Below are 70529 nucleotides of genomic sequence, written 5' to 3'. Positions count from 1 at the left end.
CCAATGACCATACATGTTACGAAATTTACAGAACTTTTTCCCTTTTCTTTGCTCGAATGGAGGAATTTTATGATTTTCTAGAAGTACGATTTGTTTATCTTTTAATAAAATATCAAATATTTTATCTGCTTTCGTTACATCAAAACTATATCATTTTGTTGTACCCCCTTCCAAATTATCTCCTGGTTTTAACATTTGACATTGATATGTAGGACCAGGACGTAATTCAGCCAAGTTTACTTCGAAATCCTCACTCAGACCCTCATAATTAGCATCTTCACTCTTCGTACTTTCTATATAAGCAACTTTTTCTTTTCGAACAAACCTATCAAATTTTCTTAACTTTTCTTTTTCTAATTTAATTTGTTCGATCCTTTTCACTTTTTCTGCTAACTAGGCCATATCCCTTAACTGTTCGTTCACCAGTTTTTTACGAATTAAAAAATCTAACCCTGTAGCAACAATTTTAACCAATTCGTGTTCCGGTATGTTAGTATAACATCGAGATTTTAATGATACTATTTTTTTTTCTTTAGATACTCAAGTCCGGTTGTTGTTAGGGGTTACAAAACATTTTACACAAATTTACTCTGTATATCAATTTGTCCATTCTCATTAATGGCTTCTAGTTTCGAGGAATCTGTGTATGTTTCCTATGCCACTTTTATTTTCTTACAATAATATTATAGTTTTATTTTTATTTGTTTTTAGTACTTATTTTGTTACTCTCCATGATATGATCTCTTTGATAGAAATACATATATTGGTCAATCTATTACTATCGAATTTGTTATAATCGAACAAATTTGTACAATAGTGATTAAATAATTGATGGAGAATATCATTTATTAATGAAATCAATTTTCTTAAAAATCATATTTAAGTTGTAAACTAATAAGTTGCTAGTTTGAGTAATAAGAATCCACTAAATAAAATTTACTAAAAAAAAATTAGCATGCTCAATGAGCCTCATTTATGTTAAAAAAAATAGAACTAGTCTTATATATGATTTATGAGACTTAGAAATGGTAGAATCATGTCGACATTTTATCAATGGAATGGAAATATTAATAGTGGTGGAAGGATAAATGTTGAAAATGAACATGGAAACAAAGAAGATGGGAATGTAATAAAACAAGCTTATTTAAATGGAAATGTTAATCCCACTATTGTTATAGCAATCACTCCTTCCCCAATTGTGGAAAATGTTGTAGGACAAAGTGTGGGGTTATCTCATCTCCCACTTTTAAATTAGGTTACTAGGGAGTATCCATGGGGTATGCCTTAAAACTGGGGAACGTCACAACCAATTATTATGGAGATTCCTTTGAATTACTTCGTTCCCAACCCTTAAGTCCATATATCTTCATATGGATACAATGCAAGTCTACATGGAATGAAATTTATGATGCAAGATCCTTTCCAACATGTAGGGAAAAGTCAAGACGGCTCTATGAATAGACGAGAAAGTTATTTACCAATTGGTATAAATAATCAAACAATTATGGCATTTAAACAACAAATGGATCATAGTAATCATGATATGGTAAATATGCTTTCACATGATTATCAATAGCGTTGGCTTCTCTATATGAATTAATTAACAAAATAAAAAAGAAAATAGATGGCCAAACATAGCCTTTGAATTTGAATAATGAAAATATCATAAATGAAAGAGTTGATGGGGAACAAATCTAAGCAAATGTAAATAGAAGTGGTATAATAAATCCTTTGTTAATAAATCAAAATCAAAATGCAAATGGATTTCTTAATCATATACAATAAAATTGAAATCCTCAAGGTCAACCAAATCAAGTTTATAATGAAAACATATATTTTACAATTGAGCAAGTTTTGAATAGACATGGTTTCAATATAGGTTATTATAACCAACCCTAATTTGTATCTACATTTTCTAAGTACATAATACAAATTGAATTACGATGGGGAATCAAGGTCCTTAAATTCTCAACATTTGTTGGAGAAGTAAGGGAGTCTATAGTAGAGCATATAGCAAGATACCAAGTAGAATGAGAGGATATAATTGCAAATGAGTACTTGAAAATGAAATATTTCCCTAGTTCTTAAAAAGGAATTCATTTACTTGGTTTACAACATTACAACCAAATTCGATTAATAATTGGATGCAATTAGATAAGAGTTTTCATGAACATTACTTTTGAGGAGAAACAAGGCTTAATTTAGTGGATTTGGTCAGCGTAAAAAAATATCATAAAGAATCAATAGATGATTACCTAAATAAGTTTAGACAAATAAAATCTAGATGTTATATACAAATTCCTAAACATGAATTAGTGATAATGGTTGCTGCAAGATTAGATTTCTCAATTCGAAAGAAATTAATTAACCAACAGTTAAGACACATGGCTCAATTGTAGGTAAAGTTAAAAGGGTAAAAAAATTAAAATTAAAAAAGATAAAATGAGAAAATTTGATAGGTTTGTTGAAAAAGAAAATATTGCTTATATAGACAATACAAGTGCAAATGAGAACATAAGTTTTGAAGACATAAGTGAAGAAATGGAAGTAAATCTAACTGAATTGCAACCAGATCTTACTTACAAATGTCAAATGCTTAAACTTAGGAAAAATACTTTGGATAAAATTTCTAATAAGAAGTATAGTTTTGACTTATCAAAAAAAGATAAGATTTTTTATATACTTTTAAAGGATAAGCAAATTATTTTACAAGAAAATCATAAGATTACTCCTTTAAAACAAAGAAAAGGCAAAAGGTTTTGCAAATACCATAATATGTATGGACATTGGACTAATAATTATGTATGTTTCATGGTCCTTATTGAAAAGATGATTATTGATCGTTGTTTGGCTTTCAAAGAGGAAGAGATGAAGGTTGACACTAATCCATTCAATGCTAAGACAAGATATGTAGAACCAATTCAAATACTAATGATTGATACAAGAAATCTAAGAAAACTATTGGAGGATTTTTTAAAGGATGAAAAAAAGATTTATTAAAAAAAAGATACTCTATTAGATTTTATTTTGAGGAAGAAAGAAAGAGAAAGAAATGTTATGTTTTGCCCTAGATGAAGTGTTGTGTTGATAGGTCTACTACAAAGGCATTCATAGAATTTGAGTTGGTTAAGACTCACCAAAGGGAGGCTTTGTAAAAGAAAAATAACTCGAATGTCAACATGTCTTTGAAGCAGATGTAAGAAAAATAAAACCTTAGTTTATAACTTATAATAAAGAAGACATACCTCTTGTATGCATTGCTATCAAACTACTAAATATATAACAAAGTATTTAGATATTTAGAGAAATATAGAGAGCTCTTCTAGTCTTAATCCTTCTTTAAACCCATTAGACAATGGAACACTAAATGTCTTTTTATAAGCAAAATTAAGGATCTTGTGCCTTATTATCATAATAATCCTCCATTAAGAACTAATAAAATATGTTTATTATGACTCTTAATAACAAAAAATATTATTTTATAATAATTTCTTATTATCAAACAATTAATTAGATTAATAGGATAATTAAATCAAACATAAATCCTTATGAGTCACATAATATTTTTTTCAACATTCTCTCACTTAACTCATATACCTTTTAAAGATTATCCCTATCACAAACAATTAAATATGGACATTTAACTAAAAACTTAAAATTCCTCAAAACTATATAGAAATTATCATACATGAATAATGACAGTTACATTTCAAGATAAACATTTATTTCCATGTATTACAATACATAATACTTTATAATAATTGAAATAGGTCCATACTATATTGATTCAAATGAATCATATTCTTATATGACAAACTTAATGTGCACAAAGTCATAAAATCAAAAAGAAAATTTTTAATGCAAACTCTTAAGTATATGATCGTAAAATACTATATCTAGCAATCTTTTATAGAATCATTGATTTTGTAGCTATATAAACAATGGAGATTAACTCTCTTTTGATGTTTACCTTATGTCAATTTGTTTGCCTTAACTTTTACCTTTAATATTTTTCATAAAGAATACTTAGCTGAGAGTTATTAATTGGTCTTCAATAAAATTGACAACTTTAAGACTAAAAAATTATGTCTGTGATATAATCTCATAGCATCTAATAAATACTTTCTTTAAAGTGATTTCTAAGAGTATCATATACTCCCACTTATTTTCTCAAATTTTACTTGTTGAAAATTTACTTTGACATATTAAAAATTTTGACTCCCACTAACTTTTGGAATGTCTATATAGAGTGATAAACTATATTCTTTTTTGTAATATAATATTAATGCAATGATAATTCTTAAATTAATACATTCAAACCTTTTGATACAAAATATACATAGAATTTATAAACTTTGTATATGGACAATAAATATCATAATATACAAAAGGAGTATAAGTTTTCTTGTCCCAATTTATTTCGGTTTCCTTCACAGAAATTTCATCTTAGAAGAAATTAGGGGTGTACCTATATTCAATAGGTTTCAAACCGATAATTTGTTACTATATCAAGAAGGGTTGGTCCTACAAACCCACAAGGAAAGTCATAAGTGCAATTTTTTCTATTCCAAAAATAAATGGTTGTTAACAACATATATGAGTCAAAAGCACTTATATCAAACTTAGCTAGTTGAATGAAGTCATAAAATCCAATCTCTTCCCATAATTCACCTTTGGACTTTCTATTCTTTCTAACCATTTAATGTATTTTTCTTTGCTAGGAGGAAAATGTCTAAAAAAAAACTTTGGAGCATCCTTGAAAATAGCCATGTCTATTTTCTCAACATCAACTAATGGTTACTTAACAAAAGATTCAAGCAAGAATGTATCCACATTTTTTTTCCTTTTGGTTTCTATAAGGTCCTAAGAAAGCATGAGAAATTCAATATTCAAGAGAGAACGGAATGAGTACTTCAGAATAAAAAGTTTGAAACTTTCTTCTTCAAGATCAGGAATGGGGACAAACTGAGTCCCATTAACCATGTTGAGCTTGCCCTTCTCCATTAGTGGTGGAACTAGAGTTGTGATTGAGGATGAACATAAGAGGTTATAGGGATGCATATAAAAAATAAACGTAGAGGAAGACACTATTCTCAAGATAAACATGAAAATTAATAAGTATTATTGGAAGGAAAGTATGAGAGTGTTAATAATATCAAATGATGCTCTTCAATTTATTAAAAGACGAAATGGGCTTTTATCAAATTGGTTTTTTTTTGTTGTTGATAAAAATAGATATTTGAAATTTAAAATAAAAAGTAATGTGAATTTTTTCATAGATAAAAAAAAATCATTTGATTTCATAAGAATATTTAATAAAATATTCTTTAGCTGCCAAAATCGTCATTTGTAAGCATGAAAATCTCTTTATGACGAGATTTAGTGTCAAGTGCATTTAATGAAGGATTTATTTTGTGGAATCGTTTGGAAGAATTTAGATAAAAATTGAAGAAAAAAAATGTCTGAAATAGAAATTTTAAAGAATTTGTGTTATAAAAAATATTTGTTCTCATAAATTTCAAGATAAATATTTTTTAAGGGACAACTATAACCTATAATTTTTCAACTTATTCAAAAAGGGGAAGAATTGAAGATTTATTGCTCCAAAAATATGAAGAATGGAGTTCTCGGAGGTTAAGGGTAACATATTTTTCGATCATATCATAAAAATAAAAGTTAAAGTGGTTACTATCAGATTTTAGTTATTAGATAATTGTACATATGTATGGTCTATATTTACTAGTTGTTATAATGTTTTTTTCCCTTAAATACTTATGTCAGGGTCTTTGTTGAGATCAGAAAACATTTTACTCAAACTTTCCCTGTACACCTATTTACCTATTCTCATTAATGATTTTCAATTTCGAGGAATCTATATATGTTTTTTGTACTGCTTTTCTTTTCTTATAATAATAGTATTTTTTATTTGCTTTTAGTTCTTATTTTGTTACTCTTCCTTATATGATCTCTTTGATAAGAGAATGTATTGATCAATTTATCATTACCAAATTTGATATGATTGAACAAACTTGTACAATAATGATTATAGAGATTATCATTTATCAATGAAATCAATTTCTTTTAAAAAAAATATTCAAATTGAAAACTAATTGTTCCAGTAAGGGGATAGTCGTCGGAGAACCCTTAGTAAAGTGAGTTTTAAGAGAACCTAGCTGTCGGCTTGACCTAAAACATTCAAGAGTGAGAAAATCTTGCCTTCTCTCAAGACCCCTTCTTCCTTATTTATATGAGTCCCATATCTAAGATACGAATCTTTTCCTTTGATCTCAATCCTTTGATATGCACACAGATCTTTCCTCATAATGAATCTATGAAATACATTCATAATTATAATAAAATATGTGCAAGAATAACAGAAATCTCATCGTTGATTAGTTTTATAGGAACCCACCCATTAACACTGTTGGGGATCGCAAACGCACTCACACGCACAATTACAAGAGAGAAAGTAAATTCACAAGACACAGAGATTTACGTGGTTCGATCATAATAATCTACATACACGGTCGCACTAGATGGTATTTTCTATTTCATAATTAGGTTTATAATTACATGAGTATTTATAAAAAAAATAAAAAATAAATAAAAAGAAAATAGGTCAAGCCCAATAAACCCTTTAGACTCCACGTACTCAACAATCTCCCACTTGGAGGCTAATCACATCAACTACACTCCAAAGTAAATCTAGTAAACCTCAAAACCATAACACCTCAAAGCTAGTGCGACGCCTTCTCAACAATTAATCATGAAGGCCAGTTGAAGCTATACAAAGTTTCAACTTCTCAGTAGTAACCACCTTGGTCAACGTATCTGTAGGATTCTCTGACCCAGGGATCCTTTTTAAGAACAAAGTACCATCACTAATTAGTCCTCTAATGAAATGGTATCTCAACTGGATGTGCTTTGTCTTTGCATGAAACACAAGATTCTTTACAAGATTAATGACACTCTAATTATCACTATAAAGAGCACTATCACACTGCTTCTTGCCCAACTCTTGAAGAAAATTCTTCAACCAAATCATTTCCTTACCGGCTTCTGAAATAGCCATGTACCCTGCTTCTATAGTTGAAAGTGAAACACTTTTCTGAAGTCGAGACATCCAACTAACTGTTGTGCCACCTACTGTGAAAACAAATCACGTAGTACTCTTCCTTGTGTTTGAACATCCTCCCAAATCTGCATTAGAATATCCGTCCAAAATAACATCATTCTTACTAAAGCATAATGCAATCTTAGAAGTACCTTTCAAGTAGTGTAGCAACCACTTAACAACTTCCCAGTGCTTCCTTCCTAGATTAGACATGAATCTGCTAACAACTCCTACTACATGAGAATTGTCTGGTCTAGTGCATACCATTGCATACATTAAGATACCAATTGTAGATGCATAAGGAACCTTAGCCATTACTGCCTTGTCTTCATCTGTCTTAGGTGAATGCTCCTTTGTGAGATTGAAGTGAACCCCCAAAGGTGTACTTACGATCTTAGCATCCTACATGTTGAATTTCTCTAACAATTTCCTAATATACTTCTCTTGAGATAATATTAAGGAACCTTAAGATCTGTTCCTATTGATGTTCATGCTCAAAATCTGCTTTACAGCACCCAAATCCTTCATTTCAAACTCTTCAGACAATAATGCATTCAATCTATTGATTTCATCCATATTAGATCCCGCAACTAATATGTCATCAACATATAATAGCACTACAAGAAAAATGCTAATTTTCGACCGAAATTTCTGACGGAAACAAGTAAATTTCTGACGGATTTCCGACGGATTTAAATCTGTTGGAAAAAGGGGCGTTGGAAAAAAAAATCCGTCAAAAATACTTTATTCCGTTAGAAATTTCCGACAAAAATTTCCATCGATAATTTTTGACAGATATATCTGTCAGAAATTGTTTAAAGATCTTTATATGATTCGATGGAAAATTTTTGTTTAATTTTAATAAATTTATTAATGTAACAGCCCTCATATTTGACCTCTCAAGGGTTCTATTTCATGACATTTCATTTTTTAGCGCGTTTTATCCTTGCGCAATTTCTAGGAAACTTCCCAGAAGGTCACTCATATCCCTTCATTACTCCAAGTCAAGCACACTTAACTGTGAAGTTCTGATGAGATAAGCTACTGAAATGTATATGCATGTCGTCAATATAATTTGTACAAATTAATTCATTTAAGTCATCCTCAACTATACAATCTCATACTTGTACTATAATAATAATATATAATAATTTTATATTACGAATAATAATAATAATAATATATTTAATTATTCTTTATTTATATGTACTTACTTCTATAATTAATAATCTACTTATTTTTATTTAAAATTATAATTTAAATTATTATTTTATAATTTAGAATGATAATATAATTTATAAAATTATAAATATTTATCTATTGCATACTTATAAATTAAATTTTAACATTTTAAATAATTTTTTCATATCAAATGTAAAACCAGATATTAGTTATACAAAAATATTAATATCATATAGTAAATTGTCAATAATTAAGATTTTAGATAAATAATTTAAAATAATTCATGTTTCAATTATATTGTTAATTAGAAAATAATTTATTCCAAAGCTAATTAATTTTTTCTATATTAATTATTAGTAAAATTTAATAACTTTTAATTTAACAATTGGATCGATGAAATTCAACACACACCATGAGTTATTAAGCGAAATAACTTTACCAAAAGTTATTTTGCAAGTTATTTAATTCTTCCTCTCTCTCTCTATCTCTCTCTCTCTATATATATCTCTCTCTATATATATATATAGAGAGAGAGAGAGAGGAGGGTTATACTAATACTGATGTAACTTTTACTAAGTATTACACACTGCTTAATAACTTTATATTAAATGTGAATTTTGTAAATCCAACCGTTAGATTACTATAAATATATAATAATATATAATAATTATATTACGAATAATAATAATAATATATTTAATTAGTCTTTATTTATATATACTTACTTTTATAATTAACAATATAATTATTTTTATTTAAAATTATAATTTAAATTATTTATTTTATAATTTATAATGATAATATAATTTATAAAATTATAAATATTTATTTATTACATATTTAAATTAAATTTTCACATTTTAAATATAAATTATTAATTAATTTAATATACTTATTTATCTTAAATCAAACATATAAAATTCAAAAAATTTATTTATGTTTATTTTATTTTCTAATTATCAACCATTAATAAAATACTAACTTAAAATCTTATCTATTTATATCATAATATTTCTATATCAAATTTAAAACCAAATATTAGTTATACAAAAATATCAAGATCATATAGTAAACTGTCAATAAGATTTTAGTCAAATAATTTAAAATAATTAATGTTTCAATTATATTGTTAATTAGCAAATAATTTATTCCAAAGCTAATTAATTTTTTTTATATTAATTATTAGTAAAATTTAATAACTTTTAATTTAACAATTGGATCGATGAAATTCAACATACACCATGAGTTATTAAGCGGAATAACTTTAGCAAAAGTTATTTTGTAAGTTATTTGATTCCTCCTCTGTCTCTCTCTCTATATATATATATTCTCTCTCTCTCTCTCTATATATATATATATATATACACACACATACACACTAATACCGGTGTAACCTTTATTAAGTATTACACATCGCTCAATAAATTTATATTAAATGTGAATTTTATAAATTCAACCGTTTGATTAAAAATTCATATAATTTTATATGTTTATATCAAACTTTTTTTAAATTGAACAAGAACGTCAAGGTAATCAAAATGTTCATATTTTATATATTTTGAAATGTATATATTACATTAATTTTGTTTTATAAGAAATCATCTTCGATTAATATAAAATTTTGTATATATGATTTAAGAGTAAAGAATTTTCAATTTAACGGTTAGATTTACAAAATTCTCATTTAATATAAAGTTATTGACCGGTGTAATTCTTAGCAAAAATTATACCGGTGTTATTATAACCCTTATCATATATACATACATATATATATATGTATTTTAAAATTTTATTGATTTTTTTTAATATATGATTGTCAATTTTTGCAAATAAATTCTTATATTTTCGACAAAGATAAATTTGTCAAAAATATTCCATCAATAATATAACTTTTCCTACGAATTATTTTTTTATCAAAAACAAATTTTTTGACAAAAAAATCCGTCAAAAATTTTTGACAGAAAAATTCGTAGGTAATTTTTGATGGATAAATCCGTTAGAAATTACCGACGGATTTTTATCTGTCAGTATAAAAATCCGTCAGAAATTTTTGATGGATTTTTCTGTCAGAAATTTCCCATCGAAAAATTTATATTTTTCGAAGGATTTGTATCCGTCGGAAATTATCCGTCGAAAATTTGTGTTTTTCTTGTAGTGTAGTAATATGATATAGGATGGACCAAAATTTTTCAAATAACAACATTGATCCTTGACACACTTTTTGTACCCCTTCCTACTCATAAAAATGTCAAACTTCATGTACGACTGCCTTGTTGCTTGCTTCAACCCATACAAACTCTTGGTCAACTTACAGACCAAGTTCTCCTTCCCTGCTATTTGGAAACCCTTTGGTTGCACCATGTAGATGTTCTCATCAAAGTCACCATGTAAGAATGTTGTCTTAACATCTAGCTGCTCTAGATGTAAGTCCTCTGCAGACACAATGTTCAACACAAGTCTAATGGTAGTCATTTTAACTATATGAGAGAAAATATTATTATAGTCAATACCTTTCTTTTGCTAAAAACTATTTACCACTAACCTTGCCTTGTATCTCTTGTTGCCATTATGTTTTCCCTTGACCCTGAACACCGACTTGTTCTGCAATGCCCTCTTTCCTGTTGGTAGGTCAGTCAAATACCAAGTTTTATTCTTCTCAAGTGAGTTCATCTCCTACCACATGGCTAATTCCCACAGGGCTGCATCATCCATCTGCAATGCCTCATGATAACATAGAGGTTCTCCATCATTAGTCAACAACAAGTAATTTGCTGAAGGAGAGAATCTATGAGGAGGACTAATAACTATACTAGATCTCCTCACTTCAATTACTAGAGTGACTAAAGTGGTCCCCTCAACTATCCTATTTTTTGAGCTCTCACCTTTTCCTACAATGTCGTCTTTTTTTTGTAATGTCATCTTTTTTTTTTGTAATGTCATCTAACACTACCTCTTGCTTCTCTATTGGTTTCTTTTTAGCTTCAACATTTGTCTCAAGTTTTTCCTTGTATATGGCATTTTCATTAGAAGTAACATCTTTGCTTCTAATGATCTTTCTGTTTTGATCATCCCAGAAGCGATATCCCATATCATTTGCTCCATAGCCAATAAAAATGCACTTTCTTGCTTTTCGATCAAGCTTGTCCCTATTAGCATCTCTAACACGAACATAAGAAACACAACCAAATACTTTCAAATGAGAAAGACATACATCCTTGCTTTGCCATTCCTCCTTAGAAATCTTGAACCCTATGGGAACTGAGGGTCTTCAATTAATGAGGCATGCTGTTGTGCTCACTGCATCTGCCTAGAATGCTTCGATAACCCTGCATGAATTCTCATACTTTTTTCCCTCTCATTGAAGGTCCTGTTCATTCTTTCAGCAACTCCATTCTTCTGAGGTGTCTCAGCATAGTAATTAACAAATTCACTACTATTGTATTCACCACCATTATCATACTTTAAACATTTAACTTTTAATCCTGTATCATTTTCAACAGTAGCTTTCCACTTCTTAAAGGTGTTAAATGCTTCTGATTTTTGCGTCAAAAAATAAACCCATACCTTTTTGGTGGAATCATAATATCGTGATCCTCCCAATGATGAGACTGATGTTGGTCCGTACACATCTATATGAACAAGCTCCAACTTCTCAACCTTAGGCATCATCCCTAACTCGGCAAAAGTAACTCTCTTCTGCTTTCCAAACACTCATGGTTCACATAAACCAACTTCTACCTCTTTCAATTATGGAATCTTCCCCTTTGAGATTAGTATCTTCATATCCTTCTCACTCATATGACCAAGTCTTTGGTGCCACGGAATCGAAAAGTGACCAACATCACCACTAACTGAATTTACTTCTTCTACAGGTAATTCTACCATGCAAAGGGTTCCTTGCTTCCAACTGTGAGCAACAACTAGATTACCCTTCACCACCTTCCACTAACCATCTCCGAATGTAACTTGATATCCCGAGCATCCAACATACCCATAGAGATTAACATTCTCTTGAGTCCCGGAATATATCTGACGTCCTTCAGTGTCCATATTGTACCCATAGAAGTTCTAAGATTTATATCTCCCATGCCTGCGATGTCTAAAGCTTCATCATCTACTAGATGAACTTTGCCAAAATTCCCAGTTCTGAAATTTTTCATCAAGTCCTTGCAAGGAGAAGCATGGAAAGATGCACTAGAATCTATGATCTAGGATTCAAACTTACTCTCAACACAACAGATCAACGCATCATCAATGTTTTCTTGTGCTGCATTCACTATGTTGTCATGCCTCATTTCTTTAGGGGAAAAAGAAGCAGTACACTTATTTTTGAAGTGGTCATTCTATTGACAATTCCAATAAGTAATATCCTTGTGAGATTTAGATTGTCCTCGCTTCTTGGACTTTGATCTATCACACCTAAAACCTTGCCCCCTTTCAAGCCTTATGCCTCTACCTTTTGTGCTCAATAAGGAACCTGCTGATTCTCCGGCATTTCTCCTACGAACATCCTCACCAAGGATTAAATCCCTAATTCATTCGAAGGTCAATTTCGTAGTCCCAAATGTACTAGCGATTGTTGTGACAATTCCTGACCAACTGTCAGGCAACAAGGATAACAACAATAGAGCTTGTACTTCATCATCAAATTTAATATCCACTAATACTAATCTCGACAGTAAGGAATTAAATTCGTTCACATGATCTGTAACACTAGCACCTTCTCACATCTTTGTATTAACTAGTTGACGAATCAGAAATACCTTGTTTGATTTTGATTGGCTCTCATACATGTTTGATAACGCCTTTATCAAACCATATGTTGTCTTCTCATTGACAATGTTGTAGGCGACATTCTTCGCCAACATCAATCTGATGACGCGCAGAGCTTGCCAATCTAGCAACTCTCAATCTGTTTGAGACATCGTTTCTAGTTTATTCTCGGATAGAGGCTGGTATAGCTTCTTCTGATACAAATAATCTTCAATCTGCATCTTCCAAAATTCGAAATCACTCCCATCGAACTTGTCAATCTTCACTTTCCCGTCTTCTGCCATTGCTCCCGCTCGCGTAAAACCCTAGGCTCTTGATACCAGCTGTTAGGAATCACAAATGCACTCACACGATAATTACAAGAGAGAAAGTAAATTCACAAGACATAGAGATTTACTTGGTTCGATCAGAATAACCTACATCCACGGTCGCACTAGATGGTATTTTTTATTTCATAATTAGGTTTACAATTACACGAGTATTTATAAAAAAGAGAGAAAGCAAATGGGTCAAGCCCAATAAACCCTTCAGACTCCACAGACTCAATAAACATGTTGATGATTAACTCTGAAATCTGGATTGCTCGGTCGGATGATGATCAAGAAAGCAAGTGTTGTTCGGACTACTTAGTCAATTGAAGATTTGGAGGGTACACAACCTTCTTGACTTGAACCTGCTTGGCCAAATGGAGATATTGAGGGTACACCATTCTCGTGACTTGGGTTTTGACTATGCAAAGAGCCTTCATTTGGCCTGCACGACCAAATGGAGATTTGGAGGGTACACAACCCTCATGGTTGAAGCACTGATAATGCAAAGAGCCTTCATTTGATCTGCTCAGCCAAATAGTGATCTGAAGGGTACTCTAATAAATTACTAGTTTAAATAAAAAAACAATCTGCTTAACGAAATTCAGTTAAAAAAAATATCACATGTATTCTATTAAAGACAATTGTATTTTAATTTAATAGAATTATTATAGACAATAAAACTATGATCCAAATATCCTCCAATAATATTAACTACCGATTGCCTACCTTAGTTATCAATCATTAAATATATGTTCTTAAATATTGTTACTAGAAACAAATATTAATTTTTATGTGAAAAATATTTTTATTTTTTTATCAATATTCTTCAAAAATATTGATAAGTGTTTACCTTGAATAACAATGCAGAGACTAAGGTCCTTTTCATGTATGTCAACCTACCTATTGTTTTTAGTCCGATTCCATGTTCTCAAGTCAACAACAATAATAAAAGAACACATGAAAGCTCAAAGTTTCCGACTGTAAACTTCCCCACATAATGATGAGGGTTATAGAATTAAGGAACACACATGAAAGAATACGTCTGACTATTTCTACCCCTTCTACTCAAATCCAATCAAAGGCAAGTCACTTTACTATTGCTCAACGAGATGTGGAAGCAAAAGCAATAATGAGTCCAGCGTCAAACCCAGAAAGTGAAGAAGCCTTTGAAGCTGCTTCTGCGGATAATGATCACGAGTACTTTCAGTTTCTGGAAAGCACTTTAGCATAACCCCATCTTTTATTAGAAGCAATTATGAGTGTGATTGAGTAATGTAACCAACAATAATAATCACACAAACTTCGAAGAAATTTCCATTACCTATTTGCTGTCTCCACCATGCCACCCACTATCATTCATACCCTATAATTTCATGTCGTGTGCTTCTCAGCACATCGCCATCACCTCAAAAGTCGCTCACCTCAAACAATTTAAACTCAATAATTGCTGCACTGGTGCGCGATGGCAGTAAGCAATAAAAGAAACATCTTAGAAGAAAAAAAGTCCCTCTATAAAGTGTATAAAGTAAGGTTACCTTAACATTAACAAGGTTAAAATATAATCATTGTTAAATTAGATAAAAGTTTCTTCTGAAAACAAGTCCATCTCGTATTTTCTTATGCCAAATATTGATAAAGTAAAATTGTGTTAATCAATTAAAATTAAATTTATGGAAAATTAAAGAAGAAAAAAAATGAACAATTACAAGTGGGACCCGTATCAAATTTACTCCAACAATGATTCTCACGTGAGAGGAGGAAGTTTAGCATGGTGACTATTCATGATGGGGATGATGCTGCTGATGCCGTCCCTTGCGGGTATCAACAGCCGTTGACTCATGCGAATCACAAACCTGAGTTTTAAACTTGCAACCGAACTTCCGCCCCAGCGACGCCCGCCAACCGCCGGCGCCTCCGCCTCCGCCCCCGCCGCTTCCGCCGGACTTGTCAAATTTCGCGATGACTCTCTTCATCGAGGAACACTCGCGTTCCAGTTGATGCACGCGCGTCCGCATGCTATCCATGTCCAGCCGCAGCACCTGATTCTCCCTCACCGCCACACGCCACGTGCCGTTCCTTTCCTGCACCTGCTCTATCCCCAACCCTTCTCCGTCGTCCTCCGCTTCACGTTCCAGCGCCGCCGATTGCCGCCCCGGCTCGGAGGCCGCCTCCGCCGCCATCAGCGTCCCGGCGATGGCGTGTCGCAGTTGAAGCTGCTCAAAGAACAGCACCTGAACCACCGCGCGCAGCGGAAGCCTCTCGTTTTGTGCCGCGTGCGTGCACGCCTCTAGCGTCAACTTCTGACAGTCCAACAATCCGCAAATCTTCTCTCTCTCCTCTTCCGAAACCCACGGATGTGCCTGCAAAAATACAAATCAACACAATCGAATCCAACAACTCCATCATCAAATGAGAAAACGGAAATTCTCAATGGAAAATAGCATTCGCTACGGAATCGGTACCTTGAGATACACATCGACGGCGCGGTAGAGACCGTCGTCGAAGAGTCTAGCCTCGTCGGGAAGCGAGATGGCAAAATTGTAGAACTTCTCCGGCTTGAGATTCGCGTCGGAGGCTATCTCGGAGAGGTAGCCGTCGATGAGTTTTCCGACAAGCATCAGCGCCGGCGACCTCGTCGCCGCGTCTTCGGCTCTTGCGGCGTTTCTTGTTTCTAAACCTTCGAGAAAGTGACTCAAAATCCTCTCCACGCAATCCACGTCGTAAAGCGTTTCGTTCAGGTACGAGTAACTCGGCACGAGAAGGTCGTCGAGCGTGGCTTCTTCGAGCTGAAACCCTATCTTCTTCTCCAACGCGTCTCTGCAGGCTTCGGAAGCGTTCAATATATTCGCCGTTCGTAACAATCCGAACAGAAACCTCGTCGCCGTCGCCGACTTCGAACTCTTCTCCAATGGAAGATTCGAAACCACGGTCTCCAGAAGCTCCTTCTGCTCCGCTTCCGTCGAAACGGACGAAGACGACGACGGCAACGGCTTCCGGTTCGATCTCGAAACTCCGGGAATGTACTTCTTAGCATAATACATCACGCAAGTCTCAATAATCTCAGGACTGAGCTCCGCAGTTCTCATGGCAAGAATCAATCGCTTGAACAGAGGCAAACGCAGAAGCGCCAGATCTTCAAACCAAGAGTCACCTCCGGCGGTGGCGGCACCTGAGGCGGCCTTTCTTCTCCCGGCACCGTCAATTCCGTTCCAGAGGACCTGTTTGGACGCAGAAGTAGCGTCGCTGACCGGCCAGCCAAACAATGCAGGATCCGCGGACGAAGCTCTGGAAACCACAGAATCAAGGCACCTCTGCGTGATTCCGAGCGTTTCCGCCATAGGCATCAAGCTGTCACACGATTTAAGCGTTTTGATGGAGTCCTTGAGGCTCTTGAGCACGTGCTGCGAGAGAAACCTCTCCGTCTTGGAAACGAGGTTGTCTTCGGAGTACTCTTCGGTCATTTCGAGAAACTCGCCGGCGCAGCGTAGCGCGGCCACATTGGAGGGGGAGAGGTCGATCTTGACGCCGTAACAGAATTTGGCGGCCATCTCGAAGGCCTCGGAGCCACCGGGGAAGCCCGTGAAAGTCACGTGACACTGCTCTTCGACTATTTCGTCTTCGTCTTCGTTTTCTTGCTGCGGCTGGTGCGGAACAGTGGAATGAGTGGCTTCCTCTTGCTGCGTTATGAGGTGGTGGAGCTTTCGGCTTTTGGACATGAGAGGAAACTGAAACAGAATTCAGAGAATGAAGTACGGAATATTGTCGCTACTGGAAGTGGAAATGGACCCATGCGTGCGAGAGGCTTACCTTGTGGAGATGGAATGTCATGTCATCCACTTCTACCACAATGTCACTTGGCAATCCCGTTGTGCAGAACCTGCAGAGTGGACTTGTGAGCACAAATTAAACACAAAAAATCTTGAAAGAGAGGAAGATAATGAGAATCTAACCATGCTTGTCCTTTGGAGCTGGGTTTCTCTGCTGAAGACATTTTTTTCTCTAAATTAATTATATTGTTTGATTGTTTTTCCCAGAAATTGGAGTCCAGGTTACTGGAGAGTGAGATCCATGAGTAAGAAAAGGATGCGAATGATTTGAGGAAGGTGGAACTGGAGACACTGAAATTTTGGCGACTATGAAAGGTTGGAGGGATGCAAAATGTATAATACCCAGAGTTGGGGTATTGTTGCAGGGGGTGAAATGGACCTGACTTGCAATAGCAATTGGAAAAAAGAAATGGAGGGGATGAGAATGAAAGAAATTGTTTGTTTGTGCTTTCTGTTTAGGTTTTTATGAAAGAAAACAACAGGTGAAACTTTAACCCAAATAAAATATAGGTGAAACAGAATGGAATCCACAAACTCAAAGCGGACAAATGGACCTTGAGCAAATTCCTAAAAAGGGGATCATATGGGATCGTTTTCTCTCCTTTACCAAACCTTCTTTCTTTTTCTTTTCTATGAATCAGATCATAATTTCTCACCTACTGTTTCTCTCTCTCCTCACTTAGATCAGTTTTCTCCTTGAAACCTTTATTAGCCCTTGTATCTCATTGCTTGCCAACCAGTTTCTTGCATTTTGCGCAAGTGATGGGATATTTTATTATTTTAACAATGAAATTTTCATCGTCACCTGTTGACTTGGTCACTTAGTTTAATAAAATCAATTACTAGCATTTAGCATTACATTGCTCTGAACGGATGGGAAACTTTTTATCCCATTGTGATTGTAGTTATCAATGATAATAGGCTTCACGAATGCATTAAATTTACCAAGTCTATTTTTTACTACCCGAATATGAAATTAATTTTAATTACTGTGATTACTAATGTACATTACTTTTCATCTGTCAATGTCATTGGCAAAGAATAAATCCCAGTAACATGTTCAAATTAAGGGCGAGTCTGTAACGAAGTGCACAGGTCAATTTTAGTGGTTAAATGTAACAAAGAATTTGAAATTTGTGACCACTACTAGGCTCCAGCTCATAAACTCAATCGATCCGCTTTAATTGGTTCAAGATTTTGCTGCTTTATCAAGTGGGCATACATATAAATAGTCATAAGTAGCAAATGGTATAAAAAGAAAGTTGCTTCATATGAATCTCTAAATCATTATTGTTACGATTTTTTTAGTTTTCACCTCTGGTCCCCTTGATCTATCTTCTGGAAAAAAAAAAAAAAAGATTTCTTTTCAAATTTTTTCAAAGGAAACAAACTGCCCCTTCATTTATGTTGGCACACCTGCCCTTTCACCCCTTCCTACTAAGAATTAATGGCTGCATTAAATAAGTGGACAGTCATTGTAAGAAAAATTATTATCCCAATTACAAGTTCAAAGTGAAGGGAAGGTATATTTTCAAATATTCAAATTGAGAGAGTCGAAAATGTGGACAAAACATCAAATTGTGTTGGAACGACCTTCCAAGAAGAACGTTTATGGGCATAATATCATGAACAAGGATAAGGAAAAGGTCAAATAAGCCCCATTTACCCTACATGGTTTTCTAATGTCTTCGAATTATAAAGTTACCTTGAAAGATAGACCAATTATTTCAGAATGTGGATTAGTAATAGGTAGTAATAGGCATGTCTTTGATGCTGCTTTTCACGTGTTTGGTGGCTCACCATTTGCACAAAATAAGTCGTGTCACAATGTCAATAATATAGCTTAGCTATTAGTCTGGCCATGCATTTGGGCGTTCTTAAAGGACAATATAAAGACAAACCACCAAAACCAAAATAACAAAGGGATAATTACAAGACACAGTTTAGGGGTAGCTCTTTGATTAGACAAATTAAGTTTCCTCTTGTCCAAGTCTTAAATTAATCGCTATTTAATTACCATTCCTTATAAACAGTTTTTATATTGATAATTGATAATAAAATCGAATCAAATTATTTTCTTATATTTAAAATTCCAAATGTCCCTCCTCTCCTTTGTTGAATTTTTTACGTAAATATTATTTTTTTTAAAAAAAAATTACCCAATTAACCACTGTGCAGGTTTATTTACAGAGATAGAACCATTCACTGTTCAAGCTCAGAATTCGGTTCCCGGGGAACCGAATTCTGAGCACCAAAGTGTATTTTTTTTTTGTTTTTCCAACTCAGAATTCGGTTCCCGAGGAACCGAATTCTGAGTTGGTTTTATATATTTTTTTTTGTGTTTGCAGGGAAACGTGGGCAGATGTTGGAAGCGGAACGGCCCGTTCCGAAAGCAGAACGGGTCGTTCTGGTTAAAGGAACAGAGTGACATTTCTGAAAGTGAAACGGGTCAAGAACGGGCCGTTTCAGTGTTAAGAATTAACGTTGAAATAGATGTTGGAAGCGGCCCGTTTTAAACAAAGGTTTTGGTCATTTTTTTTAACGTGGAACGGACCGTTCTTGTTTTAGAACAGCCCGTTCCAAAACAGAAATTTACACATTTTTTTACTCCTTGAACAGCCTCGGAACGGCCCGTTCCAGGAGCTGTTTTAACAAAGGGTTTGTGATTTGGAACGGGCCGTTCTGGTTTTGGAACGGCCCGTTCTGGGTAAACAGTAAAAACGCAAGTTTTTCTATAAATAGACCCCCTCCACTTCATTTTTTTATGCGATTTCAGCTGAGTTTGTCTCCTTTACTCCTTTCCTGTACTGCTTCTGATTCACCTTGATAGTAAGAAATTTTTTTTTTGGTTCAATTTTCATTAACCAAATATCAAAAATGTTGTTGTGGAAGCAAAATGAGCATAGGTCTGCTTTCATTGGTAGAACGGTAAGTTTAGCACTTTCGTTATTTACTTTAAATTTCAATGAACTTGTAACAAATTAGTACTAATTTTGGTAATTATTGCAGAAGACTGAGAATATTATTTGTTCTTACTGTCATTTAATGCCAGAACCTCACCATCTAATTGTTCCTATACTAGAGGAAGTGGGTTTTTCTGGGGTTGCAAAGCTCAGACATCTGAAAGTGGATCACGCATTAATCACAGCTTTGGTTGAAAGATGGAGACCTGAGACTCATACATTCCATTTTCCAACTGGAGAGTGCACCATAACACTGGAGGATGTTGCACTTCAACTTGGCTTAAGAGTTGATGGTTTACCAGTCATTGGCCCAACATTATATGACTGGGAGGAAATGTGCTCCACCTATCTCGGAATCATGCCAGTTAAAGGTGAGTCACTAATTGGCTCTATGATTAAGTTAAAGTAGTTAAGAGATAATATGTTAGAATTACCAGAGGAGCCATCTCAAGAACAACTTGATGCACATTGTAGATCATATATATTAGGTTTAATAGGAGGTGTTTTGATGCCTGACAAAACAGGCAATAAGGTACATCTTATGTATTTATCTTTATTAATAAATCTTAGAAGAACAAGACGATATAGTTGGGGGTCGGCTTGTTTAGCTATGTTATATAAGGAAATGTGTAGAGCTACAAATGTTAGTAGCAAAACAATGGGTGGTTGTGCATCTCTGTTACAGTCTTGGGCATGGCATCGCATGTCATATATTGCGCCTATTTTCAGGTTACCAGCAACATTCCCTCTAGTCTGTAAATGGAGCGGGGGCAGAGTTTTAAACTTTCAAAATGTACCTCATAATGATGTTGTTAGATATAGATCAAGGTTTGATCACATTCAGAATGATCAGGTAACTCTTTAAAATCAAAGTTTTATTATTTTTTTTATTTTCTTTTGTTTAGCATAATATGTTAACTAAAGAAGTTTAATTTTTTTTTTGTAGTTTTTATGGGCGCCATATGGAGTATTGCAAACAGCAATACCGATGCAAGCATATAGAGATGCTCTGTTATGGACATCATGCACCTCCATTATTTGTTTTGCAATTGTTGAATGGCACCAATCTGATAGAGTGAAATTGCAATTTCGTCTCTTCCAGGCCGCAATAGACGTCGCCCTCGTTGTGGAACTGGACACCATTACGGAGATTGAAAATTGTATATAAATCACTCTATGTTAATGTTATTGTTTTTTTATTCTAATGTACTATGTGTCTTTATCAATGTAATATGAATTTTAATGTTATGCATTTTTACATTTATTGCACTAAGAAGGTGAACGTGAAGGTGAAACTTGTGGTGCATGTGATTCAACTGTAGTAAATGTAGCATATAATTCAATACCTGATTGAAGTTGATTAGAATCGTGAACATTGAAAAGTGCCTCAATGTCTTCATCATCCGTCAACTCAACACAGGTATAGTTACTAACCCCTGGGCCAAGTCTAATAGGGTACTGAAAATGTATGCTAGTCACCCTCTCAGAATCTTGTCGATGTAACTTTCTGTGGATGACTCTTTGAAGCCTTTCTAGAGTAATTCCTCTGTTGATACGAACTAATTTTGCAGATGGAGAGGAGAAGGTGATTCCTTCATTCGGACATTGGTTAATGGAACCATCAAAATGAACAATAACGTAGATTGAAGAAGCCATTTTATGAAAGGTTTAAAGGAAATGAACGTGATTCTAAGAAACTGATTCAAAAGGAGTAGACGGAAGGAATAAAGGAGAGAAGCTAATCTGAAATCGTGTGAAAAAAATGAAGGGGAGGGGGTCTATTTATAGAAAAACTTGCGTTTTTACTGTTTACCCAGAACGGCCCGTTCCAAATCACAAACCCTTTGTTAAAATAGCTCCTGGAACGGGCTGTTCCGAGGCCGTTCCAGGAGTAAAAAAATGTGTAAATTTCTGTTTTGGAACAGGTTTTTCTAAAACAAGAACGGCCCGTTCCACGTTAAAAAAATGACCAAAAATTTTGTTTAAAACGGGCCGCTTCCAACATCTATTTCAACGTTAATTCTTAACGCTGAAACGGCTCGTTCTTGGCCCGTTTCACTTTCAGAAATGTCACTCTGTTCCTTTAAGCAGAACGGCTCGTTCTGCTTTCGGAACGGGCCGTTCCGCTTCCAACATCTGCCCACGTTTCCCTGCAAACACGAAAAAAAAAAAATATATATATATATATATATATAAAACCAACTCAGAATTCGGTTCCCGGGGAACCGAATTCTAAGTTGGAAAAACAAAAAAAAATACACTTTGGTGCTCAGAATTCGGTTTCCCGGGAACCGAATTCTGAGCTTGAACAGTGAATGATTCTATCTCTGTAAATAAACCTGCACAATGGTTAATTGGGTAATTTTTTTTAAAAAAAATAATATTTACGTAAAAAATTCCTCCTTTGTTCACCAATTCCCGCCCCCACTTTTTCTCTCGCTCGAGGACATGCACACATTTACAAAGAGTAGGTTAAAAAAGGAGCACAAAACCATGACAAAAGATAAAATAATAATAATAATAATAATAATAAATAAATCCAAAAGTTAAGTGCCAAGTTTTGAAGCATTTTATATAACAATCAGCACAAGAACAGAGGACATTATTCTTTATTAATTGAACCATAAACATAGAAAACCATGCACGTTAGGTTAGTTTAACCTTGACCACCCCCTACGTTATATAATATAAACAAAAATGATTATTGATATATATATATATATATATATATATATATATATTGTAAATATGGATGTACTATGTCTATATTAATAGTCTACATTTTTATTAAATGAAATATATATATTAACAAAAACAAGCTAAAGAAGATTTTTGGATAAGGCAAATTTTTTTATTAGTAGATGCACACTTAGCATAAAAATTACAAAACAAGCTAATGGATTAACATTTTTTTTCATGAACATTTGATTGTTTTTATAGCAAGCAACACACGAGCAACATACGAAGGTTTCAAATCCTGATAATTCTTTTTTTCTCTTTCTCTCTCTATCTCCTTAGCATCCCACCATGAAGCTAAAATATTGTTATTGCAGAGCATCCACAGCGACTGCTCCAAGAATTTGAGGATTCCCATTACCTGCAGAAAACAGCATTTAGAAAAAGTAAATTTCATCTTTATAAGCCACTTTAGCGCATATAGCGAGTTCTTAGTCAAGGTTCTTCTTGCTCTAAACTAGTACTATTATATATTAATTTCAATTAATCTTGTCACTTATAAATCAGCTATTTGTTGGGTTCAGGTGTCCTATTCATAATACTTCAATGATATCCATTTTCATTTACTATGTCTCAAGATAGTGCAATATTAGCTACCCTAGTCTTAGATTATTAAACTCATCTAGCTTTGTTTATTATCCCTTTCGTACAATCATTTGCTTTGTTCAACAACCAAAGGAAATGAATTGATATCCATTGTTTCTTACAATACGAGTACATGATAATAATACTGGACACTTTCATGCATCATATACTTCATTAATTAACATCCATTATTTCTTTCTTTCTTTCTCTTCCTATCATATTATTATACTATCAGCAACCCTTTTTGCAATTTCTTAACTTACATAAACATAAAAAGTATTGTTTTAATTTACCTTGGGGTGGAGTAGTAATAGTAGATGATTGTGCTGGTTGCTGAGTAGGTGAGGGTATGATGACGCCAGGCCATGAGCGACACATGCAGTGATTTCCCTCTTGTATGCTTTTATACACTATATTCAAGTGGCTTCCGCATCCAGCCCACGAGTATTTCCCGCACTTCCTACACAACACCCTAATACACATGCTACCTTTAACTTTGGAACCCTGCTACGCATACAAATTATATGTGATCGATCACTCAAGATATATATATATATCCAGTGTTAAATCTTAAATGGCACCTAGTAAACATCTACTATTTTCTTATATATGTTTCTTTGTCACCTTATGCGTGAAACTCACAGTAGGAACAGCTTCATATACTTGAGGTAGTAACGCCCTGCATAGTGAATCACTTAACAAGTCTATTTTTGAGCTTGGAATTTTCACCCCACCACTCTTGTTGGCTTCAAGGAACAATACATATTGCATCGCGAAATCACAAAATCTTTCGCAACGTCTAGCTCTCGCGTGTTTGGCTTTTAGTATATATTGCATATTGCAATTAATTAATTAGGCGATATCTTTTTGAAATACCAAACAAAACATGATGCAAGAATTGACGTACGTGTTTTTATTTTTGTTTCATTATTCCTTAACTTTTTAATTGTTATTTAATTTATTAATCAACCAATAGGAAATTAAGTGCCTTCATGAATTTGTGGTTAAATTTTTCCTACTAAATTTATATGGGTCTTTTTCCCCGAGCTAAACATGATGATGGTAATAGTTACTTTCTGACACTGATAGATGTTGCACAGGGTTCACTTGGCTGCACGTAATGAGGCTCAAGTGATCAGAAGCACCGAGACTGATTAAATTGTTTTTAGTTTGTTTAATATCTTTGATGTACCAAGCTCATTTATCTCTTGCATTCTAGGAAGAGTGTGCCTCCACTTCAGTTTATTTGATTAATAAGACTCCTACTCCTAATATGCACAACTACACATCTCGTATGAGCCCTTATACAACAAAGTCATAAACTATTCAACGCTCAATGTTTTCGGGTACCTTTGTTATATATGATTTCACTCACTTGGTTAAGTCTCAACATCTTAAGATACGATGGAACCGCAAGTAAGCAATTCTACTATTGTTTGGTCTCGACTAAAGTTAAAGGATTCTAAAGGAAGGAAGAAAAAAAGAGAAGTCAAATTAGCAGTTGTAATCAAATTCAGCGTACAAGTTTCCACCATCAGTGCCGTGCTACTTGATACTTCTACTTATTGCAATTGGTACTTGCTACAAATACGTAACCATAGGATCTTTCCTTTACTGGTTCTTGCTTTCTCTCTCGATGGCTCACTTGTCTTTAAACCTACAATCTCTCAACCTATTCCGATCATGCTTACAAATCCCACAACCTCCTCAAATTGTTGCAAATCCATTGCAGCGTCACAACACTCGTAAAGTCAACACCTTAGCTTGCCAAACTAATCCAAATCTTGGCCAATCCTCCACAAAGGTAAATATATAATTTTATATATACATAAGAATTAATTTTTGGTATTCATATATAAATATATCATTATAAGATTAGTTTATTTGAATTTCCAACTTCATTAGGTATGTGTACAATGAATAGAAAGAGTTCTTAGTGTAAAATTTATTTTATTTTAATTTAATTTCCCAAAATAAAATAAAAAGAGTTTTATTCAATTTTTTGATCTCGTAAAATTTTTGTAATTGAGTTCTTAGTGTTTTTGAAACTCATCACTTTCTGGTAGTTTAAAATTGTCAAAAACTAATTACAGAGATTCAATTACAAAGTTTTTGCAAGATAAAAATATTTTAATTTAGAGATTACAAATGTTAAAAAGATTTTAAAAAATTATTTAGTCATATAATTATATTTTTGTTAATTCTAATAACTATGCTTAAACATATGATGTCAGGATCAGGAAAAATCTATTGCTGAGCATGCTAATAGCAAAGAAAGGATTTCCCCTAAAGTAGGTCCTCCCAAATTCCCAAACAAAGATATCAAGAAGAAAATCGCCATTGTTTCGTTTTTAGGAGCTATTGGACTTTTATTATCTACAAGGCTTCACTTCTTTGATGGAAACAATGTGACTTTAAAGGATCACTGTGCCCATGCGTTACCATCTCAAGAGGTTAGTTAGTTCCCCATTTCAGAATTTCTCAAATCTTCGACTAGTTCACTTCTTTGATGGAAACAATGTGATTTTGAATGATATATATAATTTGGTTTATTATACCCGATTCTAATTCCATGAGCATTAAAAAATTTATTTTATTTTGGAAATGCCGGTAAGGGAAAATTATTTCTTTGATAACTTACAACATTGTGTTCAGTCTCATATGTTTTTGGGTATTCCAGGCCCGGCCCAATAGGAAGCCCACTGTGGTGGAGTTTGATGGAGATTGGTGCGAAGTGTGTGGGGAATTAGATCCTGATGTGTAGCAGTATTGCTGTTGATGCCTTTTGAAAACTTTGTTAAATTATTGAACTTGTTGTGACTTTTTCACGTGCAATAATTTACTCTTTTCATTCCACTGACATCTGAGAACAGGGAATGGGTGAACTTTGATATGTTAAATGTGGATACCATGTGTGAACAAGAGCACTTTTTATCTGCTTCCCCTTTCACACTACGGTCATAAAGCGCGTGTTTGGTAGATGGAAACAATGTGACTTTTCCCACCACCATTCACAATCTATAACTAAGAATCCCTAATGAAATGTGCTTGATGAGTTAACCTGAACCTAATGCGTGTCTTCCACAACTTTTGTAGGTTCTATCTTCCTTTTAATTAGACACTCTTCAATTATCTTTAGTCTGGTTGTAATTTTCCTACATGCAACACAAAATGTCGGTCTGAATAGAGAAGTTCTGAATTACAATTTACAAGTGGATAGAATCCAAGATGTCGGTTTACTTCCAATTTTATTTGTGCTACTTCTCTATAACCTGGCACAGGACTTTAATTTCAGCCATCTCTTTTGAAAGCAAAAATAACTCTTGTCAGCAAAAGATCGTGCAGTTTTTGCTCAAAAAAGGTAAAGTAAAAGTAGTTTGCTATAACAAGGAACATTGGGAACTTCAAATCAGAATTGAAATATATATTGGTTTCCCCGGCTGATTGCTTGAACTGATACTATTTATTGAATAGCAACACCTGAGAGATATTTTTTATTGGACTAGTTAAACTCTTGATGAAATCGTATTACTCTCAATTCCATTATTCCCATAACTGAGTGCGTGTTTGGTTTTGATTTATGAACGTGATTTTTCTTTCTCTCTCCACTTTTACAATCAAATTTACGTGGAAGCTTGAATATTTTGCTTCCTGTAAACTTGAATTTTCACGTCCAAAATCGGAAGCAAACACAAGCTGAATGCTACACATTCTACACGCCTCATGACATAACAAATTTCGCTCGTCTTCCAAGAAATTTCAACCTTTCTGTATTTGCCTCCGAAATTATGGGTTCTTTCAATAAGGGACTACAGCAAGAATTTGAATGAATAAACCGTATTACACAAGAATTTGTAAAATCATCATTAATTCCTGGCAAAACCAGGAGAATGCAAAGTTAAGCCTACTGATATCATCAAAGACGAGAGAGAAAATAAAGTTGTTGGGACATATCATTTGTTATTGATAAAAATCATACATTAGCTTCTAATTTATCCAATTTGCAACAATTTAGTCCCTTTTAAGTTGATTTTGCAATAAATTTTGATTGCGAAAAAACTAAATTGGTGTGTATTTGTTGATGCATATTTTGATGAGTGACGAGATAGATTGCCAAAATTGACTTATGATTAAAATACTTCTTTTGTTGGTGTCAATTTCTAACTTTGAGCCTTTCCCTTGACTAACTTCTCTGGCGAAAAAGGGCATGGTAGGTATCGGAACCATGACATCAAACACAAACGTAAAAGAAGAAAGCAGAATCCTGGTGCCAATCATACACAAAAATTGCTGTAATTCACAACCGCAAAATAGTAGAAAAGGGAAAATATTAGATGACCTTTTGCCATTCAAATAATAGGTGTTCCACCCAAAAACAAGTGTACATGTCACTGAGCTACATTTCCTAACAAGCTATTTGTTGAAGGTGAGCTATTTCCACTTAACCAAGTATCATACACAGACACAGGGGAGCTGTCCTTCACCTCTTTAATTGATTGCAAAAAACTCTCAGTCTTGTGTTGAACAATCAATGTCTCATTCCCATGTCCTGCACCTCTCTCAAAACTAACACCTCTCAGAGAACTTGCACTTCCATTACGAGGCGATGAACACACAGACCCAACAGATGAAGCTGTGCATACAGTTTCCTCCATAGTTGCCCACCCGCTACGTCTGATAAGTTCTAGCTCCTCAGCCACTTCAATCATGGTAGGCCTCATGTCACTATGAAAAGCAAGGCATCTAAAAGCAAGCTCAGCCACCTTGTGAAGAGAATAGAGTGTCCAAGCATCTCTATGTGGCTCAAGGAAGGGATCTATGATGTCATCTATACAACCCCTCCTAATCCTATCAACAGCAAGTGCAGCCAAATTGATTTCACTTTGAGGTCTTGCAAAGTCAACCACTTTCATTGCTGTTATTATCTCTACCAAAACAACTCCAAAACTGTACACGTCACTTTTATCAGAAAGGTGGAAGTTCTGGTGGTATTGGGGATCAACATAGCCCGGGGTCCCTTGTGGGGCGGTTGAGATATGTGATGTTTCTGTCATGCCAAGCCTAGAAAGCCCAAAATCTGCTACTTTTGATTCACAGTTGTAGTCCAAGAGTATATTACTGGATTTGATGTCTCTGTGATAAATTGGAGGATCAATTGCAGAATGGAGGTATGCTATAGCATTAGCAGTTTCAGTAGCAATGGTGAGTCTCCTTGTCCATGGAAGTACTCCACCCCTCTCTCTTTGCAAATGTTGAGATAGTGTTCCATTGGGCATGTACTCATAAACAAGTATCTGCTCTCCCCCTTCTATGCAGCAACCTAGGAGGCGCACTAAATTTGGGTGGCTGACTGAAGACAGGAGCTTGATCTCATTCATGACTTGGTCAACACTGTTGGTGTCTCTATACTTGATCTTTTTTATAGCAACCCACTCATCATTGTGAAGGTGTCCAGCATAAACTGTGCCAAAGGCCCCAGTTCCCAGCCTATGTTTGTCAGAGAAAAAACTTGTGGCTCTTTCTATTTCTTTGTAGGGATATAGAGGAACAGTAGAACTTCCTGCAGCTTCTCGTAATAGGCGTTTTACTGTCACTTGTTTTCTCAGCCAAGAGGAACGACGCCTAGAAAAGTAACATAGAAGAGACAGAGCAGACAGCAGGATAGCTCCAGCTATGATCCCTGCAAACAAATCATGCAACATTTGTTCAAATTCTACTCTACATTTTTTGGTGAACGAAGAAGAGTATAACTGAATCAATTACGTACAGGATAATGGGAATAGATAGATTGAATAAAGAAAAACATTGAAATTATGATTTACTTCTTGTACAACTTTCTCCAACTGTGGTTTATTTCTGTATTTTTTAACAGGCAATCATACTAGTATACTAATGAACAAGAAACTTTAATTAAAATCTAGGAACTATACTATATGCAGGATCATATATTAGCAGAAGTTGGTAGGGCTCTACCTCCAACAAGGACACCAATTTTGATTGCTTTCCTACATCCGCCAGACCAGACCTTTGAAATATTGCAATGAGAAACTGGAAAGCCACCATAATTGCGAACAGAAAAAAATATAGTAAAGTGAGAATATTAAACATATAGAAGCTTACTTCTACAAGGAAATGAAATCATTAATACTACAGTTGTTACATGATGCAGCTGTTTTATTAAACCTATAATTTTATTCGAGACACCAAAACAATATGGTAAACATCATGATATTATTCAGATCTGAACAACAAAATCGGCGAGTTCATATTATGTATCTACTATCTACTAACCAATTTGCAGCTGGATTTATCGTGTCTTCAATAATGTTACTTGTTGATTGCGTCTCAAAGTAGATGTTTACTTAATTTTAGTTTTCCAAGGGCTCGTATCACACTCAATTTCTAGTGTCAGCAAAACATAAAATGATAAGCAACATGTGGCGGTTGCTGATGTCCTGAACTTAGAACTTACCAGTTAATATTAGGTTCTTTTCCTAATCCCCCACATGATAAATGTATTAGTCAGTCACTAATCTCTCCCCTTTGACCCACTTATAGATTATGATATATAATCCAAAAATTCAAATCCGCCGAACAGACATGTGCTTTACCTAACATTGATCCATAAATAATCCAACCAGAACATCTTGACTTTTGGAGGATTCCCTCCTTGGCAAATTACCCTTCAAAGTTCAAACCAAGAACATATACTGCTTCCATATTCTCTGCGGAATTATGGGTGACTAATCACCCATTAAAATTTTCGGAATAACCAATTTCCCCCCAATCAAGGCCATCATGATATATTTTGGTCCACGAGAATCAAAATAATGAACCTTATGCCTAAATGGACATACCATCCATGCCCCTAACAAATAAAATCTCTCCATTATGGACCTGGATAAAGCACAAATTGATATTTAAAAGATTCCCCCACTTAAAAAACTCAACCCCAAAATTCCGATGCACCATCCCACGCTAGTATTATATACTATATTCAACCTCGTCGCCCGAAGCATAAAGCCGCAACCAGATATCAAACCCTACTTGATCATCATTCAACAATTATTTTATAATCACCATCCATTTTCACCATCATTATTACTATCAATCACTTGATTCCTTTTAGATTTACTAAACTATTTCTTAAACAATACTTTAGACATTGTTTAGCATTTACCTCATTATTATGATTCCGCTAACCAGGATGAAAGTGTAAAATAACTATTCTATTCCATTCATCTCAAATCTTTAGTCTTTATAGTCTTTTTTTCTCAAAACAATTGATATCTTAAAATTTTAAAACATAATTAATATTTCTTTTAAACTATATATCCCTATTTAATAGTTAATTTTTATTAATAACTATTCACTTATTTTTACAAAAACAAAAATAATAAAATTAAGATAATAGAATACAATAATAAATAAAGACTTTTCGTCCAAATTTATATGTATTAAAATTTTTTAACACATGTTTATTAGTCTTAAATTATCTAAGGCATGAGAAGTAGAAGATAATAATATAATAACTATCAATTTTAAGCTATATATTTATTAATTAAGAAAAAGTAATAAATAGATAAACGAGAATAATAATTTATTAATAATTTTAATAACTTGCTAATAATATTAATATGATTATTTTGTGATGGAGAGAAAGTGATAAAGAAGAGAGAGAGAGAGAGAGAGAGAGTGACCTCTCCGGCAACCGGTGCCGTTGGCAAATCCATCTCCGTAGAAACCCTGATTGCAGCGGCATCGGAAACCTTGTTTGTTAGTGGGAAGATTGACCTTATCGCAGGAAGCATGGGTGGAACAATTACAGGGCCCAGGAAGCCACCACCCCAACTCCAACAACTGAAATTGAAGCGAAAGCCCTTTGGCTTTACTCTTATCAAAAGCCAGAGCAGAGAAGAAGAAACTACACTCAATCTCATTCCAATCTCCGAGCGTCAGAAAATTCTCCCCCTTACGTTTCCTCTGCAACTGCGTGAAGCATGTAACGATTCCACCTGCCTTGTCACACCCCTCCACGCCGCGGCCCAAACCCCACGCCTCAATAGCGCACCCACTCAGATTCCGCGAACAATTCTGCACCAGGAAATTATTGTTCCACGTGGGCGCATAGTTTTCTCCGAAAAGAGGCTCCATGATTCTCACGCTGCGGCTGCACTTCACCGGAACACTAACGAAAATGGTCTCGGAGGTTACGTTTTGAACCTCGAAGTCGCCGATTTTGACTTTGTTGTCTTTGGTGCAGACGAGGTTGACTGGGCAGCCGGGAGAGAAGCCGAAAGGGTATAGCAGGGAATGTCCTCCGCAAGTGCTGTTGCAGGTGTTGGCTTTGGCGGTTGCTGAACAGAACGTGAAGATTGCGAGAAGCATGAAGAGCTTTGTGTTGTGATGAAACATTGGACTGTGAAATGATGATGGTTGGGTTAGGGTGTTTGATGGAAGTGGAAAAGCGTTGACTATAGGGTGTTGGAGTTTATAGAAATTATTAAATCTTGCGGTTGGGACGCCATCTATCTCAATAAATGCTTGAGGAAATGAAAGTTATAGAGTACCCGAATTGAAGGAATGATCCTAGTACAGTGGTACCTTTAGCTTCTGGGTTCGGCAACGTTAAGAAATTAATGGCTGTGGGCTGTGGCAGGAGGAGTTATTCACCCAACAACTCCGAGACCCAGCATCAAAATTAATGAAGTGTGCGTCATGTAACAACTATAAGAGACTTCTCTCAATTAACGATGTTGTTTGTCCTTAAAAAAAGCAAGAAAGAAAAATAATTTGGATTAAACAAAAGCACGGCATGGCATGAGTTTTGAGGGGTTTTCTGAGAAGCTTCTTGTGGTTTCACGCACACAACACACGCTTGTTCTGTTCTGAGACTTGTCCTGGATCATGAATGTAAAGTACTACTACATCTTTTTCATTTCATAAAAATACAAATGTATTTACTGTAATAGAATGATAAAGATAGAAAGAAGGTTACTTTTACTTTCTTCTTTTTTTAACTATCTATACTTCAAAATACATCTTTTTTAATCTTTATATTATATTATTTATTTTTTTATAGTTTAATATAGATTTTTGTTTATTCTCAATATTTATAGTTTTTTAATTTTTATCATTAATATTTTTAAAATTATCTTATTGATATAATAGAGATCTTAATTTAATTATATGTATTTGATGTTTATTTTATTTTGTTAAAATTATTCTAAATTAATTTTTTTAATATTTTATGTGTTTTTTTACTCTCATTTTTAATGATTATTCTTGAGACATTCTATTTTTAATTCTCGCAAAAATTGAAAACTTTTATTATATGAATACAAAATAGACAATATTAAAAAAAATTAAGAATAAGGACTAAAAGAATTACAAATATGTTAGTATAAAGATTAAAATTATATATTTTAATCTATTAGAATTAAAAATATTTATTTTAAATTATTAGACTAAAAATATCTATTTTAAATTATTAAATTTAAAAATAAAATATAAAAACTAAAAAAAGTCATATTAAATTATAAAGACTAGCAAGTGAAATTATAGTACTAAAAAAAACTTACAAAGAAATATCGTATCTTAATAAGGTGAATGAAACTATGAAGGTGTATCAAATAGTGAATATAGATGATAATGACAAGGATAAAGTACATAATAATTTCCCATTATTTGTTCTAATTAGTACAAGTATTGTGGCACATATATTTAGTATAAAATTAAATTAAATTAAATTAAATTACTTTTTAATTCTTTTACTTTCTATTATAAGAAAAAAATTTGATTTTACATATTTTAAGAAAATTAGTTATTTGTATTAAATTTTACTATTTATATGAGATTCTTTCAAAATCATTCTTATTATAAATATTATAAGAAGTAGTACAATTGAAATATTGTGTTAAAGGAAGATATTTTAGAGAAAATATTATTAAATAATATAAAAATAGTTAAATTTATTTATATTTAAAAATAAAAAAATATATTTTTCCTTAGAATAAAAAATAAAAATATATAATTAAGAATATTTGAATATTCTTAAAATGCAGACATATATGAGTACTTTAGCATCTATGTTGACCTCATTATTATGGAATAGCCATTTAAATCTATTGCAGATTTTATCTGCCAATAGTTTCATCGTATCCGTGGAGTGTAAAATACTCAACGTTTTTTCCGGTTAAAGGTTTTATTTATGATGGTGTAAAATCTTTTATACTACCAATTAATCATATTTTTTAATAGTGTTATATTATTTACTTATTTAATGAATTAAAAATAAAATAAAATAAAAATTAATCATGCATATATTGTCATTATAAAGTTTTTTACACGGACAATCAATCATATAATTTAAATTATTTTATTTTATTTTTAATTCATTGAATAAGAAAATAACATAATACTATTAAAAGACATGATTAGTAGACAGTGTAAAAAACTTTTATATTGAAAATATATAAGTAATTAATTTATAAAATAATTTAAAAAATATAATTAATTACTAACATAAAAAACTTTATACTAATAAAATATAGATGATTAACTCTTTATTTAATATCCAATATAGCCTTGGTTGAATTTTTTTGCGCACACAGACAAAAAGTCATCGCTTTCCAGACAACTTGCCTCAGCAGTTTGACACCATCAGCATGTTAAATTGTTAGTTTCTTTACCATTTCGCAACCGCTGTTTCAGTGACAAAATCAAATCTCACAAATTTGGCAAGAATCATTGTAAATTGCCTAAGTAAATGACTAATGATTAATCTTCCTATCGTATTCGGTTAAGGAAATCAATTTTTAAGGATCTTTAACTGGTGTTTTAAATACTACGTATTAGTTAAGTAATTCATTTTTATTAAAACTATGATAAATTTGCATTAAAAGTCAATAGTTCTTTCTTTTTTTGGTAGAGAAAAAAATAGTCAAGAACTATATAACATTTTTTTAATAAACAAAAAGTTTGACTTTTGATTTCTTATCATAATTCTATATCCTATAAAGTAAGTATTGAATAATTATTAAAAAAAAGTATATTTATTGTAATATTTAGTTTCTAAAATAAGTTAAAATATCTAATAAAATATATGTTTAATACTACTTTCCCTCTATTTCATAATAAGTCAAAAGAAAAAAAAAAAAAAGCCTTAAATTATGTGTCATGTTAACTTTTTATTATAGTATTATTTGCTCTTTTCCATGTATATTTCTAATAATATTATGTAGAAAAATAGTTATTGTATTACATTGATTATAACAAAGGAGATTAGTTATAAGGTATATCTTTTGGGTTGTTTGGTTTGAGTAAAATAAAAATGAAATTAAAAAAATAATATTGTGATCTTGTTTAGTTTAAGATGAAAGGAGAGAAGAGAAATGATATCAAGATAATATATAATATATATATATATATATATATATGAGGAGGGTTCAAACAACACCGGTGTAACTTTTACTAAGTGTTACACCGCTCAATAACTTTATATTAAATGTGAATTTTGTAAATCCAACCGTTAGATGGAAAGTTCATATCTCTTAGATCATATATGTCAAATTTTGTTAAAATTGAACAACAACTTGAAGGTAATCAAAGTGTTCATATTTTAGTATATTTTGAAATGTATATTGTTCCGGCTAAGGGGTGCGCTAGGGTTTCGTCCTAGGTTGAACCTCAAAGTCAGAGCATTCAAAAAGTGTAATTCGTCCACCTAGACTTAGGGTTTTAGGTTTTATACCTCGTCGCCCATGGGCCTCATGGGCCCCGAGAACGTAGGGATTTCCTCAACCGTTCTTGCTACAAGGCCGCGCAATGAGTGAGGATTAATCTAGTCGGTCTTTAAACGACTAGGTCTTTGTCATGGGTCCAGTCGGGTAATCACGGAGATCCGACTTGTAAGTGAGCGAATCCGAGCTAGGGCCGAGTCGGCTTGTACACCAAGGATCAAGTCGGGTACGCGCCGAGTGACCCCCTCATAGGCGAGTGGGGTCGAAATAGGAGTAAGTCGGCTCGCATAGAGGTGTTAACTCGGTCGTAGGCCGAGTGGTTATCAGTCAAACGGAGGATCAAGTCGGATTTTGACCTGGACGGTACACTAGCCTTCCATCCCTGAGCCGATAAGGCGAAAGGGCTTGTGGCCTGGTGACTTAGTCGGGTATTAGCCGAGTAGAGGTCAATCGGATTTCGACCTAGACGGTACACTAGCCTTCCAGCCTTGAGCCGATAAGGCGAAAGGGCTTGTGGCCTTTCGAATAATGTCGGGAGATGGCCGAGTCGTTCTCCGGATAGGGACTGTAGCGGTATGTATGTCGTTCTGGGAAGTGGGGATCCCTCTGGTCTTGACAAGATGTGTCTTTTCCCCTGGTCTAGGAAGGGACATGCATTTATTGCAAGGATGGCGTTGCAGGAGTGTAATTAATGACGGAGCCACGTGGCAGCGCCCGCTACCAGGGTTAACGAAGTGGGGCCCTCTTGGGTTAGGAGTTGCAGCACCCCACGCGCGTTGTGGCTCTTGGGTTTTCCCTCTTCACGCGCGACCCTTCACCTCTATAAACAGAGGCGGCCTCCCATTTTTTCAAGTTATTTTCTTTACCCTCTTCGCGTGTCTTCTTCTCCGGCAGTTTCTTTCTTCTCCGTTCCAGGTCTACGGTGGTTGTCCCTGTTTTTAGTGGGTGAAGTGGTGTGAGAGACCCTTAGGTACGCGTATTTATTCTGCTATTGTAGTGGTTTTCTTGCAAACCTTTAGGTTGTAGGTTAGTCTAAGCTTATATTTGCCATGGCTGTCGTGAGTTACAAGGAGTTATATAGATGGGTTAAAGATGACGCATTAAAATGTGAGTCTATTATAAATTCTTGGGAGGCTATGGACAGCTTTTGTAGAGACCATGTGGTTTGTCGTGATGGGGACGATGTAGTTATATGTGAACCTTGTGTTGACAGAGAACCGGTGTGCATTAGTTCACCTTCAACGGAAAAGTTTACATTTTGTTATACGACCCTCATTTCTAAAATTAGGGTAAGATGGCCCCTTACTGACTGTGAAAAGGGAGTACTCCAGGCCTTGGGTGTTGCCCCGACCCAATTGCACCCCAATAGTTGGGCCTTCGTACGTGGTTTTGAGGTTTTGTGTGCAGGGCTCGGTATTACCTCGACTGTAGATAAGTTCTTCTACTTCTTTGAGAGTAGGATTAGCAAGCGTACTAGCTGGGTGTCCGTTAGCGGGGTTTCAGGTCGGGGAATGTTATCGTTATTCCAGTCGTCCTATAAAGATTTCAAAAAATCGTTTTTCCGAGTTCGAAGTATGCCGAGTCATGAAAATGTGTTAGAGGGGTTCCCTTTGTACTGGAATCAGAGAACTATATCATTTGGTGGTCTAGATTCTGAGAAGCTTTGCGAGAGTGATCGGAATGATGTTAAGAAAATCGAGGAGTTGAAAACCCTATTCAATACTGGAAAACTCCTAGACTTAGAGAGTAGGCCCCAAGAGTTGAGGATATACATAGGTATATTGTTGTTTTGAATGCTGCGAATTTCCTTTTCCGTTTAGCCTTATACTTCTATCATAACCTCTTTATGTATTTCTTGCAGAGAGAATGGCGAGTATGAGCAACCGGGAAATGATGAAACTCTGGAAGCAACAAAAAGTTTCCCAAGTTGCCGTGGTGGGTGAGTCGGCTACCGAGAAGGTTGCGGAGTCCGGTAGTCCAGTGGTGAAGTCGAGAACCATTGGCGAGAACCCTCAGAAGCGCCGTCGCGAGGCCGATAAATCCATATCGGTGGTTAACTTGGAGACGGTCGTGGCCGCCGAGGAGGTCAAAGGCGGCACGGAGGTTCAATCTGCCGAGAGGACCCTGAGTGCCTGTCTCGGCAAGAATTGGGAGCCAGTGAACCACGGAGCCGACCGTAGCAATGTGGCTTCTTTCTGGGACGAGAAGTTTAACCACAGTGCTCACATTCGAGGAACTGACTTGCTAGAGGGTGACCGAGATGATTTGGAGAAGATGAGTGCTTTCACCATCGCCAAGGGCGTCGAATCACTTACCAATCGCCTCTCGGCTCTGTCGTTGATCAATGAAGATAAAATTCGCGGCTTAGTGAGGGAGACTAAGTTGCAAGGAAAAAGGATTGTTTCCTTGGAGGAGAGTTTGAACAAGAGTAAAGCTGAGCTCAGGTGGGTGTCTACCGAGAGGGACAAACTATTGGAAGGTCGTCGTGCCTTTGAGGACGAGAAACAGGCCTGGGCTGTCGAGAGGTCAAGCCTCGAGAAGGAGCTTGAGGAAATGAAGCTAGCCCGAGACAAAAATGTTGATGCGGCGCAAGTGTTCGAGGTCGATTTAGCTTCAGCGAAGTCAGAGGTTGAAAAATTGCAAGCTAATCTTCATGTGGCTAAAACGGACTCGTTGAAAAGGTTTATGGAGGGTTTCGATGCGGCTAAGAGTCAAGTGAAGTTTCTGCATGCCGACCTTGATCTTAGGAGCCTTGGCTACTTCAAGGAGATTGTGGACGGTCAGCTCATGGATCCCCCCGAAGATGATTAAGCTTTTGTTTACTTTAGACTCTCGTACTCTTCTCCTTTTCAAGCCTTCTTGTTGTTGTCGAGTTATCTTTAAGACTTTGGTGGTGTTTCATTTCTTTTTGAATTCAATGTGAATTTCATGCGTTATCGTTGATGCAAGTTTATTGACTCGTTACTTATTCAGTAATTCTGCGAAACTAAAACGGTTCTATTCCGATTCGTTTGACAGGCGAGATTCAAGTAAAAAGGAAAATTTTTCTAAGTCAAAGGCAAAAATATTTTATGAAATAGTCGGCGTAACTCCGACTTGTTTGTGGAAATTGAAAACGTTCCAAATTGATAGTGAGATTCAACGAATCCAGCTGGCCTAAGGCCGACTTGTTTGATAAAATATGAAACTTAATAAGTAAAACCTCATCAATGAAATTTTGGCAGTGATAAATTTTTTAAGTTAAGAAATGAATCTCAAGATACCTAGTCGTCCAAATACCGACTAGAAGAACACCAAAATTTTTCCAAGTAAAGAAATGAATCTCAAGATACCTAGTCGTCCAAATACCGACTAGAAGAACACCAAAAAAAATTTCTAAGTTAAGAAATGAATCTCAAGATACCTAGTCGTCCAAATACCGACTAGAAGAACACCAAAAAAATTTTCTAAGTTAAGAAATGAATCTCAAGATACCTAGTCGTCCAAATACCGACTATAAGAACACCAAAATTTTTCTAAGTTAAGAAATGAATCTCAAGATACCTAGTCGTCCACATACCGACTAGAAGAACACCAAAATTTTTCTAAGTTAAGAAATGAATCTCAAGATACCTAGTCGTCCACATACCGACTAGAAGATCACCAAAAATTTTCTAAGTTAAGAAATGAATCTCAAGATACCTAGTCGTCCAAATACCGACTAGAAGAACACCAAAAAAAATTTTCTAAGTTAAGAAATGAATCTCAAGATACCTAGTCGTCCAAATACCGACTAGAAGAACACCAAAATTTTTCTAAGTTAAGAAATGAGTCTCAAGATATCTAGTTGTCCACATACCGACTAGAAGAACACCCAAATTTTTTTTTTGCTAAGTTAACGATTGAGCCTTGATGTAACTGGTCGTCCGAATTGGAAAATGAAACTTTTCTGAGTTTAAAACGTAATTGTATGCATATACTCGGTTTTATTTCCGACTACTTCTAAACGAAAAAATTAGTTTAAAATGGTGGAATTTCGCATCGCGGATCGGTAAAATGCCGATTCAAATGGGACGAAGACTTTCCAAGTTAAAAAGGGTAAGATTCCTCAGTCGATAAAAACCCGACATATAATAGAAAATTTAAGCTTAAAGAGGTACTTCGTAATTACAGTCTGCCAAACCTGACTTGTTTGAACAGGAAAATTTCCAAACTGACATGAACGTCAATTACGATGGTTACCTGGAGATGCGGAATATTTATTTAGGAAAAATCATCATTCGAAAGTAGCCGGTCGATTCCCGACTGTTGTTCATAGTCGGTCGGTTGGTGTTGCAATTCTTTTTTGGTCATATAATCGAGCTTCGTCCGCTATTTGAGTCTGTCATGGAGTTGTTTATACTCGCCCAGTCGGACTTTGGCTGATAATCACGAGTTTTGTTCTTCGAGTTATTTATACTCGCCCAGTCAGACTTTTGCCGACAATCACGAGTTTGTCTTCGAGTTATTTATACTCGCCCAGTCGGACTTTTGCCGACAATCACGAGTTTGTCTTCGAGTTATTTATACTCGCCCAGTCGAACTTTTGCCGACAATCACGAGTTTTGGTCTTCGAGTTATTTATACTCGCCTAGTCAGACTTTTGCCGACAATCACGAGTTTGTCTTCAAGTTATTTATACTCGCCCAGTCGGACTTTTGCCGACAATCACGAGTTTTGGTCTTCGAGTTATTTATACTCGCCTAGTCGGACTTTTGCCGAAAATCACGAGTTTTGGTCTTCGAGTTATTTATACTCGCCCAGTCGGACTTTTGCCGACAATCACGAGTTTGTCTTCGAGTTATTTATACTCGCCCAATCGGACTTTTGCCGACAATCACGAGTTTGTCTTCGAGTTATTTATACTCGCCCAGTCAGACTTTTGCCGACAATCACGAGTTTTGGTCTTCGAGTTATTTATACTCGCCCAGTCAGACTTTTGCCGACAATCACGAGTTTGTCTTCGAGTTATTTATACTCGCCCAGTCGGACTTTTGCCGACAATCACGAGTTTTGGCGCCTTTAAAAATAACATATGTCAGAAATCATGGAAGAAAACAATGAGATGACATTTATTAAAATTGAAAGGGTGGTGCCTCGTTAAAAACCTTCTCAGCAAAAACCCCTCATATTTTTACAGGGAAAAAATATTGAGTTAGGAAAAGAATGCACCCAATACAAATTGAAAAATAGTCTAGCTATAATAAAAGTGTAGATTTGCAGCGTTCCAGGTTCTCGGTATCATCCCTCCTTCCAAGGTTCTCAGTCTGTAAGCTCCTTTGCCGACCACATCATCAATTTTATACGGGCCGACCCATTTAGGTGACAGCTTGTTCCTTATCTATGTTAACTGAGCACGCCTCAAGACTAGATCTCCTACAACAAAGTCTCTTGGAACTACCTTTGTGTTGTACTTGAAGGCTGCTCTTCTCTGGGCTGCTACTTGGTTTATTCTTGCTCTCTCTCTTGTCTCAGCGATCAAGTCCAGGTCAACTTGTCTTCCCTGGTCGGATTCTTCTTCAGAAAAAGTCGTAGTGCGTACTGATGGCTCTGCGATTTCGATCGGGATCATGGCGTCGGTTCCGTATACCAGATTGAACGGAGTATCTTGGGTCGACGAATGAACAGTCGTGTGGTACGACCATAACACTCGGGGAAGCTCCTCCACCCATGAAGCGCCTGAGTCTTGGACACGCTTCTTCAAACCTGAAAGAATTACCTTGTTGGCCGACTCCGCCTGGCTGTTAGACTGTGGGTGTTCAACGGAAGTGAATGCCATTTGGATGCCGACCTCTTTACAAAAATCACGGACTCTCGCACTTGCAAATTGTGTCCCATTATCGGAAACGAGCATTTGAGGGACTTCATACCTGCACACCACGTTCTTCCAAAGAAATGCTCTAACCTTCTCTGCTGAGATGGTTGCAACTGGCTCCGCCTCGATCCATTTGCTGAAGTAATCAACAGCTACTATCAAGAACTTCATTTGCCTTACTGCGATTGGAAATAGACCGAGAATATCAATCCCCCACTTGTGGAAAGGCTAGGGGGATAATATTGAATGTAGCCGTTCCGCTGGGGAGTGGTGCAGGGTTGCGTGTCTTTGGCATCCGTCACATTTTTGGACCCAATTGACGTAGTCGTTCCTCAAGGATGGCCAGAAGTACCCTGCTCGGGCAACTTTATACACCAGAGCTCGGCCTCCGATATGGCTTCCGCACATTCCACTATGTACCTCATCCATCACTCTTTTTGCTTGCGACATGGTCAAACACCTTAAGAGAGGAGAGCTAAAGCCCCTTCAGTACAGTCTTTCGTTGATGACTACGAACATGGCCGACTCCTTTTGCACCAACGATGCCTCCCTTTTGTCTTCCGGTAATTCCCCCCGAGTTAGATATGCGATGTACTGTCCCATCCACGAATTAAGCTCTTCCTGGATGAATAGGACGTTCCCTTGCGCCTCGTTTATACTTGGTTGTGCTAGCGTCTCTTGGATAACTGACCGAGTGGCTCCTGGCTTCTTTGTGCTTGCAAGCTTAGAGAGCAAGTCGGCCCTCGAATTTTGCTCTCGTGGTACGTGGTTAAGTGTGAACTCTCGGAAATTTCCCGATAAGAGCTTAACCTTTTCCAGGTACTTAGCCAGTTGAGGGTCCTTCGCCTGGAAGGTGCCGGCTACCTGCCCCGTGATCAGTTGGGAGTCACTTCGTGCTGATAAACTCGTCGCCCCCATTTCCTTTGCCAATGCCATACCGGCCAACAACGCTTCATACTCGCCCTGGTTATTGCTTGCTCGAAACTCGAATCGCAATGATTGTTCCAACAAAATTCCTCCCGGTCCTTCCAAGACGATTCCCGCTCCACTTCCTCCAAGGTTCGAGGCTCCATCCACCGATAGGATCCACTGTGTCTCTTCAATACTGCCTTCCTCAGCCGGTGAAGTTAGTTCCATCACGAAGTCAGCTAGCGTTTGAGCTTTGATTGCTCCTCTCGGTTCATACTTGATGGAATACTCTGATAGCTCTACAGACCACTTCATCATCCTTCCTGCCAGGTCGGGCTTCTGTAGTACTTGCCTAATCGGATGATCTGTTCGGACTACCACCTCGTAACTCTGGAAATAATGTCTTAGCTTCCGCACTGTAACCAGTATCGCAAGGGCTAATTTCTCGATCTTCTGATAACGAACCTCTGCTCCTTGTAACACCCTGCTAACAAAATAAATGGGCGATTGGGAGTTACCTCTTTCCTGTACTAAGACCGTGCTGATGGCACTATCGGATGCCGACAAATACATCAGCAAAGGGAGATCGGCTTGCGGTTTGGAGAGGATTGGCGGCGAGGTGAGAGCCTGCTTGAGTTCGCCGAATGCTCTTTCACATTCATCTGTCCACGCGAACCGGTCGTTCTTTCTCAAACATCGAAACAAGGGGAGCGACTTGTCCGCTGCCTTTGAAAGGAACCGAGAGAGGGAGGCCATCCTCCCTGTCAACTGCTGGACCTCTTTTACCGTCGCAGGACTTCTCATACTGATTATGACAGAGCACTTATCAGGATTTGCCTCAATGCCACGGTGAGTCAGCAGGAAACCGAGGAATTTTCCTGCTTGGACGCCAAACGAGCACTTTGCGGGGTTCAATTTGAGCTGGTAGCGTGCTAGGGTGTCGAACGACTCTTGCAAATCAGAAAAATGCCGACACACACTAGGCGACTTGACAACCATGTCGTCCACATATGCCTCCACATTCCTTCCTAGTTGATCGGCCAGCACCTTGTCCATAAGCCTCTGGTACGTCGCCCCTGCGTTCTTCAAACCGAAAGGCATCACCTTGTAATAGTAGGTGGCTTGGTCGGCTATGAATGCTGTTTTATCTTCGTCGGCAGGGTGCATCCTGATCTGATTGTACCTCGAGTACGCATCCATGAAACTCAATAATTCATACCCCGAAGCATTGTCAACCAGACAATCTATGTTGGGCAGCGGGTATGAATCTTTTGGACAGGCTTTGTTCAAGACGGTGAAGTCTGTGCACATCCTCCAGTTTCCGTTGCTCTTCCGTACCATTACCACATTCGCTAGCCACGTCGGGTATTGGATTTCCCGAATGTGACCAGCTGTCAACAATTTCTTCGTCTCCTTGGCTATGGCCCTTTTTTTATCATCTCCAAACTTTCGTCGTTTTTGAATCACCGGCTTCGCATTGGGATCGACCATGAGATGATGACATAGGAAGTCGGGATCAATGCCTGGCATGTCGCCAGCACTCCATGCAAAAGCCGACATGTTGTTCTTCAATACTATCAGCAATCCTTCCTCGTCTTCTTTAGCCAAAAACACGCTAATCTTGACCGTTTTTCCCTCGGCCAAACTAACCTCCTTCACATCTTCTGCTGGGGTTGGTCGGGAGTCAAAGTGAGTCATCCTCAGATCTAACTTGATTGACTGGACCCCCCGATCAACCTGTGTCACATATAACTGTCTCCTCTCCCTCAAGCTGTCCTCGTAGCACTTTCTCGCGACTTCTTGGTCCACACAGAGGACCCCAACCTTACCGCTGGGTAAAGGGTACTTCATCTTCAAATGGGGTGTGGAGACGACTGCTCCCAACTTATTCAATGTCGGTCGTCCGACTAGGATGCTGTAGGACGATTGAGCATTGACCACCAGGTATCGGACAGGGATAGTCTTCATGTGGTCTCCCTGGCCGAAAGTTGTCTCCAAGTCGGTGTATCCCCTGGTCGTTACCTGATCACCTGCAAAACCGACTAACGTACCTGCATATGGCATAAGGCGATCGGTCGGAATTTTCATCCCGATGAAGGCTTCCCAGAACATTATGTCTGCCGAGCTACCTTGATCCACCAACACTTGTTTCACGTTGTAACCCATGACGATCGCCGAAACGACTATAGGGTCATCCTCATGGGGTGACACACCCTCAAAGTCGGCGTCCGAGAACGTGATGGCTGGCCGAGTAGGTCTCGCCCAACCGGAGACCGATAGCACTGACCGAGAGTATCTCTTTCGTGCTGCTGAAGTCGAACCTCCTCCGGCAAAACCCCCCGCTATGGTGTTGAAGTCTCCATGTACAACTTGCTGATGAGTTTCTGCACTTTTTTCCGGCAAATCTCTAGGGGGAGACCTCCCTTCTCGCCTTCCTCTTCTCGTGTCTTCTCCTTCTCGCCTGCGTCGCCTCTCGGACGGGCCTTCATCTTGTTTCCATACAATGAATTTTTTCAAACGACCCTCCTTGATACGGCGCTCAATCTGCCTACCGAGAACAAAGCAATTCTCCGTAGTGTGTCCATGGGTCCGATGGAATTCACACCAGTCAGTTTTGTAAGGTCCCAACTAGCAGTCGGTTGCCGCTGGGAATTCGAAAAGTGAGGCGCTGTTGACGTCATGCAGTATGTGCCGCCTGGGAACGTTGAGTGGAGTAAACTTCTCGTCTTCCTTGTTACGCGTCCACTCGCCTCTTGGCCGACCAATGTGATCGGCCTGCTGGTAGTTGCCTTCTTTCGTGTTATAACGATCGCGTCGGTTACTCCAATCCGATCGCGGTCGGAGATGCTTGTTAACCTCCTTATTTCTTCCCCCTGCTTCTCGGTTCTCCACTGCCATTTTAATAATCTGGTTCTCCTCCGTCTTGATGTGACTTAAGGCGAAAGCCCGCACCTCCGACATCGTTTGACAATTTGCTTTTTCAAGCGCGATATCGAAAGCCCCGAACCTTAAACCCTTCTGGAATGCGATGACTGCCATCCTTTCATCCAACGACGCTATCCTCAAGGCAACCTCATTAAACCTTTGCAGAAAGTCTTTCAGCGACTCCTCGCGTTGTTGCTTGAGATCAAACAAATCCGACGTGATTGGCGGCTTCTTTTTGTTAGCGGCAAACTGCGCCATGAAGAGTCGGCTAAAGACATCGAAGTCGGTGATCGATCGATCAGGAAGACCGCTGAACCAATCAAGCGCCGCCTTCTTGAGCGTGCCCATGAACAATTTGCAGCGGACCTCCATGCTCCCACCACAGATCAACATCTGAGCTTGGAAGTCCGTTAAATGTTGACTGGGGTCCTGGGTTCCGTCAAACGGTTCGACCTGCAGTATCCGATGATCCCTAAGGATGATCTCGGCCTCTATGGCTTTCGAGAATGGCCGAAAGTCTCTAGGGACCTCCAGCATGACATCCTTCTCCACAGTCCTGGTACTGGCCGCTATTTTGGCTTGCATCTCGTTCGCTCTCCTCCTGATCTCTTCATTCTCGCGCTGGACGGCCTCCTCTCTCTCCCTGGACCGTGCATTCTCCTCTCGTAGGCCATTGATCATGGCCATCATCTCCTCCATGGTTGGGGGTTGTGAGTTGTTGTTGTTATTATCGCCTCTCGCCATGGTAAAGTGCGGGTTCCTTTGTGTTGCTTGGGGCGTAGGAAAAGTTTCACCGCAGCCCCACGGTGGGCGCCAAAATATTCCGGCCAAGGGGTGCGCTAGGGTTTCGTCCTAGGTTGAACCTCAAAGCCAGAGCATTCAAAAAGTGTAATTCGTCCGCCTAGACTTAGGGTTTTAGGTTTTATACCTCGTCGCCCATGGGCCTCATGGGCCCCGAGAACGTAGGGGTTTCCTCAACCGTTCTTGCTACAAGGTCGCGCAATGAGTGAGGATTAATCTAGTCGGTCTTTAACCGACTAGGTCTGTGTCATGGGTCCAGTCGGGTAATCACGGAGATCCGACTTGTAAGCGAGCGAATCCGAGCTAGGGCTGAGTCGGCTTGTACACCAAGGATCAAGTCGGGTACGTGCCGAGTGACCCCCTCATAGGCGAGTGGGGTCGAAATAGGAGTAAGTCGGCTTGCATAGAGGTGTTAACTCGGTCGTAGGCCGAGTGGTTATCAGTCAAACGGAGGATCAAGTCGGATTTTGACCTGGACGGTACACTAGCCTTCCAGCCCTGAGCCGATAAGGCGAAAGGGCTTGTGGCCTTTCGAATAATGTCGGGAGATGGCCGAGTCGTTCTCCAGATGGGGACTGTAGCGGTATGTATGTCGTTCTGGGAAGTGGGGATCTCTCTGGTCTTGACAAGACGTGTCTTTTCCCCTCGTCCAGGAAGGGACATGCATTTATTGCAAGGACGGCGTTGCAGGAGTGTAATTAATGACGGAGCCACGTGGCAGCGCCCGCTACCAGGGTTAACGAAGTGGGGCCCTCTTGGGTTAGGAGTTGCAGCACCCCACGCGCGTTGTGGCTCTTGGGTTTTCCCTCTTCACGCGCGACCCTTCACCTCTATAAATAGAGGCGGCCTCCCATTTATTCAAGTTATTTTCTTTTCCCTCTTTGCGTGTCTTCTTCTCCGGTGGTTTCTTTCTTCTCCGTTCCAGGTCTACGGCGGTCTACGGTGGTTGTCCCTGTTTTTAGTGGGTGAAGTGGTGTGAGAGACCCTTAGGTACGCGTATTTATTCTGCTATTGTAGTGGTTTTCTTGCAAACCTTTAGGTTGTAGGTTAGTCTAAGCTTATATTTGCCATGGCTGTCGTGAGTTACGGGGAGTTATATAGATGGGTTAAAGATGACGCATTAAAATGTGAGTCTATGATAAATTCTTGGGAAGCTATGGACAGCTTTTGTAGAGACCATGTGGTTTGTCGTGATGGGGACGATGTAGTTATATGTGAACCTTGTGTTGACAGAGAACCGGTGTGCATTAGTTCACCTTCAACGGAAAAGTTTACGTTTTGTTATACGACCCTCATTTCTAAAATTAGGGTAAGATGGCCCCTTACTGACTGTGAAAAGGGAGTACTCCAGGCCTTAGGTGTTGTCCCGACCCAATTGCACCCCAATAGTTGGGCCTTCGTACGTGGTTTTGAGGTTTTGTGTGCAGGGCTACCGACTGTAGATAAGTTCTTCTACTTCTTTGAGAGTAGGATTAGCAAGCGTACTATATTAGTTGTATTAGTGAACATTAAAATTTAGTGAACATTAATTTTATATTAGTTGTATTAGTTTTCTTTTCTAAATTAAAGGCACCGCACAAATGCTAACGAAAAAATCACTGTAAAAAATCAAAATTAAAACTTTGAGATTCAATTTCATATAAACTATTAACTATATTAGTTAATATTGCAATGTATTGAATGAAAGAACGATCATAGATTGAAATTTTATTTACCAAACTTAGTGTTCAAAATTTTAAAAATAAAATATAAATTCATAAATATATATTAGAGTGTAAGTTAAAATATAAAGTTTTCCTAGTACTTTAAAATTTCTAAACACAGCCCAGTAAAAAAGGAAGAAAAGAAAAAAAATATAATTATTATATTTGAAATAAGTATGAGTATTTTATTATTTTAATCTTTTGAGTATTTAGGATTTAGGATGAAAAGATATTCTGATTTATTGAATAAAAAAAGTTTCTTTTTATGGTATTCATCTTTTCATGATTTGAGATATCCTATAATATTTTCTCAAATTAAATATAAAAATTATATTTATGTTATTTAATAGTATATTCTTTTTTTGCAAATCAAACAGGTATAATGTATATTTGTATAAAAAAATTTATAAGCACTTTTATGATATAAAAAATAAAAGAAAATAAAAAAGATAATTTTTTCCATAAGTTAAAATTAATTTATATATAAATTAATTTATAAAAGTTTTATCCTATTAACTTCTTTAAAATATTAGTTTTAATTCATGTATAAGTTAATTTTATCTCTTAAAAAAAATATTTCATTTTTTCTTTCTATCTTATTTTCTTAAAAATATTGTTAAATATCTCATATCAATTAAAAATAATGTGTATAAGTGAGGAATAATTCTCATTATAAAGTAGTTTTATAAGATTGAGTTAGACTCAAATCTATTTTCATAAAATTATACCTGAGCCTATCTAATAATTATTATTAGATCTATTGTGTTATCTGTTTTAGTCTTCCAAACTTTACATTTGAAACATGTTAAAAATTCAATGAATAAAGATAAGGTTATAATAGTATATATAAGTGTAACAATCAACATCTTAAAAACTAAATTTTTAAGATTAAATTAGATTCACATCTACTTTTAACTTAAAACATAATATAAGTATTTATAAACTAATCATACTTCCTTCCTTTTTTTTTAAGTTGAAACACCAAAACCACGGCGAACTACTCGACTACTATTTCAATAATTTGATACATCAAATTTGTGACTAAGATCTCCTTTTAAAATTTACATGACTAAGAGGAAAATGCCCCGTAGCAGACGCCAAATTACATGATTATAATATTTTTTTATTGAAAAAAGAAATTAGGAACATGTTGGTGATGATGATGGTCAATCAATAAATTATAAAATAGTTCGATCAGAAAAGGAGGTGGAAGGAGTGGGATATGCGCTGTATGGGGACCCAATATTGGTCAGAAATTCAATTTTTATATAAATAATACTTTTATCATTGCCAAATTAAGTGGTTGGATGCAATTTGTTTTGTGTTGTGAGATGGAGTGAAAGTGTATCCCTACCCAGCCCAGCACATTCTCATGAATCCTAAATGCTATATTCTCAATTCAATTCAATTTAGTACATATATATTGACTTGGATAATTGCATGAAACAAGCAATGTTTAGTAATTCAAATTAAATATATAGAGTCTGTTTCTATTAAAAAAATAGAATTTTTCTGTTAAAAAAAGTTGCTTATTTTTAATGAAAAAATAATTTAAAAAATTCTTCTGACTAATTATATCCAAATAGTCTTATAAGACAGTTAACCAAACATGTATATATACACTGTAGGTCGTATCCTCAAGGCATTTATATCAACAGTTGCTGCTGATTTGGAAAACATTGCTGAAAGGTTGAGAAAAATGACGGTAATATAATTATTTATCATATAAGAGTAACTAGAATTTAAGAGTACGTTCTCTTTCAATTTTTTTTCTTAAATTATATATGTTGTAAATTTATGTTGAGGAGGTTATAATTACACTGATGTAACTTTTAACAAGCGTTATACCACTCAATAACTTTATATTAAATGTGAATTTTGTAAATTCAACCGTTAGATTGAAAGTTCATATCACTTTATACGTGTATATCAAATTTTGTTAAAATTGAACAATAATTTGAAGGTGAGTAAAGTATTCATATTTTAGTATATTTTGAAATGAATATATTATGTCAATTTTGTTTTATAAAAATAAACTATCAAATCATCTTAGATTAATATAAAATTTTGTATATATAATATAAATTATATGAACTTTCAATTTAACGGTTGGATTTACAAAATTCACATTTAATATAAAATTATTGAGTGATGTAACACTTGGTAAAAGTTAAATTATAAACCCCTCATTTATGTTTGCTTAATTTTATTATTTAATTTAATTTTCAGATTATATGTCGTAAATTTATGTTTGCTTATCTATAATTTAATTACACTTGTCATAAAGAAATTACACTTGTCAAACTATGCAGTTTATAAAAATAAAAAATCAAACAAAATCGTTAATTTTCAATTTTTTAGTTTGATTTTTTCAGTTTTTATTTATTTACATTGATTCAGGTTTCAGCACTCCAATCATTAAGGATCTCAATATATCATTAGCTTTTTGTTTGACACTACTGAAGAACTTGTTAAAATTAAGAAGAAAAATCTGTCTATAGATGAAGCTAGATAAAGGGAGGGACCAAAGCAAAGGAAGCGAACCTACATCTTGAAATTAAGCTTGATCATGTTGTAATAACCAATACAATTGGTTCAGTTAACTTTCTAAATTTCAACTGAAAAAAGCAACTGAGTGACTGAAGTTTATTTTTAATACAAGTTAAATACGAATCAACCCTTAGCCGTCACTCTTCACATAAAAATCCAAATTGTATGTCGTTTTGTGTGATTGGTGTACCAAAATCACCCTTTTACTCAGTCTTTGGAGAAAAAGCAATGCATCCTTCACAAAATTCTTAGCCACGTGCCCTGTTGACTTGCGTTGCCTTTGTGTGCCCTTTTTCTCAGCCTTTTCTTCTTGGCCTTGTTTGAATAGACACATGCGTATCTCTCCATTCCACAATCACTGCGTATTCATTCGTACATTAATCATGCAAATTCATCATATCATCATGTCAATTCGTTACAAGCCAATCAGCATTAGGCTCTTGTTTCTTATCTTTTATTTGGGTACGTTTGTGTATGTATTTGTTTGCATGCATACATAAACACTGTACACTTGCCCTCAAAATGATTTGGTTGAAACCACTATATGTTGGCGAAAGTAGGAGTATTTTGGAATCATGCAAAATGTTGAATAACATGAGGACACCACGTAGAAAATTAACGTTACGACCTCTCTTATTCATGGACCTAGGCATGACAATCTAACCCGTCCCCGTGGGTACTCGCCCGAACCCGCCCCGATTTGGACGGGAAAAACCCGTGTTTATTGGGTTCGGGTTCGGGTTCGGGTTTTCCCCGATTGATAAAATCGGGGGCGGGGACGGGGATGTTAATATTCACCCCGCCCCCGCACCCATACCCGCTCCCGCTCCCGCCCCGCTTAATAATATAATTAAAAAATTATTTTTATATATATATAAACCAAAATTAAAAATATTTATATGTAAAAATTTATATTATTTTTCTTTTCTTTTATTTTTTTTAAAATTATTCATATTTATTTAAAAGAAAAATAGAAGAAAAAAAAAAGAAAAAAAATAGGAACGAGGGCGGGGACGGGGCGGGGAAACCCGAACCCCGCCGGGGGCGGGGATGGGGACCTAGATTTTAACCCCGGCGGGTATCGGAGGCCGGGGCGCAGGCGGTTTAAATTTGCGGGGGCGGGGGCGAGGAACGTAAAACCCGCCCCGTCCCGCCCCGTTGCCATGCCTACATGGACCGAGTCGCATAAGCTGAGGATATTTTCAATGACCATAACGACTTGTCGTCCACCTTTGTAAAAAAGACCAAAGGTGTTTGCAATTTTTTTTAATATTTAAGGTGTTGATTCTAGTATAATGGAGTGCAAAAAGGTGATGCTTCCTCTAGTTATATGAAAAGTTAATTCGTTTTCCCAACATATTATAAAATGCCAAAAAATTAGTGTCTGTTTGGATTCGCGTTATTGATCCACATTTTTATAAATTTGACAGAAAAATAAATAATATTAACTTCTTATTTTCACGTTTTTTACTTGAGTTAAGAGTTCTGGACGTGAGACCAAACACACACTTAAACAGGTATCAATATTTAGGGATGTTTATCTTAGCTAGTTTTATTTAGCATACATTCAAAACGCAAAATAAATTTGTCAAATAAGCATTTTAGTACTTAATTTAGCATACACACATATAGTGAATCTACGATGATAGTTTATTTTTTCTTCTCCTTCTTTTGTTTTGGATCCATGCTCACTTTTATTGTTCTGATTGTCATTTGTCATTGGATGCTATCAAACTGAAAGGGCCCACTTTGTTGCTATTTAAACAGTGGCTTTTTCTTTGAACTTACAGCTAATGGTGGTCTATATTGCATACCCTAACCAACAAGGCATAATAAAGCCAAAATGGGCTTCCTGTCCTCAAGGCCCAATAATGTGATCTAGGCATATATAACTAACCCAATCTTATTAAAAGCCTTCATCAGGGACAAAGATGAGCCCATAGGCGCAATATCATTCTCTGACAAAACTTACTGTTTGCACACCTTTCTACTTCCCACACCTTCCCTTCTTTTAAATTTATTTAAAAAATACACCTACCTCCTTCTACCATTATGGTATGTTTAGTTTAGAAAAGAAAGTGAAAAAAAATAAATTTTATATAATTTTCTAGGTTATTTAGTAAAATAAAATGACAAAAAAGTAAACATGCATGTAAAATGACATATTCTAAATGAAAAAAATGAAGTATGATAAGATAGGGACAATTTAGTTTTTTACTTAAAGAAACACTATTCTTCCTAAATTAGAAAGGTTTAAAATATTGGTGGCTCCTGTAATTTTTTTCCCGCTTATTCATTTTTAAGTGTATGTTGATAAAATTGACTTTATATCAATACGAAATTTAGAATCGACAAATAGTATTAAAAAAAATACTTTTTTTTAAATAAAATGTACTGGAACCGATATTTTGAATCAAAATTGATTTTGTGCGAAATTATCAAAATAATTTTAATGTCTATGTATTAGATATTGTTTTGCTGAACATTATAGTTGATTTAATAGTGAGATACAGTAGTATGCGCAAAAGTTTATATAAATTATGTTGTCATTGTACACACTCAAAAATACATACTATTTTGCTCTATACATTTTGTTTTACAATTTTAGATTCATGACTCTTTTTTTTGTATTAAGATAATTAAGGAAATACAGAATGTATTAAATTAAGATATTACAGTATTTTAGGTGATTACTTTAATTAAGTAATGCGTAATTTTAAAAATTAGATTACAAAATTTAATAAATTGCAAAATATAAATAAAAAAGGTGCAATTAAACTAAAATATACTACAAAGATAATTGAGGAAGTGGAGACATAGAAGAAGAGGAAGACAAGACAAGTATGTGAAAGTTGAAAAATAAATGTTGTTTTGTTAAATAAATAAATAAAATAAGGAGTGGTATAAAGACATTACTGTAGGTCCACATCAAAAAACTCTCCTCTAAAATGACTCATATGAGAGAGCTAGGGTATGACTCAAATGAGAGAGGGTGTAGATAAGTTGATGACATAAAATAATAATAAGAAGAAATAAATAAATAATATTATTAATAATAATAGATAATAAATATAGTTTTTATTTATTATATTTAAAATAAAAGGATGATTATGTTATATATATATATATATATATATATATATATATAATAAAGTGAAATAATAATAATAATAATAATAATAATAATAATAATTTCATTTATAAATAAATTTATAAATGAATATTCAATTTATTTATTTTAAAAAAATAATATAACTATAATGAACAGTGTTAGAATTGATTACTGTGAACAGAAAGGGGAATCTTTCTGTGTGATCTGTTAAAGGAACAACCGACATACATTATTTTGTATGTCGGTTCTTCACACCTTCGTATCTAGGTCGAAAATGATATATACGAGTGAACGAATGTTGCATACATGAACTTTTACGAGATATTATCGGTCTCGTTAGGTATATGGACCTTATATGAGAGAAAAATTAAAAAAGAAAAGTCTTTTTCTATACTTATTTTCATTTTATTTTTTTTTTTCCTTAAAACGTGTAGGGGAAAGTATACCCAAACAGACAATGAGACACTGGGCTAGGAAAGTGACGACCGAATTAAATATACCGATAAAGTCGAATTATGATATATCGATTTCGAAGTGATGTTTCACTCCTCGGTAAAATCGAAACATTTAGCGACCATATTAATCTACAAAGGTAATTAAATGATAAAATATTACATTAAATTATAATTTATAAGTATGGGAGCATCATCAAAACCTTATTTTGTATTTATAATTTTTTCTAGTCTTTCCAAGATGTGATAATCTCTTGGAAAGTCGCGACAGAAAATGACTATTTTTGTCATTATGAAAAATCAAAATTTGATGTTCTTACATAAGATCATTTATGAGTTTATAAATTTTAATCGATAATCCGATAATAGAGTGTACATGTGTTCTTAACTTACTGCCGCTCTCTCTTAAGACGTTTATCCGCATATATAAGATGCAGAATCCATTGCAAGTGAAAGGGATATTGCTCAAGATTTGACCCAAATAGAAAGTAATTGTCTGGATGAAACCAATAGTAGTAGTAAAAAGGTTTCCAAGGATTGCTAACCACCTTACAAAGTAGTAATATTAATATATAACAACCGAACGTGCATGCCTTTGACATCATGACATTCGAATAGCATAACAGTGATATACGTACGTAGGCTTGTATTTATATAACACAACTTAATTACGTTGTAGCTGGTCTTATTCTTCGATCAGAATAGTCTTAGAGAATATTGATCTCATTACTATATTTATATATATATTTACGTACCAACCCTATAGCATCATGAGGTGATTTTGATTGTGTTTTAGCAGTTGTTAAGGAGAAGAGAAAGAGTCACCGAGCTGAAGCCACTTGTGTTCTTGGGAAGTGGCTTCGGAGGGTCCCATGAGAGCTTTCAAAGCGCTTTTGGCTCTGTTGTAAGATCTACGTTGCCGAATGCGTCTGAGCACAGCATGTTTGTCCAAGCTTTGAGAAGATGACAACGAAGACTTCAACTGGAGTTGGCTCGATATCATACTCTCTTTTCCCGCTCCACACTCCTTATTGTACCCTAACTTATCAACATTCTCCTTCTCTCCCTCTGTCAAAGCTGATTGAGATCTGGATATCGTGAAAGCCATTTCTCTCTCCCAAGGAGTGGAGATATAGAGAGATATGATGCATGAATGAGGTTCGCTTATATAGGGCTGGCGCTGGCAAGTGGTTTCACTTTCCTTCAGCCTCTGGTTTTACTCAAACAGTGGTTACGCCGAAACAATGGTGGAACAGACAAAGAGCGCGTGGCAAAGGGATTCAGATTGAGACCACCAAGGTTAATTCAGTGAGCTGTCATACGTAAACGATGCCACATTTTGTTTCTCCTACGTGGCTGCTTATGCTGCTGCAAAACCGATAGCCTGCATTGGTTTTGGAGCATAAAAATTGTAAACATATTATTCGTTTATAAATCAAGTAGAGGCGGTACGTAATGGATTGAATCAATTTTCGTATGGCAGAAGAAGGTGCGTAAGTGATTCTATATATTATTTACACTTTGTAGTTTATGGCATAAGAAACAATTGATAAGCGAAAATTTGTGGCAAATAAAAGAGCATACGTATAAAATGTATGGATGAGCCCAGTTTAACTCTTGTCCAGAAAAGCATGGAAAACAAAAGAGGGTTATGTTAACACACTAATTACTGCTAAAAGTAACTTGTCAGATAGCATACAAGGATGTGGTGCCACGAACTAAAATTGGTTACTTGGATAGATGATAGATCTTTGAAAATGACAACTTCGAACAATAGCAACAGCCAGGCAAGCCGTTTTCAAGTAAACCAAGGGCTATCCCCGTTTGTACTTTTTTCACTTCACACTATAACACCCAGGTCAAGCAATTTGCCAAAAATTCCTATCGATACACTTTTCTTGATATTTTTTTTATTAATTGAAATTTATAAAAAAAAAATACACAACCATAAAAATTGTTAAATAAATTATTAAATTCATCAAATTTTATGATTTTTAATGAATTTCAATAAAATTGTTCAAAAGAATGTCAAAAGATACTCCTTACATCCCATTTTGTTTTACGATTAAGATTTTAACATAAAACTTTAGTAGTATAATTAATATATATAATTTTGGGAAAAAGTATTATGTAATTTCTTAATATATTCTTAAATATTTTGAATTATCACTAACAAAAGTATTAAAAATGGAAGATAAACGCATTAATAAAAAATGTATTAATAATAATTAAGGTATAATGTGAAAAAAAAATATTTAGTACTATATTAATTTTGTAAAACATAATTAAATTGAAAAAAAAAATAGAATTGTCAAAATGCCTAACTAAATGGAACGAGAGTCCTTTAGTTAGGTGGACTACTCCTAACGAATTTACCATCAAAATTAACACGAGCTCTTTGAAACATTCAAGTAAGGTTTTGGTGGTTTTCTTCGAAATCATATCAGGCAATCAATTAAAAGACTTGTAGGATATTGTTGTGTCTCAATTAATATGTATGAGAAATTGTTGAACATTTATCATGGTCTTCGTATTGCACATGAGATGGGATACAACTTTGTTATTAATTTGTGAGTTAGACTCAATGAATGAGTTATTGCTTATCAAGCAAGAAGTGTTGCTATTTCACCCGTATGCTCCTCTAATTTCCAAAATTAGAGTCTTTCTCGGTCTCTCTTTGGAACATCTCTTTTAGACATACTTATAGGGAGAGAAACAAATGTGCTGATTGGTTGGAAAAAGTAGGAGTCAATTCTTTTGATGAACTTTTTGCTTTGTATGTCCGAGACAACTATCTCTTTTTTTTCCTTGCGGATGCTATAGGAATCTTATATCTGATGAGGTTTTTGCAAATACTCCACTTGGCAAACGGACCAAGTTTCGATGTAGTATTTAAGTATCATCCTCAGGGAATTGGGAGATTAGTAATTCTTACTCTAATGATTAATAAAGAGATGTTGATATAATTTGGAGTAAAATAATGTGAAGTAAAATTTTAGCGAAAATGTAAAATTTTTAAGACAATTATATAAAACAAGGATTCACTACAAGAAAATTGCGAATTAGAGAGGGAAAGATCCCTCGCAAATCCCTCGCTAAACAGATTAGCGAGGGAGTAGCGAGGGATTTGCGAGGGATCATTCCCTCGCTAATTAAATTCAAGTCGCTAATTAGCGACGGATGCATATCCCTCGCAATTCCCTCGCTACATTCCTTCACTTTTCCCTCGCAACCAGCTTCGCGAGTCCGTCGCAAAATTGTTCCGCTAATTCTTCGCTACCGCCTCGCAAATGTAGAACCTAAATTCCCTCGCTAATTGCATTTAATATTTCCTCGCTAAAACATCGCAAAACCTTCGCAAATATGTCCTTCGCTAATCCCTCGCTAATCCCTCGCAAATATGTCCTTCGCTAATCCCTCGCAAATATGTCCTTCGCTAATCCCTCGCAAATATGTCCTTCGCAAATCCCTCGCTAAACCCTCGCAAATCCATCAAAGCATATGGATTGAGTTCCCTCGCGAATACCACGCTAATCCCTCGCTAATATCTTGCGAAACCTTCCTAATTTATCTATATATATACATTATTCTCTCATGAATCCCTGTAGATATGCCACTTAATTTGATATTTTAAATAAATCTGAATCAACTACATAATTATTAAAAACTAGAAAAAGTAGTCACACTCAACCTCATTTGATTACTCTAAATTTATGTATTTTAACAAATGTGAATTGTACAGCCCAACCACTGAATGCTTCATATGAAAAATTTCCAATGGCAGCTTTCAGTTCCGTATGGATCTACCACAACCTGAATACTACACCACCATAAGATAAGACTATGAGACTAATCAAGTTCTTGATCTTCGTCTTCATTATCCTCTTGATGTTCTCCATCTTGATCTTCTTCATCGTCACTACCTTCTTCATCTTCTTCACCTTGCATCTCATCGTCACTTTTTTCTTTGCCACCAGCTTTTCCTAACAGGGAAGTGTAAGAGCATTAGAACTGTTAGCACAGGCATAAGAGTTTTGAGGGAAGTCTGTACAAAGAACCACTACAAGAAAAAATGATTTTTATGATGACAATATTTGTCACTATAACCTTAAAAAATCGTCACTGCATATATCTTGTGACGATATTTTGATTTGTCACTAGTCGTCACTAATATGCGAGTCACTATTTCATTAGTGACTATTTTTTAGATGTCACAAATAAAATATTTATTGTGATAAAAAATATCGTCACTAGTACTCATACACAATAATGACAAACACATGTTGTCACAAATATACAAGACTATATAGTGATAATTTAATCGTCACTACTAAAAATTAATAATGATAATAATAAAAATAATAATAACAAAGTATTACTATTATTATTGCTATTAAATGTCAATTTTTTGTCACTGATTATTAATTTTAATCGATAGAATTTTATGACTATTTTTTTATAATAATTTATATTGTTTGATTATCACTATTTATTTAATTTAAAAATAATGCACTCGTCACTTTTTTAAATGTTAAAATGAAAATAAATTAAAGTAAATACATGATTAAATAATTCAAATATAACATTAATATATATATATATATATATATATATATATATATATATAATGCAGTACATGTACAATAATGAACTAAAACACAAAAATATTTATTAGAGTAAATGCGTCAGTATTGGACACAAGTTAAAACACTAAATCACTAAATATAAATGAACCATTACATGTTTAATAACAAAAATTGAAACATAATACCAACAACATTTTAAATCCCAAATATCGTATATTAAACTATTACAACTACTAACATTTCATAAATTTTAAATTAAATAGACTATTCTCTAAGTAAAAAGACAACATCTTCATGAATTTTCAGTCCTGCAAATAAATATAAGAAAAAATAATAAATATGTAGAAAAATAAAATAATTGGTGTTTTTTTAAATGTAATCACATATAAAATTTATTATAAAATATTAATTAATAAAAGACTTCAAAAAAAAACTTACATTTTTAACTTAAGCACTTGAGTCAGTAGAGTCTACAGCATCACATTTCTCCCAATAAGTTAGCTATTTGACGCTTCACTTCATTCTCAACATTTTGCTTCATTTGCTCTTGTTGAGCATCAATCAATTCTCTTTGAGATTGCAATTCAATTTGTAGTTGAATATTGGTCTCCTCTTGCTTTTTAGTAATATCAGTCAATTTTTGCACTTCTAAATCTAAATTATTTGCTCGATTTTGAGCATTCTCAAGTTGATTTTGAAGAAATTGTTTTTGTGAAAATTTCTTAGTTATTCCTGAACTACCAACACCTATAGAGTGATTTGGTTTTCTTCCTAAAACAATGGCAAAGTGTTCCACCAATGGTACAGGGGCCTCTGAAATATTTTCCTGATATATGTCACTTACATTCTTCAAATCTTCCTATAAAAATATAAAAAAAATTATGATGTCATTAAAAGTTTCACTATACTAGTTCACAAATAGATATTAAAAAATTGCATAAAAGCATTATTACTAACTATCAACACATAAAGAAAATTGCAACTATATATAATATGTCACATACAATATATATAATTAATGTTTTATATTTAATAACAACATAAATTCTATAAAATATCTTTTTACTTACCATAATTTGTTCTCCATTTGGAATGCACCAAGTCCCATTAGATCTCATACGTGTTGCTTTCCAAACTTCCATAGCGTTTGGCCATTCATCAGCTTTGGATTCTTGTTTCTATTAAAATAAAATAATAAAATAATACAAGTAAATTAATGATTAAATTATCAAAAATAAAATTTAGTGTTAAATGACTTTATAAATTTGCAAACCTTACATTTATTGATATCTTATTCTATATGAAAATAAAAAGGGAAATTGTTTTATATAATGTACAAAGAATTTTACATGAAATATTACCATTTCAAATGCCTTTTGCACAATTGATTTTGTACCGGTAATTGATTTCATCTCTTGCTTGCTTCGATTAACTTTATTTTTTAAGCTCCTTTCCTGCATATGAATAAAAATTATTTATAATCATATAAATATAAAATTATAACAAATAAATTTAAACTCAAAATATTTAAGTAATTTTACCTGAAATTTTAAATCACTCCACTTATTATTGATTAACCAATTCCAATCATCAGGAAATACATTTTTTGGCCTTCCCTTCTTTTTGAGATATAGTTGATGTAAATGATAAAGCTTATTTTTGTATTGAGATTGAATTTGCTTCATTGCATATTCCTTAACCTCATCAGATAAACTTAATGCATCCTATGTCACATGAATATTATAAGAGAAACATAAACAAAACATTATCAAATGAAGTTTAAAAATATAAATTATGTTGAATGAAAGCAATAATCATACTAACCTTTATATGTTTCCACATTTCATCTACATCATCTTTAGCTATTTCACTCCAACTATTAACTTGCAAAGGAGCTTTCTGGCGTATACAAACTTGTGCCTCTGAGTTAAAATATTTTGCATGTTTTCCACATATCTTATAAAATGGTGGAGGAAATTGAATGTCAATATTTTTTCCTTTTGCCATAAGCCTTTTTTTTTCTTTTTAAATTTTGCATTAATTGTATGTCCACGTCCTTTCCTTATGGCATGATCACCTAAAATAAATAAGATAAATTAATAATATTTTATACTAATAATATTTTATTTTTTCCTAAAAAAGTGTCATAAAAGTACCTGAATTAGATTCAACTTGTTCTACATTCATAGTTTCTGAGGCATGAGCTGTCCTATTGAGTTGAGACTCATTCAGTTGTTTTTCAACGTGTGTAAATGGACCATTAGAGACTCTTTTAGAATTCAATCTCAATGGTCTTATCACCTATCAATTAGAATAATTAATTATACAAATTAAAGGTAAATACAAATTACATTATTAAATAAGTAAAAAAGAATGCCATAATCAAATTGATGAATTGTCTGTGCATTTCAAGTATCAATCCAAAATGATAAGATTTGTCTAAAATTGGTGTTCTCTAAGAACTACAAAGTGACTATCCATACAAAGGTTTTTAAAAAAATTTGTATGAGCATATAAGATTATGAGACACCATACTTTGTTGAAAGACTATCATCAATAACTTGTAAAACTATAAATTTTAGGGATTAGTAATATTTGATAAGAAAAGTTTTTCCTAAATGCATATGTTATTGACTTAAATGATTAACAAACTAAATTACTCTAATACAATCTATTATAATTTGATAACAAAATAATGCATATTAGAATTACAATGAAAAAAAAAATTCAACACTTGCCTTTCTTTTTCGTGACCCAAAAGCATTTTCAACACTAAAATCATTATCGTTGTTATCCTCACTAGAAAAATTTGATCCAAGTTCTTCTTCATCTTCAAGTATGTAGTCTTCATCATCCTTTTCAACTTTCTCTTTATCTCTCTTCTTAGAATTTTGAATCAGATCCTTAAAAATGGAGGAGATTTGGGACAACCCAAGAGCCTCTAATCTTGCTCTATTTTCTGCAATTTTTTGCATCCTCTGCTCCTCATACTTGGAAGTTTCAAGCTTTGACGTTGTTTTTCTCTTCTTCACTACAAACAATAAACCTTTCAATATTAGATATATTAAGTTTATATTACCATTTAAGAATCCAATTGGAATAGTAAAAAAAAAATCAATCTTTGAAATTATTGATTCTTCTTTTTCCAATTGTACATTATTTTTAATCATATATCACAATCTTAGTTTATCATTTTGGGATAGAGTTTAGTTTAGTTTAATGTCCAGAGAAACTTATTACAACAATCAATGGAAGTGAAATTGATGATGACCTAATAATTACAATAATCAAGAGAATTGAATTGTGAAAGAGAGAATGATGATATAAAGAAAATAAAAATACCATACAATGTTTCTGATTGCAAAAGGCGAACCAAACTTTCTTGACAAGAGGAAAAAGAGAATAAAGTTGAGAGGTTACCTTAGATTTTTCTACGCTCTTCGTTTTCTGCAACGTTCTTGATGGGAGAGAAAATAAAAAAGAAAAGTGGGAGGTTACCTAAAATCTTTTTCTTTCCCGCTTGTTTATCAGTGTGTCTCCTGAAAAATAAGAAAGTGAGAGGTTACCTATTCACGCTTGCTTATCAGTGTGCAGTGTGTCTCGTGAATTTGTTTTAGGTTAAGTAAAAAAGTTAAACAATAAATAAATAAAATTATAAAAAAAATTATAAAAAAAATTTAAATTTTAATTCCTTAAAATAAGGATATTATTTATTATTTTTTTATTAAATAATTCAAGATTATGTTATATAAATTAAATTTTCATAAAAAAAATAAGCTACGCATTTTTTCAAAGACCTAAGATTACAAATTTCAATAACTAATTTTATGTCATTAATATTTTTTTATTTATTATAAAAGTTGATAGAAAGATTAATAGTAGTTGAAATAAAAAACATTTATTAGTGTGTCTCAAAAGGTATAAATTTTAAAGTTTTTATAAAATATTTGCAAGTTTGTCATATTGTAAAAGTTAATAATTAATTTTTTAATTCTCAAAGCAATATAATTCAAACACTAATAATATTATTGTATTACACATATTAAATAACATATTATCTACTAATAATATGAAGAGAATAAGTTGTGCAGTAAGTACTTCCCTCCAACATACTTTTATATACAAATTTTATAAAATAAAATTAAAATTCTATTGTTTAAGTGAATGCATTTAGCTATTTCATGATAGATGTACAATTTATAAGTGACAGTTTATAAAATTGGGCAATCTGATAGAAAACTAGATTGGGTCGAAGGACCTTGACCAAAACTAAGGATCATCAATCTAATTATAATATATAATAGTTTAGACAATGAATATAACATCAAATGAATAAAATAAAACTACAATAGTAATACTGTTCTTATCAAGTTCAAAGTAAGAAGCAATGTATAATACATTTCTTTTTGTGATAGTTGCTTCAATTAGAGTTCTTGTCTATCTGGTAGGGGAGGGATAGTCCAATAATAATAATTCAATTGATATATACGCACATATATAGCCTATAGGAAGCTTATCGGGTGAGAGATGACAGCATAAGAGGAGTTAATCTCAACCATCGATATATATATAGTTATAAGGCCAAAATTAACACCTCCCACTCGTGCTCTCACTAGATTTCATAGGAATAGCAAAATTTGAAGAGGTAATGCTAAGACTTGGTATCTAAAAGGAAAATACTACAAAAGCAGAACAAAAGTGAACAAAAAAGACAAACTGAAAAGGAGAGAAACAAACAAGATAATGATCACTCATCCCACAACGTAACCTTTAAAGGGATTTGTTAATACTATTTAAAAAGAAAAGGTTAGAATATTCTCATGGACCCAAACCTACTTCAAAATAATTTGGGCATACAATTTGGTTTGTAAAGAATCATAGAATACTAACATCCACTTGATCAAGCAAGTTCAAATTAATGACAGCTTACGTTTGACAAGCCACCAGAAAATAGTGCAAATGAGAAATATATGATCTCTGATTAATTAACTGAAGCTTTAGAAACCCTTTTCCAGTTACTTTGTAGAGGGAACTTGAGTAATTTGCATATTGATACTGCACAATGATAAACTTGCAGTTTTCTATTCTGCAATTCAGCTTTAGAAATGAACTATTTAATTATGATTAACAAGCAAATCCAGCTTCAATCAACAATTTCTGAGTAAAGTTTATTTTATAATCATAAAGAGCAGAAGAAATGGAAGAAATTATAGAATAATTTAGCTTTCCCCCCTCTGGAGGACTTGCAAACAAGTAATTACTAAAATGAACAAAAATTCTACCTTGGTCTTCTTTTGCTTTGATCTTTTGTGAGAAAAGTTTTCACCCTGTGTCTTAAGTTACAACTTAGCTCCTAAATAAGTTTTGCAGAATTTTCAGTTAGTGCCCCTAGTTCTAATCCAACTGCAGCAATGTTAGTGGGTTCCTGACAAGACAAGTCCAAACCATATCAACAAATATATAATTTTATTGTTAATTTTAAAGTCTGACTCAGATCAATTGAATTTAGAGCATAAACAACAATATTTCCTGGGTTTTAAATCCGTTCTTTCCTTAAATCCTTCACCAGTTACAGAACAATCAAGTAGAGGGATTCACTCCATTTCCCACGTCCCTTGATTACCTCATACTCAAATAAAAGAGATAAAATAAGAATAAATTTACAAAAAAATTTGTTCGAACAAGCAAAACATGTTATTTAGAAGCCATACATATTTTTTGCATATTCAAAAGATAAAGCATAAATAATGCCCGAAAGGAATATTATAACAAATGCTGATACCAATTTGACTTTCTTTTATATATGAATCAAAATTGACTTCAGACTTTTAAAACATGTAAAAAATTCTAAATAAATTTCAATCAGAAAGAAATGATTGTGATAAACTCATTACCAAAACATAGAACAGGTTAGTGGTCACATCCCCGCATGTACCTTAATGGGCGCAGAACACAATAGTGGCAGATAGACTCTACGATTTTCTTTCGCATGAAAGCACTGAAATGCAAAAAACAGAAACTTTTAAAAATTGCGAAAATAAAATATATAGATAAACTCAAATCTGAAAAAGAAATACCAAAGAAAGAAGACTTTATCATAGTTTAAGTCATGCCCATTATTTGCATTTTATCAAAGATGATCACTGTTTCTTTGCTTTTCTATATCTTAAAAAGGAAATAGATAATGTTAGGGATTTGCATTTTACAGAAACCATTAATCATCGGAAGCGGAAGCGACAACCACATACCTCTTCGTGAGCAAAAAGAGAGCGAAAAAGAGAAAACAAAAACGAAAAACAGAGAGAAACAAACCTCTTCGTGAGCAAAAAGAGAGCGAAAAAGAGAGACAAATCTTTTCGTGAAGAACGACGCCGTTCAAGGGGAAGCCAAGCTCACCTCCTCTTCAACTCCTCTTCACCTCACCTTTCACCTCCTCTCAATTCGTGGTTGGTTTCTGAAATTTGAAGAAGGAAATTTCACTCTTAGGGTTGGAGGGAAACTAAAAAAATAAAGCGGTAATATCTTTTTTTTCATTTATTTTATATAAGTATAAAAAATATTAGTCAATATAATTTTTGAAACATATTATATTATTAAATACAAATATTTTAAAAACTCTAAAAAAAAACTTTTTTATATAAATGTTAATTATAAAAATAAAATAAAATAATACAAAAAGTATCATAAAACATTAATTACATTAATTTTAAATTATCGTCATTTTAAAGTAAAAGTAATTATAAAATTTACATAAGAATAATAATAATTGTTACTATTATATGCTAAAAAATAATGAATATATGCAAGAAACAACTTCTGTAACAATTCTTTTTCTTTAAAATATCAAAAGAATAATTATAAAAATTTCTATTACTAATATATTAGTATTAGGAAAAATATGTTTTAGAAAAAAAAGTCATATCAAGTAGTCAAATTGATGTCAAGATATGTATATACTTAGGTTTTCATTATCTCCTTCATATGCTAACATTTCATTCAAATATAGGTTATAATTTATTAAAAAAAAAGTTCAATAATTTATAAAAGTTAATTTTTATTTATTTTTTAATATTATTTTTTACTTATTCTTAATATAATTATACTTTGCATATATTTTTGTTGTTGATTTTTATTTACAAAATTAATTATATATCATTTTATGTTATTTACTAAAATAAATGGTCCATAGCATGAGGATTAATATAATATATTAAAAAAATTAGAAGGTGCAAAATGATAGGGCCAAGATTCCCCTTAACTTTCAGGTAGGTCCTTCCTTATACACAACAATAATAAAGTAACACCATGAGGGCAACACATTCAGATGCTCCAACCTTAGCAAAAAAATCTATAGTTGCATATTAAAAGAAGGAAGGTATGATTTATAAAAGAAAATAAAACAAAAAAAGGTATGTTTTGTAACAAAAAAGAAAGAGAATGAAAAGTGTGTTTTGTAACAAACTAAAACATGAAAGATTTGTTTGGTAACTAAAAATATACGGAAGGTATGCAAATTTATAAATTTTTAATTTAAGAAAATCATTTTAAAATGTAAAATAATTTTAAAAATATTTATTCTAAAATATCCTAAAAATATTCTCATCACTTCCATTCAAGATAATTATTTTAGTTATATAAAGAAAATAAGTTAGTTTATTTTTATTTGATATTTTCTTAGAGTTAGGTAATAAACTTTAAAATATTTATTTATTATAATATTTTAATTCATAATATAAATATTATGTGCAATGGACAAACTTAAATGCTATTAAGTAAATAAATGAAAAAGACTATCTAATTAACAACTAAAATAATCTTATTTAAATTATTTAATTTTATTATCATTTAGATAATATTTGTTATATTTTAACATTTTTTATTAATAGAGATAATGTTATTATCTTAATTTGGATAATGTTATTGTCATAGATAATTTGTTAATAACAGTTTTCTTTTCCAGGTTTGAATGTTCTATATATAGTCATGTTAAGTACATGAGAATGCATAACATTTTTCTTTACTATAATTTCAAGTCTGAGTCATTGATATGCAGTTGGATTGAGTACTTGAAGAAAGATATCTATCATGAGAGGAAGATTGTTTAAATTTTATACTAATTTTTTTTAATTTAAAACTTTCACTTAAAGATATAAAAGTAACTTTAGTTTAGTGGTTATTTTCTTCTTTTAACTTTATAATAAATTATATAAATAAATAATATATTTAAATATATAAATTATGTTTAAAATTAATATAAATAAATATTTTTAAATATATCAATTATATTTTAAATTAAGATAAATAAATATATTAAGCTAATTATTAATAATTTTTTTAAAATATTAAAATTTAATTTATAAATAAATATGACTAATATTTTATTTTGTGTATTATCGATTATAAGTATTTATATATAAATAAGATTTAATATGTAATAAACAAGCATTTATAATTTTATAGATTATATTATCATTAAAAATTATAAAATAAATATTTTAAAATATATAAATTATTATTTAAAGTTTTAAATTTATTAAAAATAATTTAAACTATGTCATAATATTAATTTTAAATAGAAATCAATAGCTTATTAATTATAAAAGTAAGTATATAGACAAATAAATATTCAAAACATAAATCAATGATGATAGTAAGTGAAAAAGGTCATGTTCAAATCATGATTTAGACATTGATATATTTTTTTAATATTTATCTATTTGGTCAATTCAATTTGTGTTTCTCTATTTTTATATTAGTTGAGTTAATTTTTGAGGGCTAGAAGGTTAATTGGCCACTAAATGAGAATATTATACAACTAACTACTTTAATTTGATTTTTATAACTTGTTAATACAATAACAATAAATATTCATAGAAACACTTCATATTTTTTATGATGAATAATTTGTCACTTGTAATTAAAAATAAGTCATAATTTTTATAATAATCACTCATGAATTAAAATATTTGTGACAAAGTTAACTTTTTGTGACAAAAACATTTATATATATAATAAAATTTGTATTAGTGACGATTTTAAGTTAAGAAAACAAAATTTATAGATATTAGTGTCAAATTTTTATGACAAAAAAATTTTAGTCACTATTAATAATATTATAGTGACAACTTGTTTTTTTTGTCACTATTGTAAATAACACTAGTGACAAAATAAAATTTAGTCACTAATAATATATTATTAGTGACAAGTTTTATTTTCATCACTATTGTTAGTCACAAAAAATCACATTTCTTGTAGTGAACACGTAGTTCGTTGACAAAAGATGTAGGCAATTGGAGAATTCAAGATCAGAATAAAATAAGCCAAGGGGCCAAAGCAACGAACAAGGGAGAAGAGGAGAAGAAAGAAAAATGAATTAACTTATGAGAGTTGTAAAGGAAGTAAGGACTTCTACAGGATATATGCAATTGAGATCAGAAGATCAACAATCTCTACTACCATAATGCTAACAAGAACGACAATTTTAATCAATATGATCTCTGTCCGCATCAATGAAATATGTATGTATAATGAAACATTTATTGCAACCAATTGTAAAATTATAAGTCTGCCCCAAGCACTTGGTCAAAATAGTGGAGCTCTGAAAATCTATCCCACTGCAAAATAATAGAACCAAAAACATATTTCTTTTACTATTGGTATGCACAATCAATTTTGGGGCCTGAGATGGAAGTATGGAACCATTAGCCTGTATTATTATAAGCAAATATGCATGATAATATATGTATCCCTTGGTACCCTAATTTTTTCTGCTTACAAAGGCTCTTTATCTAGAAAGTTAAACAAAATTAATTTACCTTCAACTAGCTATTGACCTCAGGATCACTGTTGACAACAGCACAGACATCATTCACCAGCCTGACTATCCTTATAGCATTTGTGTATGTTGCAAATGTCTTGCCTCCAATCATCACAGTGCGTGGAGTAGTTTTTTTACGTTCTTCAGGGCTCATCTCCTATTACAATTTAGTTATAACGACTATCTTAAGCACAGAGCATAATTTTGTATAATGCGGGGCCTTTTACAAAATACAGTGGGGACAGTATATTAGTATCTCCTAGATGAAAGCAGATGAATACTAATATGAGACATGTATTTTGCTAAATATTACTGTGACAAAAAATAAAATGTTGAAGTTGCAGCTTGAGTACGAGGATAAGGACACAGATTTTCATGACTCATTATGAACATGGGTTAAAAGCAATAAAAAGAAAATATAGGTAAATTAGAACGATTGGCATTTCACAAATTTACCCTATCAAACAGCAGTCTATTTCTCATACCTTTAGCTTCTTGTATCTATAAATCACACCAAGAATGTTTAGTAGCTGCCTCTTGTATTCATGGATACGCTTGACTTGAATGTCAAACAGACTATCTGGGTCAATGCTCTCCCCTGTCACTTGCAAAACATACCGTGCCAAACGCTGCTTGCTAGCCATCTTTGCAGACAACCATTCTGCTTGCAGATCGTCATTGTCAGCAAACTACGAAAAAAACACCAGGAATTTACTGTTAGAATACTGCAGTAGTAGGAATCAGTTAGCTGCAGAGAAGAAGCATCTGGGTACCTACCTGTCGAAGACCTGTTAACAAGTCAAGATTGGTTACCCATTTATCAGTTTTTAACCATTTGGTGATTATCCCACTTAGCTCAGGATTACAAAATTGGATCCATCTTCGAGGTGTAATCCCATTGGTTTTATTTTGGAACTTTGTTGGCCATATGGAAACATAATTTGCAAATAATTCTGACTTTAATATATCACTGTGTAACTGAGCAACACACCATTCACCTACAAAGAGATAGGAACCAATAAATAAATAAAATTCAGCTGAAATCCATTTCACATACATAAACAACAGGGTTGTGGGGAAAAAGAAAATTAATAATTAAAAAAAGGAAAGTTCATCCTTTATTCTAATACCACTATTGGAATACTAGGTGACTTTGGAAAAACAAGTGAACCGTGCATTGCAGTATTAACATCACAAATGTTCTTTTGATGTTAGATTTAATCTTAAAACCAATTAACATTAAGTGAAATTGTCCAAAAGATATATAAACCGCACCCGGAGAATTGAGACAGACAATGTGGGACACCCGGAAAATGTATGTATAATGAAACATGCACTATATCAATTCAATCAAACATATGACTTAAAAAATATAACACTAATAAGCACAACTATATGTTAATCTCTGATTATAATGAAGCAACCCAGTTGCATATTTGGAATATTTTTCTTCAATTTCTAATATTATAATATTATAATTTTTCTTCAATTTCTAATATTATAATGCAATTTATGATATTTACTCATCACTTGCTATTAGGTGCAGACACATGATTAAAAAATCATGAGAAAGAATCAAAGTAAATAGATTATGAACCTTTATAAGGAATATAACTGGTCCTCGTAAGATTCCTGCAAGTTGAAGAATACTATGAAGGAAGCGAAGTTTGTTAGATTGAAAACCAAAGAGCAAAAGGAAATTAAATAATTGGTTTAATTAATTTTATTTTATTTAAAATTAAATATATAACTAATTTAATGTAATTTTGTAAGTTTATCCAATTTGCCCGAACTAAATAACAAAGCACGCATGCTGAAGAATAATGAAAGACAAAATAAAAGAACCTCGATCAAGCATTTCTACGAACAGTTAGAGTGCAAAATGCAAAATTATAGATATGAGAAATTTTAGTTTTACCTGCCTCCCACGTCCCTTGCATTCAGAAGCACCTTCAATAATTCCAGGAAGATCAAGTAACTGAATCTTAGTATCATTATAATGTATAATCCCAGGAATACAGGTCAGAATTCTAGCTTTACTCGTGCAGTGGAAGGCCCACGCTGATGAATTCAGGCGCCGTGCGTATTGGCGATTTGTACGCGGAGGAAGAGCGGGCTGGCACCTTTCACCGACCTCATCTTTTACCTTTCACCTTTGAAAAAGTAATTTCACTCTTAGGGTTTAGGAGGGAAACTAAAAAAATATGGCACTAACAACTCTTTTTTCATTTATTTTATATAAATATAAAAAATATTAGTTAATATAATTTTTTAAAATATTATATTATTAAATATAAATATTTTAAATTTTTTATTTGATAAATTTAAATAACTTTTATCTTTATAAATAAATTTAATTTAAACTATAATTAAAATTAATAATAAGTTAAATAGAAATAATATTGATAAAAATATACAAAAAGATATATTATTATAATTTTAATATCATATTATTTTAAATTCCAAAATAATATTAAAAAAGATAAATATAAGAAAAAAATTATACAGTAATAAGTTGTTGTTTTAGTTTTAAAAATAATAAAATATTGGTATTTGAAAAAAATTTAAAATACATTAAAAATGAAGTGAAATATTTACTCTATACAATT

The 70529-nt window shown here is 33.8% G+C and overlaps 7 protein-coding genes across 22 annotated transcripts; 2 read left to right on the top strand and 5 right to left on the bottom strand.

The window, feature by feature from the left end:
* Positions 1-15013: 15013 nt before the first annotated feature.
* LOC109789560 (BTB/POZ domain-containing protein At5g66560) lies at positions 15014-17964 on the bottom strand. The gene is made up of 4 exons (XM_020348541.3): positions 17331-17964; positions 17188-17257; positions 15843-17105; positions 15014-15740 (listed from the first exon to the last, which is right to left on the bottom strand). The coding sequence occupies exons 1-4, from the start codon at positions 17369-17371 to the stop codon at positions 15156-15158; spliced, it is 1959 nt and encodes a 652-aa protein (XP_020204130.2). The 5' UTR covers positions 17372-17964; the 3' UTR covers positions 15014-15155.
* Positions 17965-20084: 2120 nt separating this feature from the next.
* Positions 20085-21338, top strand: LOC145955029 (serine/threonine-protein phosphatase 7 long form homolog). Its single transcript, XM_083069726.1, has 5 exons — positions 20085-20135; positions 20217-20541; positions 20599-20702; positions 20793-21023; positions 21117-21338. Exons 1-5 carry the CDS (start codon positions 20085-20087, stop codon positions 21336-21338), a joined length of 933 nt encoding a protein of 310 aa, XP_082925852.1.
* Positions 21339-25077: 3739 nt separating this feature from the next.
* Positions 25078-26425, top strand: LOC109789555 (thioredoxin-like protein HCF164, chloroplastic). Its single transcript, XM_020348537.3, has 3 exons — positions 25078-25295; positions 25726-25944; positions 26172-26425. The coding sequence occupies exons 1-3, from the start codon at positions 25128-25130 to the stop codon at positions 26253-26255; spliced, it is 471 nt and encodes a 156-aa protein (XP_020204126.1). The 5' UTR covers positions 25078-25127; the 3' UTR covers positions 26256-26425.
* A 1377-nt stretch (positions 26426-27802) lies between these two features.
* LOC109789554 (wall-associated receptor kinase-like 14) lies at positions 27803-32428 on the bottom strand. The gene is made up of 3 exons (XM_020348536.3): positions 31192-32428; positions 29465-29539; positions 27803-29171 (listed from the first exon to the last, which is right to left on the bottom strand). The coding sequence occupies exons 1-3, from the start codon at positions 31904-31906 to the stop codon at positions 27880-27882; spliced, it is 2082 nt and encodes a 693-aa protein (XP_020204125.1). The 5' UTR covers positions 31907-32428; the 3' UTR covers positions 27803-27879.
* Positions 32429-41551: 9123 nt separating this feature from the next.
* On the bottom strand, positions 41552-45643 carry LOC145955028 (uncharacterized). The gene is made up of 2 exons (XM_083069725.1): positions 44618-45643; positions 41552-44518 (listed from the first exon to the last, which is right to left on the bottom strand). The coding sequence occupies exons 1-2, from the start codon at positions 45641-45643 to the stop codon at positions 41552-41554; spliced, it is 3993 nt and encodes a 1330-aa protein (XP_082925851.1).
* An 11533-nt stretch (positions 45644-57176) lies between these two features.
* LOC145954354 (alpha-glucan phosphorylase, H isozyme-like) lies at positions 57177-70106 on the bottom strand. Of its 6 annotated transcripts, none has more exons than XM_083068405.1 (6): positions 69839-70098; positions 69518-69552; positions 68698-68918; positions 68406-68609; positions 67919-68077; positions 57365-57500 (listed from the first exon to the last, which is right to left on the bottom strand). In XM_083068405.1, the coding sequence occupies exons 1-5, from the start codon at positions 69913-69915 to the stop codon at positions 67925-67927; spliced, it is 690 nt and encodes a 229-aa protein (XP_082924531.1). In that variant the 5' UTR covers positions 69916-70098; the 3' UTR covers positions 57365-57500; positions 67919-67924. The 6 variants fall into 6 exon arrangements, with proteins under 6 accessions (XP_082924529.1, XP_082924534.1, XP_082924531.1 ...); XM_083068407.1 differs by having other exon boundaries at positions 57368-57494; XM_083068406.1 differs by lacking the exon at positions 57365-57500 and adding an exon at positions 67454-67717.
* On the bottom strand, positions 58165-64557 carry LOC109793069 (uncharacterized). Of its 11 annotated transcripts, XM_083068395.1 has the most exons (13): positions 64416-64557; positions 64181-64268; positions 64039-64101; positions 63386-63528; positions 61524-61642; positions 60842-61134; positions 60260-60404; positions 59928-60180; positions 59645-59827; positions 59465-59557; positions 59174-59281; positions 58542-58962; positions 58165-58411 (listed from the first exon to the last, which is right to left on the bottom strand). In XM_083068395.1, the coding sequence occupies exons 8-12, from the start codon at positions 60108-60110 to the stop codon at positions 58582-58584; spliced, it is 948 nt and encodes a 315-aa protein (XP_082924521.1). In that variant the 5' UTR covers positions 60111-60180; positions 60260-60404; positions 60842-61134; positions 61524-61642; positions 63386-63528; positions 64039-64101; positions 64181-64268; positions 64416-64557; the 3' UTR covers positions 58165-58411; positions 58542-58581. The 11 variants fall into 11 exon arrangements, with proteins under 11 accessions (XP_082924521.1, XP_082924526.1, XP_082924524.1 ...); XM_083068400.1 differs by lacking the exon at positions 63386-63528 and having other exon boundaries at positions 63998-64101; XM_083068398.1 differs by lacking the exon at positions 63386-63528.
* Positions 70107-70529: the final 423 nt, after the last annotated feature.

The sequence above is a fragment of the Cajanus cajan genome, chromosome 2 (genome assembly GCF_000230855.2).
Source record: "Cajanus cajan strain Asha chromosome 2, NIPB_CcT2T_4, whole genome shotgun sequence".
In the NCBI taxonomy this organism is placed as follows: Eukaryota; Viridiplantae; Streptophyta; class Magnoliopsida; order Fabales; family Fabaceae; genus Cajanus; species Cajanus cajan.
Note: the sequence above shows the minus strand (reverse complement) of the source record. Positions and strands in the feature narration are given on the sequence as shown.

What these genes read in the sequence shown, in the direction of transcription:
- LOC109789560 (XM_020348541.3), bottom strand. Translation starts at nt 17,371, where the DNA reads ATGTCTTCAGCAGAGAAACCCAGCTCCAAAGGACAAGCATG. An exon ending in AGCTCCAAAGGACAAGCATG is followed by an intron (nt 17,258 to 17,330) that starts GTTAGATTCTCA and finishes TCCACTCTGCAG; the next exon opens with GTTCTGCACAACGGGATTGC. An exon ending in CCGTCGATGTGTATCTCAAG is followed by an intron (nt 15,741 to 15,842) that starts GTACCGATTCCG and finishes GTATTTTTGCAG; the next exon opens with GCACATCCGTGGGTTTCGGA.
- LOC145955029 (XM_083069726.1), top strand. Translation starts at nt 20,085, where the DNA reads ATGTTGTTGTGGAAGCAAAATGAGCATAGGTCTGCTTTCATTGGTAGA. An exon ending in CGGAATCATGCCAGTTAAAG is followed by an intron (nt 20,542 to 20,598) that starts GTGAGTCACTAA and finishes ATAATATGTTAG; the next exon opens with AATTACCAGAGGAGCCATCT. An exon ending in ATCACATTCAGAATGATCAG is followed by an intron (nt 21,024 to 21,116) that starts GTAACTCTTTAA and finishes TTTTTTTTGTAG; the next exon opens with TTTTTATGGGCGCCATATGG.
- LOC109789555 (XM_020348537.3), top strand. Translation starts at nt 25,128, where the DNA reads ATGGCTCACTTGTCTTTAAACCTACAATCTCTCAACCTATTCCGATCA. An exon ending in TTGGCCAATCCTCCACAAAG is followed by an intron (nt 25,296 to 25,725) that starts GTAAATATATAA and finishes ATATGATGTCAG; the next exon opens with GATCAGGAAAAATCTATTGC. An exon ending in ATGCGTTACCATCTCAAGAG is followed by an intron (nt 25,945 to 26,171) that starts GTTAGTTAGTTC and finishes TGGGTATTCCAG; the next exon opens with GCCCGGCCCAATAGGAAGCC.
- LOC109789554 (XM_020348536.3), bottom strand. Translation starts at nt 31,906, where the DNA reads ATGTTTCATCACAACACAAAGCTCTTCATGCTTCTCGCAATCTTCACG. An exon ending in CGGCACCGGTTGCCGGAGAG is followed by an intron (nt 29,540 to 31,191) that starts GTCACTCTCTCT and finishes GTGGCTTTCCAG; the next exon opens with TTTCTCATTGCAATATTTCA. An exon ending in AATTGGTGTCCTTGTTGGAG is followed by an intron (nt 29,172 to 29,464) that starts GTAGAGCCCTAC and finishes ATTTGTTTGCAG; the next exon opens with GGATCATAGCTGGAGCTATC.
- LOC145955028 (XM_083069725.1), bottom strand. Translation starts at nt 45,643, where the DNA reads ATGGCGAGAGGCGATAATAACAACAACAACTCACAACCCCCAACCATG. An exon ending in CACTTTTCGAATTCCCAGCG is followed by an intron (nt 44,519 to 44,617) that starts GCAACCGACTGC and finishes CTCGGTAGGCAG; the next exon opens with ATTGAGCGCCGTATCAAGGA.
- LOC109793069 (XM_083068400.1), bottom strand. Translation starts at nt 60,110, where the DNA reads ATGGCAAAAGGAAAAAATATTGACATTCAATTTCCTCCACCATTTTAT. An exon ending in GGAGTGATTTAAAATTTCAG is followed by an intron (nt 59,558 to 59,644) that starts GTAAAATTACTT and finishes ATTCATATGCAG; the next exon opens with GAAAGGAGCTTAAAAAATAA. An exon ending in TGCAAAAGGCATTTGAAATG is followed by an intron (nt 59,282 to 59,464) that starts GTAATATTTCAT and finishes TTATTTTAATAG; the next exon opens with AAACAAGAATCCAAAGCTGA.
- LOC145954354 (XM_083068403.1), bottom strand. Translation starts at nt 69,915, where the DNA reads ATGATACTAAGATTCAGTTACTTGATCTTCCTGGAATTATTGAAGGTG. An exon ending in GCAAGGGACGTGGGAGGCAG is followed by an intron (nt 69,553 to 69,838) that starts GTAAAACTAAAA and finishes TTCAACTTGCAG; the next exon opens with GAATCTTACGAGGACCAGTT. An exon ending in CAGTTATATTCCTTATAAAG is followed by an intron (nt 68,919 to 69,517) that starts GTTCATAATCTA and finishes ATCTCTTTGTAG; the next exon opens with GTGAATGGTGTGTTGCTCAG.